At 40.3% G+C, this 72,089-nt stretch overlaps 1 pseudogene; it reads right to left on the bottom strand.

Annotated features, from left to right (window-relative positions):
• Positions 1-24,993: 24,993 nt before the first annotated feature.
• LOC132224581 (ATP synthase subunit O, mitochondrial-like) lies at positions 24,994-45,487 on the bottom strand (annotated as a pseudogene).
• Between the last annotated feature and the right edge of the window lie 26,602 nt (positions 45,488-72,089).

Below are 72,089 nucleotides of genomic sequence, written 5' to 3'. Positions count from 1 at the left end.
TAGAAATAGGATTACTGAGTCAAATGGGAGTTCCATTTTTAACTTTTCGAGGAAACTCCATACTGTCTTCCACAGTGGCTACACCAGTCTGCATTCCCACCAGCAGTGCAGTAGGGTACCTTTTTCTCCACATCCTCTCCAGCACTTGTCGTTTGTTGATTTGTTGATAATAGCCATTCTGACAGGTGTGAGATGGTACCTCATTGGTGTTTTGATTTGCATCTCTTGGATGATTAGTGACTTTGAGCAAGTTTTCATGTCTCTGGGTCTACTGTATGTCCTCTTTCAAAAAGTGTCTATTTAGGTTCTTTGCCCATTTTTTGAGTGGATCACTTATCTTTCTTTTCTTAAGTTGTATGAGTTCTCTGTAAATTTTGGAGATTAAACCCTTATCAGAAAAGTTATTGGCAAATATGTTCTCCCATGCAGTGGGCTTTCTTGTTGTTTTGTTGATGGTGTCTTTTGCTGTGCAGAAGCTTTTTATTTTGATGTAGTCCCATTTGTTAATTTTCTCCTTAGTCTCCATTTCCCTACAAGCTGTGTCTGTAAAGATATTTCTACAACGTATGTTTGCTATTTTGCTGCCTATGACATCTTGTAGGAGTGTTATGGTTTCCTGCCTTACATTTAAGTCCTTTAGCTATTTTGAGTTTGTTTTTGTATATGGTGTAAGTTGGTGATCTAGTTTTATTTTATTTTTTTGCATGTATCTGACCAAATTTCCACGCACCTTTTTTTTGAAGAGACTGGACTCCATTATATGCTCTTGCCTCCTTTGTTAAATATTAATTGAGCATAATGACTTGGGTCTATTTCTGGGTTCTCTATTCTGTTCCATTGGTCTATATGTCTGTTCTTGTGCCAGTACCAGGCAGTTTTGAGAAGCATGGCTTGGTAATATAGCTTCATATCTGGTATAGTGATCCCTCCAACTTTGTTCTTCTTTCACATGATTGCTGTGGTTATCCTGGGTCTCTTTTTATTCCAGATGAATTTTTGGAGAGTTTGTTCCAGATCTTTGAAATATGCCATTGGTATTTTAATGGGGATTTCATTGAATCTGAAGATTGCTTTGGGTAGTACAGATATCTTAATGATGTTGAGTCTACCAATCCATGAACATATGGAGATTGCCCCTGATGGTCAGAGGATTCAGCATGCTCCATCAGGGCCAATCTCCATATCTGATTGGATGAAATGCTGGTAGGCGGAGCCTATCACTATTTGATTGGCAAATGCAGCGGAAATGAAAAGGGCACCGCCCACCTCAGCAGTCGCCATTTTGTTTTTCACAGGCTGCGGGGAAGCTGCCGTTAACATGGGCGACTCTTCCTCTGAAGGTTCTGTGGAATTTGTCTGTGTCTTGGCAGAGCCTTCCATTGAGGGTTCTCGGGAAGTCGGCGCCGTGATCGACCTTTCCTCTGAGGTTTCTGAAGAAGTTGGCGCCGTGATCGAGCTTTCCTCTCAAGCTTCTGTGGAATTTGTCGGTACCTTGGCCGAGCCTTCCATTGAGAGCTCTCTGGAAGTTGGCACCATGGCGGAGCCTTCCTCTCAAGCTTCTGTGGAATTTGTCTGTGTGTTGGCAGAGCCTTCCATTGAGGGTTCTCGGGAAGTCGGCGCCGTGATCGACCTTTCCTCTGAGGTTTCTGAAGAAGTCGGCGCCGTGATCGACCTTTCCTCTGAGGTTTCTGAAGAAGTCGGCGCCGTGATCGAGCTCTCCTCTGAGGATTCTGAAGAAGGCGTCGTCGGCGCCATGGCCGAGCCTGCCTCTGAGAACCCTGAGGAATTGCTGAGCACTAGCGAGCTCAGGGAAGGTCCGCCCGCCACCTCGGAGCCTAGAGGCCGCCGCCGCCGCCGCCGCCGCCGCCTGTTCTGAGTAAGGTTCATAAGGACCTGCGCCTGTCTCAGCGAGCCGTGGGCGTCCTGGATTCCTTAGTGAAGGACGTCTTTGAGCGCCTCGGCGAGGAGGCCAAGCTCCTGGTCCGCTCCAACAATCGCGCCACCCTGACCTCCGAGACATCCAGACAGCCGTGCGCCTGCTCCTGCCCCAGCAACTCGGCAGGCATGCCGGCATGCCGTGTCACAGGGCACCAAGGCTGTCCTCCGGTACCAGCTACACAGATGAGCTGCCTTGGCACCACCTGAGCATCTGAACATCGCCCACCCAAAGGCTCTTTTCAGAGCCACCTTACTTGTTACAAAAAGAAATGTACAGTAGCTGAAAAAGTGGGATCTAATCCAGTGTTTGGTCTTCTGGTATTGTGCCAACATTTAGGGCATTATTACTGTGGACAAAACATTATCAACTCTATCCTCACAGCTATATTGTATATATTTATTTCGTGGAAAAAAAAAAACACATGAATTTTCTGTAACCCTGTTGCATTTATGGTTTTCCTAAATGGTCATTCCTGGTTGTTACTTTTCTAGGTTAGCCCTTTGGGGGATATTTTTCTTTTGGTGACATTTACCTTTTTCAGTGCCATTCTCTCACAAGCGTTTTGTGGAAGTTTCCAGAAGAAATCATATGCTCACCCTACCAAGAGAAGGCTTCCTCTGATCAAGACCATAATGCAGGCATCATGAGAGTTCTCTTGGTAGGGGGAGCATATGATTTCTTGTCGAAGTAATGCAATTTTATCTGTGGCAGCAGATAAAATGCAAAGGCCTATACTAGTATAAGAATGTATTTGTCTTCTCTTAGGCCAGACATTAAGATTTTCAAATACCTGAAAGAATGTTAATCTCCTATGTACTCTTAGAAAAGAAACATCATTATATGCACTTGGAGATTTTGTTTACATGATGTAATGGTTTTTTATTGTGTTTTAAAATAAATTTATTAAACTTTTCATTCTAATATTTTCTATAGTAATGACGGGAAGATATAGCCCTCATGAAAGTTTTTTGGGTTCTTACTAATTTTTAGATATGTAAAATTGTCCTTAGACCAAAAATCGTTCTAGATAATAATTACAGGTTCTGCCTTCCAGGCATTTCTCTACCCCTGTTCCTGACCATTCCAACCCCAAAACACTTGATTGTACTCGGAATCCCCTCACGGTCAGCTTTCCAGTTCATTTATTCCTTATTCCCTCCTCAAGAAGAGGCTGGCTACTTCTCCCAGAAGGTCAAACCCCACTCTCCTTCAGGGGCTGCAGGTGATTTCCTATCACATGTGCTAGAGTGACAAAAGGCCTGATGTGTGAGGCTTCTTTGCCTCTCTGTAGGTAGCGTGAGCCTATGATTTCTTGTCCAATTAATGCAGACACTTTTGAGAGTAAAAGGGGCCCTCTGAATAATTGTAGTGGACAACAGGCCAAATCAGTGTGGACACCATTCTAGGGAAAAGATCTGGGGATAGAATAATGACATCTCTTGGGGCTTGGGGGTTTGAAGATCACCAAGGGTTGTGGGAAATGAGAGTGCACCAATTTTTTTCATAATTTGCTGCCTTAGAAGTTGTTACCTTCGTTTTCTGGAGACAAATAGTGTTACTGGGCTGCATTAATGGGGAAAAGAGATACAAGATGTTGAGAATGTCTGTGTGGGTCCAATAACTGCTGTGATCTAGTGGGACTAGGCTCTGTAGCAAGCATTGAGGGCATAGGTTTTGGAGTTGGATTAGGCTTGGATTCAAACCCTAGGTGTGCCGTGCCTCTTACTAGGTGCAGTGCCTTCAGTAAGTCACTTGAACTCTCTGGACCTCAGTTTCCTCCTCGTAGAAGAGGTCCGACAAGATTGTTGTGAGGATTCAGTGCGATAAGGACACACAGTGCCCACGGAACCGTGGCAGTACTTATTCTCAGTCCTGAGATTTATGCCCTCAAGCAATTGGAGTGGTAGCGGTGAGGTTCGCAGCTAAGTGCCTGCTAAGTAGAATGGCTGTGTGGACATGCTCTCCTGGCTACTTTGGTTCCATCTGTTTTCTTAGTGCTGTCGGAGAGATAAGGGACGATGACTCTTCCTTCTTGAGCCTTAGTGAAGTTGCAAAAATAATGCTGCTCTGAGTTGTAATGGGAGGTCGCTAGGGAGCAACTGGAAAATACCTTGTTATCTCACTGACCCAGTACATAGGATCCTTCCATTACAAACACTCGGCCTCTACTACCACTGAAAAGCCTACTCAGGGCTTTGTTGGCAAGATGTTCCTCCTCATTCTCATGAAATCTTCTCTCTCCCCCCACCCCATTCACCCTCATTCTATCTGAATCCTATTCACCTTTCCAGGCTTGGCTCAAATCCTACCTCTTCTGTGAAGATCACTTGCCCATGCCAGCCTGCAGTGACTTCTCCCTTCTGTCTTTTTTTTTTCTTTTTTATTGCTTACAGTATTACAAAGGGTATTACATATGTGTCCCTTTTTTTCCGAAGCCCTTGACAATCCCCTGGCCTCCCCTACCCCCCAGTGTCTTATGTCCGTTGGTTATGCTTATATGCATGCAGACAAGTCCTTTCGTTGATCTCTTACCCCCCTCCCTCCTGCCCCCCACCCCTCCCCGGCCTTCCCACTGCAGTTTGACAATCTGTTTGAAGCTGCTCTTCCTCTTTATCTATTATTGTTCAAAAGTTTATAATGGTCTCTATTATCCATGAATGAGTGAGATCATGTGGTATTTTTCCTTCATTGACTGGCTTATTTCACTTAGCATAATGCTCTCCGGTTCCATCCATGCAGTTGCAAATGGTAAGAGTTCCTTCTTTTTTTTTTAAAATATATTTTATTGATTTTTTATAGAGAGGAAGGGAGAGAGATAGAGAGTTAGAAACATCGATGAGAGAGAAACATCGATCAGCTGCCTCCTGCACATCTCCTACTGGGGATGTGCCCACAACCCAGGTACATGCCCTTGACCGGAATCGAACCTGGGACCCTTCAGTCCACAGGCCGATGCTCTATCCACTGAGCCAAACCGGTTTTGGCAAGAGTTCCTTCTTTTTTACAGCAGCATAGTATTCCATCTGTAGATGTACAACGGTTTTCTAATCCATTCATCTACTGATGGGCACTTAGGCTGTTTCCAGATTCTAGCTATGGTGAATTGTGCTGCTATGAACATATGGGTGCATATATCCTTTCTGATTGGTGTTTCTGGTTTCTTGGGATATATTCCTAGAAGTGGAATCACAGGGTCAAATGGGAGTTCCATTTTTAGTTTTTTGAGGAAACTCCATACTGTCTTCCATAGTGGCTGCACCAGTCTGCATTCCCACCAGCAGTGCACGAGTGTCCTTTTTCTCCACATCCTCTCCAGCACTTGTCGTTTGTTGATTTGTTGATGATAGCCAATCTGACAGGTGTGAGATGGTACCTCATTGTTGTTTTGATTTGCATCTCTCGGATGACTAGTGACTTTGAGCATGGTATCATATGTCTGTTGGCTTTCTGAATGTCCTCTTTTGAAAGGTGTCTATTTAGGTCCTTTGCCCATTTTTTGATTGGATTGTTTATCTTCCTTTTGTTAAGTTGTATGAGTTCCCTATAAATTTTGGAGATGAGGCCCTTATCAGATATGACATTGGCAAATATGTTTTCCCGTTGTTTTGTTGATGGTTTCTTTTGCTGTGCAAAAGCTTTTTATTTTGATGTAGTCCCATTTGTTCATTTTCTCTTTAGTTTCAAGTGCCCTAGGAGCTGTATCAGTGAAGAAATTGCTTCGGCATATGTCTGAGATTTTGTTGCCTTTGGATTCTTCTAGAATTTTTATGGTTTCCTGTCGTACATTTAAGTCCTTTATCCATTTTGAGTTTATTTTTGTGTATGGTGTAAGTTGGTGATCTAGTTTCATTTTCTTGAATATATCTGTCCAGTATTCCCAACACCATTTATTGAAGAGACTATCTTGGCTCCATTGTATGTTCTTGCCTCCTTTGTCAAATATTAATTGAGAATATTGGTTCGGGCCGATTTCTGGGCTCTCTATTCTATTCCATTGATCTATATGCCTGTTCTTGTGCCAGTACCAGGCAGTTTTGAGAACAGTGGCTTTGTAATACATCTTGATATTTGGTATTGAGATCCCAAATGCTGGCTTCATACAATGACCTACTTTGTTCTTTCTCAGGATTGCTGCAGCTATTCGGGTCTTTTTTTATTCCAGATGAATTTTTGGAGAGTTCGTTCTAGATCTCTGAAGTATGCCGTTGGTATTTTAATGGGAAGTGCGTTGAATTTATAGATTGCTTTGGGTAGTATGGACATTTTAATGATGTTGATTCTACCAATCCATGAACACGGTATGTTCTTCCATCTGTTTATGTCTTCCTCTATATCTTTTTTCAACGTCCTGTAGTTTTCTGAGTGGAGGTCTTTTACCTCTTTAGTTAAGTTTATTCCTAGGTAGCTTAATTTTTTTGGTGCGATGGTGAATGGGATTGTTTTTACAATCTCTCTTTCTGAAAGTTCACTATTGGTGTATAGAAATGCCTCAGATTTCTTGGGGTTAATTTTGTATCCTGCTACATTGCCAAATTCATGTATTAAGTCTAGGAGCTTTTTGATGGAGTCTCTAGGGTTTTGCATGTATAATATCATGTTGTCTGCAAATAAGAACAGTTTTACTTCCTCTTTTCCAATTTGGATGCCTTTTATTTCTTCTTCTTGCCTAATTGCGATGGTTAATACTTCCAGTATTATGTTAAACAGGAGTGGTGAGAGTGGGCATCCCTGTCTTGTTCCTGTTCTTAGGGGAAATGGTGTTAGTTTTTGTCCATTGAGGATGATGTTGGCTGTGGGCCTGTCACATATGGCTTTTATTATGTTGAGGTATGATCCTTCTACTCCCGCCTTGCTGAGAGTTTTTATCAAAAATGGGTGTTGAATTTTGTCAAATGCTTTCTCTGCATCAATTGATATGACCATGTGGTTTTTTTCTTTCAATTTGTTTATGTGATGTATCACGTTTATTGATTTGCGGATATTGTACCATCCTTGCATCCCTGGGATAAATCCTACGTGGTCATGGTGTATGATCTTTCTGATGTACTGCTGGATCCGATTTGCTAAGATTTTGTTGAGGATTTTGGCATCCATGTTCATGAGGGATATTGGCCTGTAATTCTCTTTCATTGTGTTGTCTTTACCTGGTCTCGGTATTAGGGTGATGCTGGCTTCATACAATGAGCTTGGAAGTGTTCCTTCCTCTAGAATTTTTTGGAGTAGTCTGGGGAGGATAGGTTTTAGTTCTTCCTTGAATGTTTGGTAAAACTCCCCTGTGAAGCCGTCTGGTCCTGGGCTTTTGTTTGATGGAAGCTTTTTGATGACTGCTTCAATTTCTTCCATAGTTATTGGTCTATTGAGATTTTTAGGTTCTTCCTGATTGAATTTTGGAATGTTGTATTTTTCTAGGAATTTGTCCATTTCCTCCAGGTTGTCTAGTTTGTTGGAGTAGAGCTGTCCATAGTATTTTTTAACAATCATTTGTATTTCTGTGGGGTCTGTTGTTATTTCGCCTCTATCGTTTCTGATTTTGTTTATTTGCGTCCTCTCTCTTTGCTTCTTGGTGAGTCTGGCTAGAGGTTTGTCAATTTTGTTTATCCTTTCAAAGAACCAGCTCTTGGTTTCATTGATTTTCTGTATTGTTTTTTTGGTCTCTATGTCATTTATTTCTGCTCTAATCTTTATTATCTCCTTCCTTCTGTTCACTCTGGGGTTTTCTTGTTGCTGTCTTTCTAATTCTTTGAGTTTTAGAGTTAGATGATTTACTACCATTTTTTCTTGTTTTTTGAGATAGGCCTGTAGAGCTATAAACTTCCCTCTCAGGACTGCTTTCATTGTGTCCCATAGGTTTTGGATTGTTGTGTTTTCATTGTCATTAGTTTCCAGGATGTTTTTAATTTCTTCTTTGATCTCATTGTTAACCCAATCAATCTACACTAATAAAAGAGAAAAATGGTAATTGGCGTACGACGCTACCCTTTTCATTGGCTAATCAGGGCTATATGCAAATTAACTGCCAACTAAGATTGGCAGTTAACTGCCAACTAAGATTGGCAGTTAATTTGCATATGTAGGCTCAATGCAGGGAGGCGAAAGAGAAAGCAGGAAGAAGCCCCCTGCCACTGACAGTGATTGGAAACCCAGGGGGGAGCTAAGAGCTGGGGGGCAGGGCAAAGGCGGCCCTGGGCCCGCCTTTGCCCTGCCTCCCAGCCATGATCAGAGAATCAGGCGCCTTTGCCACCCTGGCAAGTGATAGCAGGAAGTAGGGGTGGAGCCAGCGATGGGAGCTGGGCACGGTCGAAGCTGGCAGTCCCAAGAGCTATGGGTCCCTTGCCTGGGCCTAAAGCGGAGCCTGCGATTGCGGGGCGCTGCAGCTGCGGGTCCCCACTGCCCGGGCCGGACACCTCAGCCAGAGGCATCCTGCAGCGCCCCCCGCTGCCATTGCAGGTCCCCACTGCCCAGGCCGGACACCTAGGACAGAGGAGGCCTCAGGCCTGGTCAAGGGGCCGATCCAGTGATTGGTGATCGGAGGGTGATGAGGGTCAACTCCTCTGGCCGAGGCATCAGGCCTGGGTGTGGGGCGGAGCCGGGGATTGGGGGGATATGATGGTCCCCTTGCCCAGGCCTGAAGCCTGGGTCAGAGGCATCAGGCTTGGATGGGGGGTGGAGCAAGCGATCAGAGGGAGATGGGCTCCCCTGCCCAGGCATGATTCCAGGGCCAGAGGCCTCAGGCCTGGGTGGGGGCCAGAGCCAGTGATCGGGGGGAGATGGGGGCCCCTGTCCAAGCCTGACATCTCTGGCGGAGGCGTCAGGCCTGGGCAAGGGGCCGATCAGGCGATCGGAGGGTGATGGGGGTCTACACCTCTGACTGAGGCATCAGGCCTGGGCTGGGGGCAGAACCAGGGGTTGGGGGAAATGAGGGTCACCTGCCCAGGCCTGACGCCTCTGTCAGAGGCATCAGGCCTGGGCAAGGGGCCGATCCTGCGATTGGAGGGTGATGGGTGTCAACGCCTGAGGGCTCCCAGTATGTAACAGGGGGCAGGCTGGGCTGAGGGACACTCCCCCCCCCCGCGACTCCCCACACCCAGTGCACGAATTTCATGCACCAGGCCCCCTAGTTACAATATGATCTGAAGACCTACAGTGTGTCAACCACATTCAAATACCCACAGATTTGTAACATGTAAGCATAAATTTTGAAAATGGAAGCATCATTCCAAATATATTCCATTCCAACAACCAAAGAGAATTAATTTCTTTCACAAAGAGGGGAAAAAACACACACATTGTTTTTCCTTCAAAATGGAAAACCAATGTAATTGATGGAATCAAGACATGCAGTTTAAATTGTGGCATTAAGCAGAGTCTATCTCTAACATTGATAGTTGCTGCAGTTTATATTTGAGTATGAAATTAAGGGAACATTGTAGCCTTTCTGTGTGAAAGCTACATGTGTTTTTATACAATAGGAATTTATAATCATCTGTATTCATACCCTCCTTAACACTTTCTGCGACTTTAAAAAATATACTGGGTGTCTGTAAATGTATAAAAGTCATTTGATGCTTAGATGGAGAGGGGTCTTTTGTTAGGAAGAAAATACTTCAGTGATTCTAAAATTTCTTTCTTCTAAAATAAATATTGAAATCCTATATGTTAACGTATTGAAGGAACATGAACTTTTTCTAGAAAGGCATTTCCCATTTAGCTAGTCAGTTGAATGGGATATTTTTAGGTAGCTTCTAACTTATAACTTATTTTGACCCTAGGCAGAAAAAAACAAACACATAATCACTGTACTTGTTATTTAAAAGAACAACTCCTGTAGCTAGGTATGTATGTTTTAGGAGAGGCAAGACTGTTAATAAAAATAATGTAACTCTGGACACCCAGGGTTAAAATTTAATTGGTCATGGTTTTTATTTAATTAAATAAGTTATGTATTTTTACCTTAATTCTGTTTGCTTCAATTTTATTTTGGCGTTTTGCACCTATGTTTATAAACAAGATAGCTTGTAGTTTTCATTTCTTGTACAGTCTGTAGTTATAGCAGTTCTAAACACTGAGTTGGAGAGATTGAACTCAACAAAACTTTTGAAGAGTTTGTATATTATAGTGATCTTTGGTATTTTGGGAAAAAAATTATAAGAATGCCATTATTTTGTTAGTGATTATCATTGCCCTTACATGTGGAAGATACTGAAATGGTGTTTGAAAACGACATGTGTTTCTTCAATGGTCTATTATAATTTATTTCTTCTGGAATCACAAGCATCTCAATAATGTTGCCTCCACCTTGAATTGGCCAAAGGATTTTTTTCTGGTTCTCTCTGTGGGTATTTAAAACCAAAACCCCGAGTTAGTATGGGGTCTTTTTTTTTTCATTATTGATTTCTGCTCACTACTTATTCATCCTATGCCAAAGCAGCCAAGGTTTTGGTTTGTGTACTTACCAATCTACCTTTCAGTTTCCTTGGGCACAAAGGGGTTTCCCTTTGTTTCTTGAGAGCACAGATATTTCACCATATACTTAAAACCTCGGTTACCTTTCTTTTTTTTTTAAACCTGTTATCTTTTATCCAATATTTTCAGGTGTTACAGTAGGAAGGCTTCCATGCTAGCTCAGTCCATCAAGGTTCCAGAATTGCTTTATTATGTGTGTTTTTTTATCCTCACCTGAGGGTATGTTTTTTATTGACTTTAGAGGGAGAGGAAGAGAGAGGGAGAGAGAGAGAAACATCAATGTGAGAGAACCTTTGGTTGTCTCCCATTTGCACCCTGACCAGGGATCGAAGATGGGGGGGTTGAACTCACAACCTGGGTATGTGCCCTGACCAAGAACCAAACACGCTACCCTTCAGTGCATGAGCCACACCAGACAAGGCTGCTCTATTATGGTTTTCACTGTGTCAGTTATGGTTCTCACTGTGTCAGTTATGGTACTCACTGTGTCAGTTATGGTTCTCACTGTGTCAGTTATGGTACTCACTGTGTCAGTTATGGTACTGTGTCAGTTATGGTTCTCACTGTGTCAGTTATGGTTCTCACTGTGTCAGTTATGGTTCTGTGTCAGTTATGGTACTGTGTCAGTTATGGTACTCACTGTGTCAGTTATGGTTCTCACTGTGTCAGTTATGGTACTGTGTCAGTTATGGCACTCACTGTGTCAGTTATGGTACTCACTGTGTCAGTTATGGTACTGTGTCAGTTATGGTTCTCACTGTGTCAGTTATGGTACTCACTGTGTCAGTTATGGTACTCACTGTGTCAGTTATGGTTCTCACTGAGTTATGGTACTCACTGTGTCAGTTATGGCACTCACTGTGTCAGTTATGGTACTCACTGTGTCAATTATGGTACTGTGTCAGTTATGGTTCTCACTGTGTCAGTTATGGTACTCACTGTGTCAGTTATGGCAGTCACTGTGTCAGTTATGGTACTCACTGTGTAAGTTATGGTTCTCACTGTGTCAGTTATGGTTCTCACTGTGTCAGTTATGGTACTGTGTCAGTTATGGTTCTCACTGTGTCAGTTATGGTACTCACTGTGTAAGTTATGGTACTCACTGTGTCAGTTATGGTTCTCACTGTGTCAGTTATGGTTCTCACTGTGTCAGTTATGGTTCTCACTGTGTCAGTACCATCTTCTCCTAAACTCACTGCCATTTTTGCCACCTGATGTTGCCCTCATCAAGCCCCAAATCTGCTCTAGTGAAGTGTCATCTTGACCACATTGTTGCTAAATTCAAAGGATTCTTTCTATCCTCTATATCCCTACAGCAGAATTTGGCAGATAGTTTGCACTCAGGAAATGTTTGTAAAGTGAATTAATCTTACTTAACATTAAAGATCATTTGCCATCCTCACTATAAAATTTTCTATTTCTTGCTTCTGTTAGCAAAGTTAACATAAACCCGGGTTATTTCCTTTTATATCTCTGTATACGCCTCCTTACTCTCTTCCCAGATTTTCTCTTTTTAAATGTATCCATTAGTATTGTTGCTTCCAAATAATTATTCTCTCTCTTTCTAACTAAACCCACACATTCCCTTATCTTCAGCTAGCACCACATGCTGCCAGTTTTCTAGTCTTTATCTCCAACTCAGGTTTCTTTCCTGACATTTAAACTCATATATAAAACTGCCCATGTGGAGGTCCAACAGACAGCTTAAACTCACATGAGCTAAACTAAAGGCACAATTTCCCTCTCCGGAATTTGCTCTTCTTCCTATATTTTCTATTTCATTTCTCAGAGGTAGAATTCTTTTTTTAAAAAAAAAATTATTTTGTTTAAAGTATTACAAATAGTAGTACATATGTCTCCCTTTTCCCCCCCATTGACCTCCCCAACCCCTGGCACATGCCCACCCCCCCCCAGTGTTTTGCGTCCATTAGTTATGCTTATATGCATGCATACAAGCCCTTCAGTTGATCTCTTACCTGCCCCAGCACCCCCACCAACCCTCCTCAGCCTATCCGCTGTAGTTTGACAGTCTGTTCGATGCTTCTTTGTCTCTGTATCTATTTTTGTTCATCAGTTTATAATGTTTTCTTATATTCCACAAATGAGTGAGATCAAGTGGTATTGTTCTTATCGCTGACTGGCTTATTTCACTTAGCATAATGCTCTCCAGTTCCATCCATGCTGTTGCAAATGGTAAGAATTCCTTCTTTTTTTACAGCAGCGTAGTATTCCATTATGCAGATGTACCATAGTTTTCTAATCCACTCATCTGCTTACGGGCACTTAGGCTGTTTCCAAATCTTAGCTATTGTAAATTGTGCTGCTATGAACATAGAGGTGCATATATCGTTTCTGATTGGTGTTTCTGGTTTCTTGGGCTATATTCCTAAAAGTGGTATTACTGTGTCAAATGGAAGTTCCATTTTTAATATTTTGAGGAAATACCATACTGTTTTCCACAGTGGCTGCACCAGTCTGCAATCCCACCAGCAATGAAGGACGGTTCCTTTTTCCCTGCATCCTCTCCAGCACTTGTTGTTTGTTGATTTGTTGATGATAGTCAGTTTGACAAGTGTGAGATGGTACCGCATTGTTATTTTGATTTGCATCTCTCAGATGATTAGTGACTTTGAGCATGTTTTCATATGTCTCTTGGCCTTTGAGGTAGAATTCTTGATGTCATCCTTCACTAAGCCCTTTCCCTCACGCTGCCCACCAACCCAAGCTGAACTTCAAATCCTGTGGAATATGTCTCCTAAACAGTTCTTGAATCTGTCTTTTCCTTTCCATCTCTCTGACTATTGCTTAATTTAGATCCTTATCATTTTTTTGCCCATATTATGGAAATGGCCTCATCTCCAACCTCAGGTTTTAATTTAGCTCCCCTATACTCTACCTTCAGTCCATCCTCCACCCTCCTGACAATTTTATCTTAAAATTAAATCAGGTAATGACATTTTTAATATTTAAAATTCGTTGGTATCTTCTTTTCACTCTCAGGATGAAATCTACTCTCTTTAGTGTGGCATTCAAAGTCTCTGCTGATTTTTTTCATACTCATAACTCAACACTTTCCCTTTACACTCTATAATCCAGCCACACTGAACTATTTTCGATTCTATGAATGAGTACTTGCACTTATGCAGCATTCACTGGTTCACTAGCTTCTATTAGGTGCCATTATTATGGAGCACTCATCAGACTATTTCATAATTGCTCATAATTACAGACCCTATGTTATATAGGTATCCTTAGCAATTAATGTCACATTTAGCACACACTAGGACCTCAATAAATGTTAAATGAATGAATGAATATAAATCTATATGTTGAGAGAACCAAGATGGCAGCATAGGTAAACATCTGTACTTGCTGCCTCCCACAACCACATCAGAATTACAACTAAAATACAGAACAGCCATCATTTGGAACCACTTGAAATTTGGCTGAATGGAAATCCTACAACTAGAGAAATAAAGAAGAAAGTACACCAATACTGGTAGGAGGGGTGGAGGTGCATAACAGGCTGGTCCAACACCCACACCATTTTTTCAATTGGGAGAGATATTTTGGATACAGAGGTCTCCCATGAGGAGCAAGGGATCCCAGCCCCACACCAGACACCCAGCTGAGGATTCCAGGGCTGGGAAGAGAAGTCCCCATAACTTTAGGCTGTAAAAACCAGCAGGGATTATGGTTGAGTAGCAGGAGGATACTGGAGACCCAGGCAGTTCCTCTTAAAGGACCAGTGCATGAACTTACATGGACTAACTCAGTCTGAACTCCAGCACCAGGACAACAGCTCAGGGATATCCAGGGACATTTGGGGAGGAAGTGGATTCTCTGACATTGGAGCAAGAACTTGGGGGCAGCTTTCTCTAAGACAAGGGTGCTCACAGGGGTCATTATTCTTACGCTAAGACCTCCCCTCCCCCATCACAGAGTTGACTGACAGTCATGTCTGAGTTTCCATAAGTTTGGATCACACTGTTCACTTAGCCCTGGTGATTCCCTGAGACCCCCACCCCATCTGATTTTCAGCCCCACCGAAGCTATTTGCTGTGGCTTTTCCATATAAATGGCCTGCTCTGGCTCAGGCTTCAGACTTTTCTAAAATCTCTCAAACAAGCAGCAGCTGGCATCAGCGTGCCCCATACCTATCAATAACAAGCCCAAGACAGCCCGGCTAGCATGGCTCAGTGATTGAGCATTGACCTATGAACCAGAAGGTCATGGTTTGATTCCTGGTCAAGGCACATGCCTGGGTTACAGGCTTGATCCCCAATGTGGGGCATGTAGGAGGCAGTCAATCAATGATTTCCTTTCATCATTGATGTTTCTCTCTCCCTCTCTTTCTCCCTTCCTCTCTGATGTCAATAAAAAATATATTTTAAAAAATATTAAAAAAAAGAGGCTCAAGACAGCTTGGCCTCACCTGGGCACTTCAAAGTCCAATACAAGTAGCAGCCATCTGCAGATCACTATGTAGCTCCTTCCAGGTGGCCCCAAGGCAGTGGCTGACTTTGTACCTCCTGGGATGCCCCAGAGCAGTGGTTCTCAACCTTGGCTGCACATTAGAATCACCTGGGAATCTTTTTAAAATCCTGATTTCTGGGTCTTATCCTCCAGAAATTCTGTTTGTTTGTTTTGAGGTGGGGCTACAACATCAGTAACAAAGAAAGAGAATTTCTGGAGGATGAGGCCCAAAAATCAGGATTTTAAAAAGATTCTCAGGTGATTCTAATGTGCAGCCAAGGTTGAGAACTACTGCCTCAGAGCCAGTGCACCTGGTGGACAATTTCAGATGATACCAGATTACAACTGTACACATCCATGAGCAACACACTCAAGAGGCAGATTCAGTAAGATCCAAAGTGTCACTGAAGCAAGTCCTGCTCCACAGGGGTGTCTCCTGCACAGCAGTTTTTCCACTGTAGTTGCAGCTGATCCTCACAGCCAATTTGCCTGGAGGTCAATTCCTCCCAGTGATGCCAAGAGCAATCAAGGCTCAACTACAACAAGACTGTGCACACAGCCCACACAGGGGTGCACCCAGAGTACCCAGCTCAGGTGACTGGGGAGGCTGAGCCACTGGGTCCTAAAGGACACCTATTATACAAGGCTACTCTACCAATTCCAGGAGACATAGCAGCTCTACCTAATACACAGAAAAAAACATAAGAAAGCAGCCAAAATGTGGAGACAAAGAAACATGTTACAAATGAAAGAACAGAATAAATCTCCAGAAAAAGAACTAAATGAAATGGAAGCAAGCAAACTACTAGAGATAGAGTTCAAAACAATGGTTATAAGGTTGCTTAAGGATCTTAATCAAAGCTTCAAGGAACTTAGTGAGACTTTCTAGGATCTTAGTGAGAATTTCAAAGACATGAAAAAGGACCAGGCAGCAATGAAGTACACACTAATTAAAATAAAGAATAATTTACAGGGATTCAACAGTATAAGTAGAGGATTCTGAGACTCAAATTAACGATTTGTAATATGAAGAAGCAAAAAACACCCGATCAAAAGAGCAAAAAGAAAAAGAATAAAAAAATATGAAGACAATGTAAGGAGTCTCTAGGAGAACCTCAAGCATACCAATATTTCCATTATGTGGGGTGTTAGAAGGAAAAAAGAGAGAGGGCAAGAAATTGAAACCCTATTTGAATAAATAATGATAGAAAACTTCTTCTACTTGGTGAAGAAAAATAGACTTTTAAGTCCAGGAAGCACAGAGTCCCAAGCAAGAGGAACCCCAAGAGGCCCACACCAAGATACATCATAATTAAGATGCCAATGCTTAAAGACAAAGAGAGAGTCTTAAAAGCGGTAAGAGAAAAATAGATAGGAAGAGGAAAGTCAAGAAGAAGAAGAAGAAAAGTATAAACAATAAAATGGCAATAAATACATATCTATCAACAATTGAATCTAAAAATCAAAATAAGTGATCAAAGAGTCTAATGAATAAAATAAACTGATGAATAAAATAGAACCAGAGGCATAGAAACATGGAACAGACTGACAAATCTCAGAGGGAGGGGGAAAGGTGGGTGGGAAGAGATTAACCAAACAGCTTATATGCATGGACACAGACAATAGGGGGTGAAGGCTTGGGGCAGGGTGGGAGCCAGGGGCAGGAGGGTCATGGGGGCAAACATGGGGATATATGTAATACTCTTAACAGAGATTTTTTAAAAATTAAGAAAATAAATCCATATGTTAAGATATATTTTTCTTCTACTATCTACCATTTAATGGAATTGTTACTAGTAATAATAAAAACACAAATATCTCTATCTCTATCTATCTATCATCTATCTATCATTCATCTATCTATAATTACCTGCTCTGGGTCAGAAACTATTTTAAGTGTTTTATAATATGTTGATTCAATTAATACTCAGAACAAACTTTGCATTCCCATTTTTCAGAAATCAAGGCACAGAGAGATTATGTGACTTGTTCAGGATGGCATAGCTAATAAGTGGTGGAGCTGGGTTTCAAACCCAGGCAGTCTGTCTCCAGAATCCATAAAGGGCTATAAGGAGAGAATAAGAAGAGCATATTTTATGGATGATTCAAAATGCATTACCAAGACCTAAATTATTGATAGTTGAAGATTATGCCCTTGCAATTTACATTTCATGTGACATATATCGAGCATACAACTTTAATATAAAAATTAACCTTGGTTTTGCCAACTTACGTTGTTGTTATTCTGTTCTTGAGTTTTCTTTCTCAGGCTTATGTTTTATTCTTTGTTGCATCTGATCTTTTCCAAGTGTGTCATTTCATCCACCATTTTATATATGAACCAGGTCAAGACAATTGATAATAGTTTTTAAAATTAAAAACATCTTGACTTTCATGATTCCCAAGACTTAAGCTTACTTCAATTATTATTAAAGTGAATGTTTCTGTTTTTAGCTTTGGTATTCCTAAACTGAAAAGAAATGATTCCAAACTTGTCTTCTTTTTGTTTGTTTGCTTGTTTGAGACCTGAAGATGAAATGGAATAATGGAATAGCAACATTAATTGCTTTTATAGGTACCTATAATAATTGAGGTTTTCAGAAACATGTAATATTTTAATAGTGGTATTTCTCCCATGCCAAATACAAGCTATGATTTTACACAAAATAAAACCAGAATTGTCATTTCTAAGAAATGTAATCTGATATGTATTAATTTTATGGTCAGTGATGACATGTCTCTGAAGTATATACAGTAACTTCTGCAATGTCTTACTATTTGGAGATTCGATTGATATCTCTCACACCTATTTCTTCTCTAACCCAAGTTGCCCATAGCTCAAAGTGACTGTCTACTAAAGACTTGTGTTAACAACCAGAAAGATACTATATACTTTGAAATTACGAACCTGCTGCACAGTAAAAGGCCATTAACTTTTCTCTCATAAAGCATTGCTGTGGCTTCCATTTCTGTTGTAAACACAAGACTGACTTTTATCACCAGGACACAAAATTGCAAGCCTTACACACTGATGGAGTGATTAAGTGCAATAAAAGTTCACTATCATTTGAAACATTATTAATATTTTTTCATTATATTTAGTAAGCAAGTGCTATATATTACTTTGCTTTCCAGTTCTAGGCTCATAGAGATGATGTGGAGAAAGAATTGATTTTTTTTTCTTTTATGCTTTTAGCAGTTCTGTTAGGTGTGTTGTTTATAGAATTATACCTTTTTTCATTCTTCTTCAGCTTTATCTTTTCCTTTCACTATTGACTTGGTTTGACATAAGGAGAGGTTAATGGAACACAGTTATTTCTTTGCTTTTTGTTGGTCTTTGACAATCATTGTATTTACAGTCTTCCGTCAATTTGGAAGGACTCTACCTGGTTTTGAATAATGCACTTCTATGACAACCTATATACTCTCCAAGACAGCAAATACATTTTCTATTGCTATGAGACCTGTGGAACTTGTGACTCTGGGGGTTCTTATTGGCAAGGGTAGCCTATGTCTTCTTTCTGCACCCACTGACCAAAACTTTGGCGCTTGGCAAGAGCATCTGCATGCATGTGCTTACCCAAAGAAAATAAATAGGCTCTCTCACCTAAGGAAATGACCTTGTTATTTATAGCTGCTGTCTGAATTCGATACTTTTTTTGTAAAAGTAAAAAATAAAAAGTGTTCTTTACAGTTAAATCTAGGTTGTCATCCTCTTAGTGCTCTCTACCTCTTCTTAGGAATAAATTGCTTTGTTTTCTAATGTCATATTTTTTCTGGACCCATTTTTTTTCTTTTTTGAGTAATCTTTGTGGAATTATAAGTATCTCCTGATTCTCAAATATGTGCATAATTCCTCAGCCCATATCTAAAATATGAAAGAAAAATGTCATTGGACCAGTTCTTAGAATAAATAAAAACTGTACATATTTGTTGGAGAAAAAAGAGGTAATGAATTTTTTTAAAAATCCAATCTTGAAGGAGTCTTGTTATACAAATAAAATGCCCAAATGTTATTTATCATTTTGTAGTTTTGACTTCTTTGTTTTCAGGGCTTTGAAGTTCAGAGTCAGCCAAAAAAAGTTAGAATAAGTCTTTGAAAATTGTTTCCAAAATCTCCCCAGGGAAGGCGTTGAGTCACAGAGAAAACACCTTTTTACCTTTTCATGAATCAGGATAAGTCAGTTTGACTAATTCACTCTCTGACCACTGGGCAAAGTATAAATCATGTCGGAAAATGTCAGTTGAAATGTTAGTGCACTTTAAGGTCATCTGTTGAATTTTCAGTGTGTATCTGTATCATCCTCAAAAATTCCTATCATTAATACAGTCATAAAGCAGTGAACATTTACTTTTCTTGTCTCCCTTTCAAAATGTGTAAGCTGCATCATATTCAAATCCACATCAGAACCAGTATAGTAAAAATTAATACATGGAACAAAGCAATGGAACTTCTTGCTATGTCTGTTAATCAGATGGAAGTTAACTTAGCAAAGATAAAACTTTTTTCCTATTCCCCCCAAAACAAACAAATAACAAACAAAAGAAAAAAAATTAAAAACAAAAAACAACTACAAGGATTCTACAGACAGTGGCCAAAAAAATGTTAAAACTAACAGATATAAAAATAATGCCAGTTACTTGAGTGTTCATTTCCCCATAAGAACAGCTTAGATACTTCATTAATCTAGGACCATGGTTGGCAAACTGCAGCTCGTGAGCCACATGCAGCTCTTTGGCCCCTTGAGTTTGGCTCTTCCTAAGCCTTAGGAGTACCCAAGCATGCTATCCCCTTAGGTGTCTGTTCCTTCTGCTTGGAGTTTTCTTTGCCCAATATCCATTTGTTTAATTCACTCATTTCCTTCAAATCTTTCCTCAAATGTTTTTCTCATTGAAGCTTGCCTTGATTATTGCAAGCCCCACCCTGCCTTGGCTCTTGTAACTCTCCTTATTCTGCTCTACGTTTTTTCCTTGATAGTGCTTATCATTTTCTGTGTACTGTGTATTATACTCATTTATATTCTTTACTAGAGGCTCAATGCACGGAATTCGTGCAAGGGCCTTGGCCCTGGCCCCTGTCCGCCACCGCTCTGGCCCCTTGCCCAACTCTGCCACAGCCAGGGACCTCTGCCACCTCTGCCTCGGCCCCTGCCCACTGAGGCTTTGCCCAGAAGGACATCTAGTCTAATTAGCATATTACACTTTTATTATTATAGATTGTTTGTGTCCCCCTATGAGATCATAAGCTCTTCAAGGATAGTAATCTTTCTTTGCTTTGATTACCTTGATCAACGTCTTGCAGAGAGTAGACACTCAAGAAATATTGTTAAATGACTAATTGAAGAAAAAGAATAAATTATTCTGATGGAGATGGTAAATCCATGTGACATGGGGATCGTTCTAGTGAAGCATGAAGTCACTGAAGCACAACAAACCTGCAAGGTGGGTAGTAGACTCATTTTATAGAATACTCCAGAGAGATTAAGTGACTTAATCAAGGTCACTCTGCTAATTATATGCCAGAATAGAACTTTCATGTATGTCAGTAAGACTCCAAATCAGATTGCTACGTATCAGACAGAGCTAGAAAAAGTTATTTAAGATAACCCAGAGGAGGTGATATGACCAAGCACCTAAGATACTATTCTAATTAAAAGTAAGACCCCAAACAAATGAACAAAAGTAAGAAGAGAAAACAGCTGTCAGGCTAAAGGAAAGAGACCCTGGAAGGGAGATTTTTAGGCTTCCTGCCCATTGGTTAGAAATCCGGGGAGTCCACAGGGGAGGCGATGTCTGGGGGTTCCTTGAGGAGGAGCTTTACTTCACCCTGTTTTGCCTCGACTGACCAAATTCCTTTGGAGAGCCTGAAAGTTGAGACACCGCCCTCCCCCACAATTCCCTAATGGCCGCAATAAAAGGCAGACAGAATAGCGTGCCAGGATTTATCCTTCACTCAGGGAAGAGAATGTTCAGCACATCTTTAATGGAATTTGAGGTTCTTTAAGCCCTGTTAAACTACTCAGAATACATTCCCATGAAAACAGGTATTACATTTCCCCTACAATATAACTTGGAACAACTTTCTAAATCCAGTTCATCAGTATCTGACTCAAAGAATTTGGGGGCGGAATGTATTAAAATGCTTAGACTAATATTTGACATTTAGTAAATATTCAATTACTGTCAGTTATTGCATATTTTTAAATTATGGGGTAGTGTACATAGGTAGAAATATGACATAAATAAATTAAAACTAAAAATTAAGCCCTCTTCAGAGTTCCTGGGCATTTATATTTTTTGTTAAAAATTAAAACCAGAAGTAAAGTAATTTTATTCCAACCTCATTCTTATTTTATTTTCTTTACCAGTGAGACTGAGGCTCTTTTTTTATTATATATTTTTATTGATTTCAGAGAGGAACAGAGAGGGAGATAGAAACACCAATGATGAGAGAGAATGATTCATTAGCTGCCTCCCGCTCACCCCACACTGGGGATCAAGCCTGCAACCCCTGCATGTGCCCTGACTGAGAATCAAACCATGACCTCCTGGTTCATAAGTCAAGGCTCAACCAGTGAGCCACACTGGCTGGGGCCTCATTTTTATTTTCAATGATAAAAGGATAAATGACAATTTGTTTTATTTGTACAATATTTAACATTTCTTAAGCATTTGATTAATAATAATCACTAAATATTTTTAAATAATGAGCTACCCATGAACATATAAAAATGAGAGAGAATTTGATAGTCAAGAGTGAAAGAATCAATTCAATACATTTCTAGAGAGAAAAAGGAGTGCACCTACCTGAATTCTGCTCTTTTATCATGACCTTCAGAGTGCCTAACATTTGGGTCTTTTGTTATAATGTAGTGTGGTTTTGAAAGGACTGAAAATATGTTTTTATTTTTTCTTAACTTTAGACAGTTTATTTTTAAAGCAATGCTACACTTTTTGTGTTTAGACATTTGTGCATAACTGAAATGTTCCCAGTTTCACTTAATTTTCACTTAGAGTAGAAATAAATGTAAAGTAAAGCTTTGTATTAAGAAAAGGGAAAACAGGTATTACTTCATGTCTGTACGCTCAATTACTTTTGGATGTATTGTTAAATGTGACTTCATGGGTTTGGGCTCCCTCATAATCACACTGTAGCTGTGGGAGCCAGTATTGCTCTGTCCCTATTTCACAGGCCATCCCATTCAAGGATTTTCACACACATGTGCTAGCACTGACTAGGTGTAACACTAGGGAGCATTCCTCCCCTCTTTAATACCCGACCATTATCCCCACAACCTCCCAGAACATGGAGGGTTGGTGACCTATAAAAATGTGATAGACTATTACAGAGGTATACAATTTGTGGAACATGAGTCATGATTCTGTTTGTTTTATGATGGGGTGGAAAATCATATATTTTTATCAAACTGGAAAAGGAAAGCAAAAAAATAAAAAGATGGTGTTAGGTTGTGCTGTATAACAAGCTGTCCTGAGACTTAGTGGCTTATATTTCTGTGGGTCAGAAATTTGGACTGGACTTAGCTGGGCTAGCTAGTCAATGCTAGGCTTCTCTTTTCATGTGTCATTCATCTGCAAGATGGCTAAAGTGGGCTTTTTAAAAAAAAACACAATGCTATTGATTTTGGAGGGAGACAGAGAAAGGGAGGAGAGAGAGAGAGAGAGAGAGAGAGAGAGAGAGAGAGAGAGAGAGAGAGAGATTGTTCCACTTATTTATGCATTCATTGGTTGATTCTTGTTTGTTCCCTGGCTGGGGATCAAACCCTAAACCAGGGCCTAGAGCAGGCTTCTTCATGTAGCAGAGACAGGCTTCCCAGAGAGCAAGAGCAGAGGAAGTTGCAAGGCTTCTGGAGGCCTAGGCTCAGAATTCACACACTCTGACATCTCTAATATTCTAGTGATGAGAGAAGTTGCAAGACCAACTCATATTCACAGGATAGGGAAATAGACTCCACTTTTTATTAGGAAGACCTAAAAAAATGCCCGTTTCAATCTAACACAGGTACCTGCCTTATTGTACTTAAACCTCAGAGGTAATAAACCAAAGTCAGACCAGGCAGGAGCTGATAAACTATATTAAGAAATGTGAACTTGACCCTGAGGGGAAAGGGAAAACATTGGAATGTTTTGAGTAGGAAATTTATATGATGAAATGTATGTACTAGAAATACCACATTGACTGAAGACTAGCAAGTGAATTAGAAGAGATTAAAGAAGTGCAAGTATGAAAGCAGTAGCACTGTTTGGAATTTTCTTGTTATGATTCAAGCGAAAGGTGACTTGGATTCAGTGTAGTGACTGTGAGAATGGAGGGCGATGCACAAAATTGGAAAGCTATTCGGGAGATAGAAACCGTTAGGATTCAATGAACATGAGTAAGTAAATCAAAGGGTAATAATGGAAGTTAAAATACTAATTTGGGGTTACAACTTGAGCTTGTTTGCATCTTGATTTATTTCGGACCCTATACTCATATTTGAATTGTACAGGTGGTTTCCTATTATTAAGAAACATTGCCTTGTTCAATTACAACATTTGTATCATTGCACAGTGACGGGGTCACTAATGTAGTGGGTGCTTAAAATAAAATCTTATAGCATAATGTGGGTAATGTATAGCTTCTTGCTCATGTAGAAGCACAAAAAAAGGTATGTACTCTACTTGTTAGTATTTTCAATTAAATAGAACATTCAGGGTTTCATTAATGAGCCAACAACTAGAATTCTTCTAAAGTTTCAACTTCTCAATAAGTTAACAATATTCATCAACACAATTCAATGGTTCTGGTGCACCAATTTTCCACGGCTGTTACAATTATCATTCTGCATCCTGTTAACCTCCTGATGAAGTATATTTAGGCTTCACAACCAAGACAATGCAATTTCATTTGGAGTCACTAATTTCATCGCTTTTAGTAGTTGTAGTGTGGCGTTCTGCATAATGGTTTCTGCCAGTTCTCTTACAAGGTTTTCTGCCGTACTACAGTTTCAGAAGATAACACCAATTTATTCTGAAACCAGAGGATGACATTTTACTCTCCTCAAGGTCTTTTTCTCCCTCTTCTGTGCTTCATCTTTGCCCAAGGGAAAAACATGCATAAATGAAAGCAACTTCCACACATTAGGTATTTATTGAACAGCCCTACCTTCTGTCAGAGCATTTAGCTAAGATGTAAATCTATGAGCAAGGTGAATACTGTATTTTGTTATGCAGTTGCCATCTAATTTCCACATAGACGGTTTTCAAGTCTAAGTAATATTCATATCACCTTTGCTTTTATTCACATTTATCATTATAAAAGGGAAGTAGGGGTTTGAAGATATTGGTTTCAGGGAGGGAGGAGGTGTTGTGAAGCCTTATTATCTTTATATGTGCTAATATATCACTTTCCTCCATCCGAAATGTAAAAAAAATACAAAAGTAATGTCTCCTAAAGTTGAGTGGAGACTAAAGTTTCACCTTCAAACAATAATTTTATCTCATCCTAAACTTGAAATAAATCTTAGTAATGCCCTGAGTCCCTCCGACAAATTAGCTCACATTACAAAGCCAGCTAAATATAAAACAGCTGTGTGCACATCATTCTGCTTGATTGTACATTTCAGTCCGTAATATGAGTAGCCTTGTATGCATACTGAGTAATCCATACCCAGAGGGTTGTTTGGATGGTAGCTGATAGATTTATATTCTATTGATTGAGAAAGTTTGAGAAAAGTAGCTCCCCAAACTACAGTAATGAGAAACAACCATAATGTTGTACATCAATGATTATTTAGCTACAAAAGAAATATGACTTCCCAGACCTGATTTACCCTGGTACTAAAATGTATTTTTATTTCAAATGGACAAATTAAGGTTTTAGGATAAGGCTGCAAATTATTTCTTTGAGGATCAGAGGGAAATATTTCTGAATGCAACTTTATTTTAAAAATAAACTGGTATTTCTGGGCTGCCATCTTGATCTCTGTGGAATGGAAAGTTTGGAAGTCTATTGTACTTGATTTTAGCCCTTGATTTTTTTTATTATTTTTATTTTTTTCTGTTCAGGAAACATTTTATTATTGCTCTAAGTTTAAGAATTTTTACTGACAGAAAAATCAACACTTCCAGAAAACCTCCCACATAACTTTGCTCAGATTCTGAATCTTGGTTTCTGCAGACATAGCAACATATTTCTCCCCAATATGGACAATCATTCCACCCATGATTGACCAATCTTTTCTTCTGTTGTTGTTAATTCTCACCCAAGGTTATTTTTCTCCCCCTTGATTTTTAGAGAGAGTGGGAGGGGGAGAGACAGAGCAAGAGAAACACCAATGTGTATCAATTGGTTGCCTCCTGCACACACCCTGACCAGGACTGTGGATCAGGCCTGCAACTGAGGTACATGACCTTGAATGGGAATTGACCCTGGGACCCTTCAGTCTATGGGCCAACGCTCTATCCACTGAGTCAAACCAGCCAGGGCTGACTGGTCACTCTTAACTTCCAATTTCAATATTTGGCTTTTATTAGAAAGCTATCAGGACCATTTTTAATTCAGAGAGAGTGGCTTCATCTAAAGGAGATGCAGTGGTCACTGTGCATGGGCCTTCTCCCACAGTAGACACTCACCGTGGTAGGAAAGGCAGAAATGACGCAGGGGTATTGGTTCAGTGACCATTTTCAGCAAGCAAATTGATCATTGATCGGGTTGGACGTGAGGGGAGAAGAGCTCTCACAGTCATGCCATTCAGGCTTTGCACTTTAACGGAATGTTTTGCAAAGGGATTAAAAATCAAGCAACCATTTTGGATTCCTTCAAGATTCGTGCTACTCTCAGCAGTTCTTTTTCTACTTGTTCCAGTTTATTCTGTTTAAATGCAGCAGAATAAAGAGTAGTGGCATAGTGACGTTTGATACCATGTACCTGAACAGGTGGCCGCACAAGCTTGGCAAACGGCCTGGCTATAGATGTGCTGAGGCATCACACCTGCTGGGAGAGCCCAAAACTGCTGGGGAGGTGATCTCCTCCCGCGGGCTGTAGGTCAAACCTGAGTTAGCAGAGAGTAGCCCTTGATTTTAGCAGTCACATCACACTTAAGTAGCAGGTTGTGAGAGGGGCTGTTTATTTATAGAGCTCTGTAATTTTGACTTTTTCAACCTAGCTCCTACCATAGTGTTTGGTATAGAGTAGGAGATCAAGAATTACTCATTTTATTGATCAAGCAATCCATCAATATCAGAAGATACTGAGATTTACAAAACACACAATGCCTTTGAAGAATGGTTACACCTAGCAGAATTCTACAGGTGAAGCACTGGGTAGTTAAGCAAACAAAACAAATTGAAAATCAAGGCAAGGCAGTGCTTTAGTAGTTAGAGCAGTGGTTCTCAACCTTCCTAATGCCACTACCCTTTAATACAGTTCCCCATGTTGTGGTGACCCCCAATTTCATCGTTACAAATTGAACATAATTAAAGCATAGTGATTAATCACAAAAACAGTATGTAATTATATATGTGTTTTCTGATGGTCTTAGGCGACCCCTGTGAAAGGGTTGTTCGACCCCCAAAGGGGTCGCGACCCACAGGTTGAGAACTGCTGAGTTATAGGATTATAATATAACTAGAGGCCTGGTGCATGAATTTGTGCACAGGTGAGGTTCCTTTGGCCTGGTGGGCAATGGAGCCCATCAGGGCTGACTGGGGGGAAGAACCGTGGAAGGTTGGCCAGGCACCAGAAGTTGGCTGTGGGGGCGCACCGACCACCAAGGGGAAGCTCCTGCATTGAGCGTCTGCCCCTGGTGGTTAGTGCATGCCATAGCAACCGGTCGACCAGTAGTAATGGCCGCTTAGGTTTTTATATATAGAGATATAGATAGTTATATAGGGCAAGTAACCTCTTTGTGCTTCAGTTTCTTCATCTGTGAAATAGAGCTGTTAATAATGAAAGGCACTTAGAATAATATTTGACATAAGTAAGCATTACATTGATATCAGTTATTATTATGATGATGATGATGCATAAATATCTCATTCTAAACTCTTGTATTAACGAGAATCTGATCAGGAAGACAGAAACAACTCAGTACTTAAAACACAGGGGATTTAATGCAGAAAAGTGTTGCACAGGTTATGGAAAGTCTCTGAGAGGACAAAAGGGAATGGGGAAGCAATCAGGAGTTTAGCAAAAGCAGGGATTTGCAACAGTGCTGCAGTATAAGGCCAACGGGAGGAGCAGATGTAACCAGAGGCAGAACCACGGTTCAGGGCCACTGAGAGGAGCCTGGAACCATGGCAGGTTTCTGCAACTGGAGCTGGAGCCACAACGCCAAGAAGGAGGGAAACAATATTTTGGCTTCACTTTCCTATCATCCGATATCTTACCAGTGGCTTTCATTGCTCAAACCCATGTAAAAGCTATTTGCCAAAGAACCTTAGAAATGCCACCTGTAGGGGTCACCCCTGGCAATACAGAGCAGAGCAGGGAAGTGTAAGGAATGGATTTGAGAGCCAATGGATCAAGGACTTGTGCAATCCCACGTTGTTTGTTCCCTTGACTTATTGCTTTACAAATCATCTTTCTCACGAGACTATAAATATCTTTGACAATAGAGCCAGAGTATCATACCTTTTTGTATTTCTGACCTCCTTCCCCTGTCAATACTATGCTTGCACATTATAGGTGTTGTTCCGTTGTAAGGATTGGCGGAAACAGATCTGAATCTCTTGACTTTCAGTACAATTAAATTTTCCCTTATGTAAACAGAGGATATTAATCGATCATGTCTGCCTTTCTCAGGTAAAGCATGCTTTTTTACTGCGATGCAGAGGTGACTGCACGCTACCATAAGTGCATATCTGCGCTAAGAATGAGCACGATATGCAGACTGGCTGCCTGAAGCCCCTTGCTTAGAAACCCCACTTATTTATTGATCTCCCCAATTTACTCCAGGAAGCGAAAGGCTCCTTTACTTCGGAAATAAAGCTAATGAATGTCATAATTGATATGTTCAAGGCAGAAGTTCAATGCCATAGCTTTCACACCTTCTTTACAATCAACAGTAAAAAAAAAATAATAATAACTTTATATAGTGACTCAGCACATAGCTATACATACAACTGAAACAAAAGTTTGAAAATGTACAATATACTCTATTCTAAATTTTTTAAATGCTGGTCAAACTCATTAAATTGATTTCAGAACCCACCAATAGGTTGCAATCCATAACTTGCAAAGTACTAGTTTAATAGGATTATACCCTTGTCAAAGCTTGGAAGTCTATGTCATCATAGACTTCCAGGTCCCCAGCCTCTCCATCGGTAGGGGTAATAAAAGGGGTCAGAGCTTCTTCCATCTTCAGATGGAGCCTGAAGAGCTAGCACACCAAGGCCCAGCGTCAGGACAACAGCTCCTCCCCTCCCCACCGTCTGCCCCAAACAGCAGCTCTAAGCAGAGGGAAGAAAACACTGAGAATAACACTTAGTTATGTTTGAGACATTACATTTCTTAGGGTCTAAATCACTTTAACCAGTCTCTGTGGATCCTAAAATTTTATTTTTGTGATAAACACAACAAAGCACAGTTTGGGCTGGATTGGAGACGCATTCTTTATTCTGTCAGATCCTGGAACACAAAATGAAGGGACTAACTAGAAGTCATAAGGGAAAATGAGCTCAATACAAGGTGGCAACATATTATTATGGAAAATCAACAAAGCTTCTATTATGGTGAAATTAGGAATTCTTCCTTTGTGACTATCACCTCAGTTTCCCGGTGCTTCAAAGAAAAACCCCCATGTTTAAGTTCTGTTTTCTCACAAACTTTAGGATTTCTATCAAGCTGTCTGAAAACAAAATATTGTTGTTCCTTAACACAGCTGGCAGGTTTGTGCGTGTTATACACAATTGTCCATATGTCAAACAATACATAGAGCATAACACATCAGCATCATATATGGCTTTAAAATAGACTACTTAAAGACATGAAGACTCTAACAATAGTCAGGAATGTGAATGTAACTGCATAATCTTTTAGAAACTACATCATGAATTCTCAGGCAAATTTTGTAATGGATTTTCAGTGCTGGAGCACATGTACCCACTCCTTATTGCCACCCCAGTCCACAGAATAAATATAGTCATTCTAACCACAGTGTGTTGGGATGAGCTATAATTCACAGTAGACAAATTCATCCCATTGGCACATGCTTACTACTTCAGCGACCTTTACCTGAGTATAAAAGTTGACATACCATCTTTCAAGACAAAGTCAACTCCTGAAATAGTTATGCTTATGGAAAGAATGGATAGAGGGCATGTAGATGATCTTTAAAAATCATTTCTTTCTAGCTTTGTGATACAATTAAAAGATATGTAAAAAATAAAATGCATAGCCATAGGTAGCAGCACCACATAGCTTGAGGTCTGGAGTTTGGTTCTAATTCTAGCTCTATCATTCAATCACGAACCTTTTGGAAGTTACTTAACTTCTCCGACCCTAGTTTTCCTCTATCAGTAATAATACAGTATAACTACAGAGCTATTGCAAAGATTAGATGAGAATATATTTGGAATAGGGCATAATTCAGTGCCTAGAACATGGAAAGTATCAATAGACAGTGTCAACAGTAATAAATCTATGTGCTGTAATTAGGATGATGATCATGAATTCGTGTCTCCTAACTGGGCCTTGAGCTTTTTGTCCCATCGCATGAATGTCGGTAGCCTGAGATTCTGCATCTAGATGAGGCAGTGACATAATACTAAGAATCAAGTGTATACTCAGGTTTATATAGGATCGAGATGCCACTGTATCATTCATAGAAATTCATCCTGAAAATCTCACCTTCACCAAATAACTACTCCCATTTTTGAGAGTAGCTTCATGGTGCAGCTGAATGACAAAGGAATGGTACATGCACTTTATTCTCTATTCATCCTTACTTGACGGCCTCAGTTCTCCAGTGCCACTCTGTGTGTACCCTGTCACATCAGGAGCCATGGAGCATGAGGACACGGCTCCTGTGGGGAAAGGCCAGTGGCGATAATGCTGAAGTGCCATATGTGAAGATGATATAAAATCAAATTTAGGAAGAACAAAGCAAACTGTGATTGTCACCTCACGCAGTGCAGTAAATGAAAACACCATTAAAATCTATAAATTAGTCCCTAAACTCCCACACTATGCAGATTAAATAAATTTCCTTACTGAGAGAGCAAATCCAAGTTTGTTGACCCAAACACAGAAGTGTGCTTCTAGATCCTTGATCCTTACAGCAGTTCAACGTTAGAGGGAATGGCACTTGAATAACAATTCTTCAGAGGCGGATAGCTAAATGATATATCCACTACTCTATGTGCTTCTACATACAAGCAAATGGAAATAACCTGGAAGTAGCGACAAAGCATCTTATCTGCAAATCACTTACAGTAGTTTTGAGAACAGAGAAATGTTCCTGTATCTTGACAAGGAAAAGTCTCCACCATACACAGAGCTGTGACAGGACATTCCATCTCTGTTTTGTGTGCAGTTATCGGAGGGAAATGTTGAAGCCACATGATTTCCTCACATTTCACTTGCATTGTAGTGTTTCTTAATATAGAATCAATCTTGCTGATATTTATTGCAAAATTCCTTTGCTTTGAGTAAACAGAAGGTCATTTGAAGGGCCTCAACATTATATTTTAAGTTGCTTTCACAATATCTTGAGTTTGGGCATAACTTAAACTTTGCTATGAACGGAAATGGTTTATATTTTCTACATTAGTACCCAAAGCACAGTTCTCTATATGTTCAATGGCTGAAAAGTAAATAGGAAATTAAAAGGTTTAGCAAATAGATTCATGCTGAAAATAACTATTCCTAAAAATCATTAAATTTCTCAATAGCATCCCTAAAATAGACATCACAACTGTACTGGTAATATAACACATATGGAAAAAACAATATCGTTGTGATGATAAACAATAAATTGTTTGACAATTTATTAAGTGGTAAACTCTACTATTTAAATTAATGTGAGTCATCTTCTGCTTATTAAATATTTGTATAATTTATTTCAGATTTTAATATTTATGTTTCATAATTAACAAGGTATTAATTATTCTTATACAATATATAAGTAGACCAGATATAATTTTTTTAAAAAAATAAGATAATTGCCATAGCTGGTGCCTCAGTGGATAGAGCATCAGCCTGTGAACTGAAGGGTCCTGGGTTTGATTCCAGTCAAGGGCACCTGCCTGGGTTGCCGGTTCAGCCTCCCAGTAGGGTTTGTGCAGGAGGCAGCCAATCAATGATTCTCTCTCATCACTGATATTTCTATCTCTCTTTCCCCTCTCCCTCTCTGAAATCAATAAAAATATATGTTTAAAAAATTAGGATAATTATCTTGCCCCAGTTCACATTGATTTTGTAAAGTTATTTTCTTTGAGTGTTTCTAAAACTCACTCATGGCCCTTTATCCTCCCAATCTCATTTCAAAAATTAGAAGTTTTCTTCCTTAGTGCATATGCTCTTACCATGCCCTACTACATTTTGCCTTAATGCTTATCTCTGGTTTAATATGAGAATTATATTTACCATTGATAGTGTAATTCAGTATCTGTGACAATACCATCTGTTAGAATTTGAATTGAAACTCTAATTTACTTCTATTATACTGAAATGAACACCTGTCCATTAGGTTCTAGACTTGAGAACAGGGATTCATTCTGAATCATCATTGCACAGCTCTCCAATGATAGCAAACAGACCATGTTTATTGGAAAAACTAATGGCAACCCCCCATTACCAATTCCCCAATGTGATCAACTCCCTTTTAAAATGGATAGCTAATTTTTTCATCTTGTAATGTAACCAAAGTGATTATTTTTCTAGAAATTTGAAGGATACTGAAATTATTGAGTTTGATGAGCTGCCATTGGAAACTGAGGCCAAATTATTTTAAAACACAGATTGGGGAAAGCGCAATTCTTTCTGGACACCTTCATTCCCTACGCATGTGTCTGCCTGGGCTGCCCTTAAAATGCAGGTCAGGGAACTGAGTATCAGTTACCTTTCCAGGCTTTGTCAAGCATTACATCACCTACACCAGTGGTCGGCAAATTGTGGCTCGCAAACCACATGCAGCTCTTTGGCCCCTTGAGTGTGGCTCTTCCTAGGCCTTAGGAGTACCCTAATGAAGTTAATAACAATGTACCTACCTATATAGTTTAAGTTTAAAAATTTTGGCTCTCAAAAGAAATTTCAACCGTTGTACTATTGATATTTGGCTCTGTTGCCTAATGAGTTTGCCGACCACTGAGTCCTACACCAACTGGGCCCTTGGATATTAGTAAGAAATCTCATTCCTCACCCTCCCTGGACCAGGGACTCTACATTTGCAAATGTTAATGCCCCAGCTATCAAGTGTTTAATTTTGTTCCTTCAATCAGTAGTTTACCCATTTCTCATTCCCTAAGAAATAGGAAGAGACTTCCTTCTCCAGCAAGCCTTTATTTTATACCCTCTGACCAAGTAATTACTGCCAGTTTCTTCAACCTTCCAGGTGATTATTCCGACATAGAATGGGACAATATATTTACTTAAACAGTAAAACTCAAGTATTAACTCATATTTTGTACAAGGTATTTTATTTTTAAAATTCTGGTCATACAATTTTTCAAGGTAATTTGGGACATATGACTATCTTCTAATAACATGGTAGCTCAGTATCAGTGCTCATAAACTATTTCAAAAGGAAAAAAAATGCAAGCAAGTTCTACTTGAGATTAGAAAGGGGAGATTTGTGTAAAATCAAGATGTGAAGTTAAGTCTGTTCCTAAAAACAGACTTTAAGGTTTGAAGATGGTAGTACTTTAAAGCTTAACCTTCAAAATTCTTCCATCTGCTAGATTAAAAAAAAATAAGCTTAAAGAAAAATAACCTGAAAGAAGTAGCACTTTCTTGCCAAGATCATTTGTGTTTTTTTTAAAATATCAAAATAATTAAAATGTTTTGTTTTTTTCTGTTCCACAGGATGCTTATTTTGACATAACAATATTTTGTGGTTTGGAATCATTTACTTTAAAAAAAAAACAGTCACTTTTTAAAATACCATATTTTTCTGACAATTAATTTAGTTCAGTTTTTTGTAATAATGCTGATGATTAAGAACAAATGGAAAGATTAGGGACCAAGAAGTCTATTTTGAATCTTACATAACTAACTTTTAATTGATGCTTCAAGCAAGTTGGACATGGAATTTGATCTTTTAAACCCCACTTAAAATTCACTTAAATTTTTTTTCTGCATCCTTCTTTTGGTTTTCCTTTCTCTAAAAAAAAAAACAACAAACAAAAACAAAAAAAAAAACACAAAACAAACAACAAAACCAACCCAAACCAAAAAAAAAACACAAAAAACACTTTATTATCAGGTACTTATGCCTAGAAAACATTGAACCATTAATCCCTTTTTCCCCCTCTTCAATGAAGTGACCTAAATTACCTATATAAAAGGAAAGCTTTCTTTTTCTAGAAGTATGAAATTATTTATGTATACAATTATTATTTTTCATGATCTTACCATTTAACTATGAAGTATTTGGTTTACCTTTTACAATAGTCCTAAGACCTTTAAGTCTCAGATAGTACAACACCCTCTATATACTATGTTTTTTCCTATCCATACATACCTATAATAAAGTTTAATTTATGAAGTAGGTACAGTAAGAGATTAACAAGCATAACTAATGATAAAATAGAACAATTATAAGAATATACTGTCAGAAAGTTATGTGTGCTCTATCATATCGTACAACACTCAACCTTTCACTTAAAGGAAGCACTTTACAGCTTCTCTTAGGCACACCCCAATTGCCAGCATCACTACTTTTGCTCTTTGGGATCATTATTAAGTAAAATGAGGGTTATTTGAACACAAACACTGCAATACAGCAACAGTTGATCTGATAACTGAGACCGCTACTAAGTCAGTAACTCTCGTGTAGTTCATTTACAGCATGGATGTGCTGGACAAAGGGATGATTCACATACCTGGTGGGGCAGAGTGAGATGGTGTGAGATTTCATTATTTGCATTCCCCATGAGCTGATCCTCAACAATGTGATGAGCTGATACTCAGAATAGTGTGCAATTTAAACTTTATGAATTGTTTATGTCAGAAATTTTCCCTTTAATATTTTTGGACCGCAGGTAACTGAAACCATGGAAAAGGGAAGATAACTGTCTTTTGCTTTCATCTATCTCCCACATTGTGTCTTGTCCTTGCTACTTCATGTATTCTTTTCATTCTCTCCCTTTCATCTGGCTAATTCAGCAGCAAGTTTATGAAAGTACATTTTCCTGAGTCACAAATAAACAAATGGCTTGCAAATAGGTAGGTATTTGGGGCTTAGTTGTGGTTGGGACATTGGGTACAGTTAATGTATAAACAAAATAGAAATATGAGTGGGAAGGGGCAATGAGGAAGCGGTAGCATCCATTAATCTTTAAATAGTTTACCTTTTAACTGGGTCCGTGAATATATGACCAAGACAGAAGATGTGGCACTGCATACAGCCTTTATATGGAACCTACACAGAGTAGGAGAAGCGATCCCAATGTAAAAAAGCCCAATTATTAATGCATCACACAATAGGTTTTTGGTATCTAAAGGTGAGAGCTTAGAACTTGTTGCTATTTTTCCTGGGATCCTGCTATGAGATTTCTTGGGACAGCAAAAAGAGGCAAAGGTTTAGTTCACTTGCTTCCATCTGTGCTGTCTCAGAGGCAGTGCTGTTAAACTTCCTGAGGTGGGCCATGCAAGATATCAGTAAGCTGCTTCTAGGATACTGCATATCAATTCATACGCAATGCTAGCTGTGGCTGCCTCAGGGTTTAGGGGAGGATCTAGGAAAATTTTGTTTGACTCGCTGCTGCCCACAGCTGACCCAGGGGACTTTAAAATGCATAAGAAGGAGGAAACCTGCTTGAGATACCCATGTCTTTAATTACAAGGGTCCCCCTTTTCTTAGATGCTCCCTGGAGAGACTGGCAGAGAATTCAGTATCATGTCCCGCCAGGTCCACTTTGGCAGGCATGGGGCTCCTGGAGAAGGCTTCCTGATGGTGGCAGGGGCCTGATCCTTCTGTAAGTCTCCACCTGATCTCCTAAATTTCTGTTACTGCTCTAGATTTTGGCACATAGGCTCATAAAACAGCAATGAAGTGGGTGATGCACGATAATGAAAGTGAGGACGGCAGCATGAAAACCAAAGAAGCAACGAGAGGCATTATTTGCGTTCCTCATGAGCTGATCCTCATCGATGTATTTCTCAATGTTACTTCTTCAAGTGGTGTGGACCCAGAGACTAAAGAACTTTACCTCCTGTGTGATGAAAAGTCAAAGATGCAAATGTCATAGTTTCACTTTCAGAACACTGTGCTGGCTGGATCCTTAAAAACATGTTAAAGGCCTAGTGATGGTTCTCTGTTTACTCTGTCAACCAGTATTCCATGTGCGCCCACACATCATGTTCTAGTACAAAGGACCACGGATCGATGATTCTCTGTTATTTATTCTAAATCCGCAGAGACCCAGTTCAAGATCTAAAGACTAGAATAAGGGTGGCTTGATTTTCCATCCACAATGTAGAGTATTAGCAAGAAAATTATCCACATTTTCCGAGTGTCTTTCAAGGTGCAATAATCCTGCATTTAGTCAAGGCCATCATCCTGCTCCAGAGCACCAGGTTTAAGTAGCCCCCAGTGGCAGAACTTCTGCATTTTTCTAATAAAGCAGAACTTTTATTTTATCTGAGTCACATTTTTTTTTTTTCCATTTGTGCTGCTGTAACTAAGAGAAAACACACTGGGCTGCCGAAGTTCACTGGCCTCTTCCTAATACTAGCCCTTGATTTCTGTCCCCTTCTCACATGAAATGACTTTTGAGCTGGCCTATGCGCGGCTGTAACTTCTTAGTTCGTATTTCTTTTGATTCTTCTCATTCTAATAACTCATGTCTGGATTTTATACAATAAAGCCAAACTGCTTCATTGGCACATCCTAGAGGAAGAATACCATCAGTCCAGTATCCTGTTCACTTGAATGAAGCATTCATTCTGCTGGTTTAGTTATTCAGCTCGCCACAAATTTCTCAAGTGCCGCTATGTATTTAGTATCCTTAGGATAACCTGTTAATATTAACTAGCATATTCAGTACCTAGGGTTCACTTAGTTCTAGTAAATTTTTAAATTAAGTTTTAAATAACGAATTTATGACCATGTTTTGTTTTTTTAAAATAAAAACACTTATTCTTTGATAACATGTTTGTTCTTATATTATTTGATTTTTTAGCAATTGGAATATTAAGTTCCTTTTTGTAACTGTTACTGATTTGTCATAGTGTAATGAAATGATATGAATTTAAGATAATGAAATCAATTTATTAATAAATTCTCACTCATTAATTGAACAAGTATTTATTGACCTACCATATACCAGAAACGTATTGAATAAGGTACTAGGAATATAGTACTTCCTGCCCTGTTTGAGCTTTTAGGCACTCAGGAATGCAGAAGAGTAAACAGATAGTTGCAACATAATGAAGTCCATGAAGAGGAAAAAAGTCTCTATAAGAGTACACAGGGTGGACCTCTCACTTACCCACAAGACAGTCAGAGATGATTTCCTGCAGGAATGTAAATGATATAAAAACTGAGACCTGAAGAATGATTATGAGATGTTGGGTCAAGGGGGTATTATCCTAAGCAGAAAAATAGTAGTGTGCTGAGGGAATTTTGCAAACCAATTATTAAGCCATTTTTAGCGTAGTGCAGGCCATGGTAGTAGTTATCTGCAGAAATCAAAAAATGCTACAAATAAGGACCTTCCCTCCTATATCTCTATCCCCACCTCCCAGCTAATTTACTAGCACTTCACAGGAAGTGAGTAAGAGCATAGTAAATTAAGGGACTGAAAATAGTCTGCATTGCTGGAGTGGTAAAAAAGGAGGTTGGAAAAGTAAGGAGGAGCCAGATCTTAAAGCACTTTGTAATCCATAATAAGAAGTTTTGAATTTGTTAGGATGAGGAAGGGAAAGAAATGAACACATTTAAAGAGAGGAAGTCTTTATTGTGTTTTTATTTTTAAATGCAAAATGTGATAGTATTATGGAGAATATACTGGACAAATACCATGTGTACTTTCTCAGAAACAAAATGAAGGACATCCGGTGGTTTGAAAAATATAGGAAAAGCTTTCTCACTATGACAAGAGTGCATTGAAGTCAGATTTCCTGCCATAGCATATTGTGATAGTGTGTGATAGTGTGTGCTCTAACAGGTGAGAAAAGAAGGTAAAATAGATTATGACAACTATTTCAACTGCTTTCAAATGTAAGACAAGAGCCATAAATGGAAGTTATGTTGCACTTGTAGGGGAACAGAATTTGTCACCCCAACATATGTCTTAGACATAAAGATTAATTTAAGCTGCTTATTTTTAATAAACAGCAAACCAGGGAGAAGCTCTGAAAACCAAGTAGAAGTTACCCCTTGTGACAGATATTTACATTGTAAAGGAAATCTTTAGTTGTGAGGGTGTATCTCTAGAAACCTTAACAATGGAGAAGGCCATGAGGTAAATCTGCACAACCTGACCCTTATTTATGACTTTTCCCTGGTAACTTCCCATAACTGATTTTCTTGACCCCCAACATCTGATTTTAGATGAGGACAGTATTTAAAGCGCTGGCTTTAGCCATTTTGAAGAGTTACTCAGTTTTCCTGGCTTTCTCCCATGTATACAGAAAGTATACATGTTATTGAATTTTGTTTGCTTTTCTCCTATCAATCTTTTATTACAGGGATTTCTCAGCTAAGAACCCAGAAGGGTAAAAGGAAAATTATTCTTTTACACCCTGCACATTAACCACAATATCAGTTTGCACGTTGAGGTCAAAGAGAAAACCAGCCAAAACATCATCCATTCACCTTGTGTGTGAAAAAAGAGGTTCTGTAATAAAACTGCCAAGTCCAGTAAGAGTAAGTAACCTACACGGTAATCTGGTCATGAATTCTTAACTGGGCAGATCATGGTAGGTAATCACATCCTAGGGCTTATAACTTTTTTAAAAAGATTTATCTTTGCCTTAAGCAAGCCATGTCCATTGCTCATGTGCATCTAGGTTACCCACCTTTGAAGTGACAGAGTAGTGTTTTTGTTTTTTTTTCCCAGACCCCTGGGAGGTGTAACTGTTAGCGCTGAAATGGCATCAGAATATTACCAACAATTGAACCTCAGTTTAGCAATTTTGGTACATGAGTTCTGACTAAGAAAGAATTCAGAGGCAAGACTCAGATACAAGCAAAAGTTTATTTAGAAAATCACAGAGGTAGAAGAAGTGAGCGGTGGAAGAAGTGAGCCAGCTGGGTTTTATGGGCTCATGAAACAAGCTACAAAGCCAAAGAAAGGGACCTTGGAGCTTAGGAGAAAGAAAGCAAAGACACGCTTAAAGGAGAAGATGAGAGAGAGAGAGAGAGAGAGAGAGAGAGAGAGAGAGAGAGAGAGAGAGAGAGAGAGATGGAGAGAGAGAGAGAGAGAGAGAGAGAGAGAGAGAGAGAGAGCTGAGTCCTTTGTCTTAAGAGGTATTATCTCCTCTCTAAAGGTGGGGAATCTTACGGGAGGTCCCAGGGGAGGATCTCAATAGAATATTCATCAGCTTTCAGGTGTGCCCTTTCAGGGTCATAGTCTATAGTGATTTGTCTATGGCAGGGCAGGGGTTCACTAGTCATCAAAGCTGGTCTAAATATCACCCATTGTGTCACCCCACTTGACCTTGCTGCTTTTCTGGGCCTGAAGCTGAAATACAACTGAGGCCTAGATGTTATCTCTAGTTTGACCAAAACCCTGTCTCTGTGGTCAACAGACCTGAGGTTTTGATACAAAAGTTACTTTTATTTGGCTCAGAACCTCATTGTCTTGAGGACTTAATACTTAAGGGAGTGGTCATGCAAGGGCTTGTATGAGAGTCATATGAGGCTATTCTCCAGCCCCCTTGTTTGTCTTCTAAGGGGGTCTACCACATACTAGTGACATACCAGGGGATCAAAGTTCAGGAAAGGGTCCAACAGCATGGCCAGCCATATGAAAGGTTAAAGGAAAGGTCACCCTAATGGCGAGGTCTTTGTTTTGCCTGCTTCTAGGTACCCAGAGTTTTCTGCCCTGGTGATATTCCATACTTGGCCTAGTGTTCCTACTCTAGGCATGTCTGTCTAGCTGCTTATTATAACCACCCTCAAAGGATCACATAACCTTGTTAATTGTTCTGTACCTTGCTTTTACCCACATTCATATAATATTCCTTACGCTCCCTCCTTAATTCCGAATGTATAAAAGAAACTGCAGAACTCATTCTTGGGAGCATTTGAGATCTTGTATCTCAGGAATTGTCAGTTTGACTCAAATTCTTACGAAAATTCTCTATAAGTTTGGACGTTTCTTACACCAGCAACCTACTGTGAATATAATTCATTAACAATTACTAATTAACTGGCAAACACACCTATAAAGTTAATTTGAGAAGCCTTTATTGGTAGTATTTGACAATAAAATTTGAAATAATGTTCAAAGCAATGTGAATCATTTCACTGTAATTATTTATGATTTTGATTTATAGTATTTATGATTTAGTAACTTTCCTGGCTAAAAAGGAAAATGTATGACTGATTTTAGAATAGAGCCTTAGCATTTACAAATTTAACATGTCCATTATCTAGAGTCATTTAAAATTTTGCTAAAGCCCAAATATGAAATGCACATAATGCTGAGCTGGTTTCTATGTTGGAATCAGTCATTTACCTAGTGATTTAGCCCCACATCTGCATCTCAGTAAAGTTTTCTTGTTGGTCACTTTGCTACTGACAGACTTAACAGAAGAATTAAATAAATGGAAGGCACCGTATTCTTGGCTAAGAAGTCGCAATATTTTAAAGATATCAATGCTCTAAAAATGAATCTATAAATTCCCAATAAAATTTTTTCAAACTAGATAGGCTGACTCAAAACTATATATGGAGAAATAAATGTGTAAGAAGAGGCAGGGAAATTCTTTTTAAAATATGATGAATGAGTGGAATCTAGCACCATCAAATAATACTACATCTCAAGAGATGGATTAATGAAACAGAATAGAGAAGCTCGAAATAGAGTCCCAGCCGTGGGCAAACTACGGCCCACGGGCCGGATCTGGCCCATTTGAAATGAATAAAACTAAAAAAAAAAAAAAAAGACCGTACCCTTTTATGTAATGATGTTTACTTTGAATTTATATTAGTTCACACAAACACTACGTCCATGCTTTTGTTCCGGCCTTCCGGTCCAGTTTAAGAACCCATTGTGGCCCTCGAGTCAAAAAGTTTGCCCACCCCTGAAATAGACCCAAGTACACTAGGAAATTTAGTATGCACTAAGGTAACATTGCAAATTGTAGATAAAAATATTTAAAATTAAAATAAAGCCATATTTTTAAAAATAAAATAAAGCCAAAAAAGTAGTAGGAGAGAATATGGTATAATTTTAAAAATAGTAGGTACAAGGAAGGACTTTAGAAACACAACACAGAATATAAAAACCACAGGAAATAAAACATGCAAACTTGAATGGCTACAATAAAATTTTTCTACAAGACAAAGCATCCAAATAATGTAGAAAACAAATAAATATGCTGGTAATAAAATATTTGTGACATGAAAAAGGGAATTTTTTATTACTATATAAAGAACAAATCAATAGAAAAAATAACAACAATCCAATAGAAAGTAGGCAAAGATCATAAAGGCAGACATCACAGAAGAGGAATAAAAATGTCTTTTAAAGATGGGAAAAGATACTCAACTTTATTCATTACAAATAAATGCAAATTTAAACTTCAAAGAGATAGAAATTTTCACCTTCAGATTGGCATAGTATCAGTGTATGACACTCATATATTTGGTATGAGGGTAAATTGGTATGATTTTTTTACAATGCCATTTGACAATTTATATCCAAATTTTAAATGTAGATATATTTTCACCCATCAGTTCTACTTTGAAGAATTCACTCCTCACACACACTTGTTCAGATAAACACTAAAATATTTATTGTATCATTACTTTCAATAGCAAAATAATTTAAAACAAATTGAATGTTTATTAGTAGAAAATTAAGTTATTGTGCATCCACGTAATGGCACACTGTGACACCATCATTAAGAAGCATATATGTCAGGACTGAATAGAAGAGTGGCCAAGATATAGTATTAAAAGTATAGGAAGATATAGAATTAAAGGGATAAAGGGGCACATAATAGTCTGTACATTGTATTACTATTTTGTGAAAGGCACATATGCACAGAAATATACATGCAGGTATATGTATAGAACATGTCTGAAAGGACACAATAAAGGAGTAGGGACAGATCAGAAAAATAAAGGACAGCTTTATTGTTTATTTTAAATATATACCTTTTATAGTATTTACGAGGGGATGAAAGTCAGGTCTGGCTGGAATCAATTACAGAAAGATTATGAGAAGATTTTAGGGAGTGCTTTAGCACATGCAAAATGTGTTCATTTAGTGAAAGATACAACTTAAATAAAAGTTGGAAAGACTTTCAATATAGTACATTTCATCATCTTCATTTATGATATATCTACTGGACAATAGTATATTAGTCATAGGGTTCTCTAGAGAAACAGAACCAGTAGGATATAACCAATGTAGAGAAAGACACATCATGTGCCAGTTAGAAGGCCAAGAAACGAATGGTGTAGCTTCAGTCCAAACTCAAAGGCCTGAGGACCAAGGAGCCAATGATTTAAGTCATAATCAGAGTCTAAAGACCCAAGAAATGGGGGCCAAAGATCTAAGTCCCAGTCCAAGCTGAAAGGTCTGAGAACCAGAGCTTTTACTTATGAGGGCAGGAGATGGATGTTCCAGCTCAGCAAGAGAGCAAATTCTCCCATCCTCTGCCTTTTTGTTCTATTCAGGCCCTGAAGGGATTAAATGATGCCCACCAGCACTGGTGAGGGTGATCTTCCCAGCCTACAGGCTTCAATGATAATCTTTTCTAGAGACATCCTCACAAACATATCCAGAAATAATGTTTTACCCACTGTCTGGACATTTTTTAGCCCCGTCAAGCTGACAATAAAATGAACCATCACAGGCAGGAATCATCATTATTTAGAGCTATCACTATGAGTGCCTTCTATGAGGGCTAGGACCATGTCCTATCTTCATCTCCATTTAATTCATTGAGATAGTCACAATGCCTAGCACACAGTAAGCACTCAATAAGTATCTATGGAATGAACCTATGAAAATTACGTTAGAGTTATATGACATAATATATACCTTTTCTTTTAAAGGCACAACTTCTATTTTTAGTTTTATAAATAACTTTGCTCATATTTTCTTGACATTATATGTAGAGTTGACCCTTGAAAAATGCTAAGGTTAGGGGAGCCCTCTACACAGTTGAAAATATAGGTAGAGTTTTTGACTCTCTCAAAACTTAACTACTAACAACCAACTCTTGACCAGAAGCCTTACCAATAACATATATGATCAATTAATCCATGTTTTATATATTATATATTGCATTATTACAATAAAGTAAGCTAGAGAAAAGAAAACATTATTAAAATCATAAGGGAAACATATTTACAGTACTGTATGTATTTATTGAAAAAAAATCCATGTATAAGGGGACTTGCACAGTTCAAATCCATGTTGTTCATGGGTCAACTGTATATAGTCAGTTTCCTTGTTTTCAGTTAGCCTTATAATGTAGTTCAAAAGAGAAAATATCATAATATTCAGATATCTATGTATTTATGATAATCTTAATATGGTTCCCTTTAGCCAGTCAAGGCTGTTCTATAGTGCTTACCCTAGATGGTTCAGAGACCACCTGAGATGCTTGCTTAAGATACTAGACTACACTCTGAGAGAGCCTGATATACTAGGCATGATTGATGCTTAAGAATATTTAAAAATTTTCTCAGGTAATTTTAATGGCCATTAAAATTGGAAAATCATCAGTTATCATTTTTTTTTTTACTTAGGGACCTGATAAAAAAGACTTATGGTAGAACAACATATTCAGTGTATTTTTAAAAAACTTATTTAATAAGTATTCCTAATTTTCTTACCTTGTACCAGTCATTGACCAAGTACTTTACAAACTCATTTATCTCCTCAACAATACTTTGAAGTAGGCACTATTTATCTTTTCATTTTACAGAGGAGATAGCCGAGTCATAGAGATGCTTAAACAAAAAATAAGATAAAAACATAAAAAAACTTGCCCAAGTTCACATAGCTACTAAACCAGGTCTAAGAAACCCCAGTCTGTATTTACTGCTTTCTTCTACAAACACCTTATGACACCTAAATTCTTCCAATATTGTTTGGCCCTCTAATAAATATGCATTCAGTGACATTGGATCACTCATAAAACAAAACAAAAATTTAAAACTAACATCAAAATAAGAATTAGAAGTTGGGCACTGAAAATATTCAGCCAGAAGTTTTTAGATTAAGTTTCGTAGTTGGTTCTCTTCTCTTCAAATATGACATGTCCTAATTCAGCATCACAGATTTTGTTCAGACATAGTAATTCTTGAGAAATGAACTGGCAAAGTTGAGCAATACATAGCAAGATCAAAGAAAAATAAGACACCTGTTTTTCAAATAAAAATTCAAATAGATTCTGACCATATTTCCATGGCCTGTATTTGGACATTTAGGACTGTGGCCTTTCGAACTTTAATAATAATCCTTGTCTTAGTGTTTGTCTGTGTGCAGTGGCCAGATATGTGAAATCCAGAGTTTAAATGCTATTGTGCTTCTGCTGTCATGCCTGATGATACAACAATTGATCATCCAACTCAAAGAATAAGAAAAAGGCCTGATGCCTATAGAGATCAAAACAACGACCATCAAAAGCACGTTACATCATCATGACCCGACAAATAGTGGTACAGATCTGGATTGATCAAGTCCCCAGAAGATAATGGTTTGTCCTTTAGTTTCGGTTGAAGAATGACCAGAGAAGGGTGGGAAGAGGAGATCATTAAAATGAAAAATGGTCCTGCTAGCTGCTAGGCTATGAGGGGTAACTGAAAAATAAAAGACAGAAAACACACCTGAAAAACTATACAATGACTCACAAAACAAACTCTTCCCAACCAAACCATAATCACAAACTAGTGAAGCATTAACAAGAGCTCTTTCAAACCCATGTTTTCTAGGGGAGACCACAGATAAACCAATGTAACATGAACAGATGTGTATGCTCTAAAGATAAGTTCACTGACTGTTGCAACTACTCTTTAGTTTATAGATTTGGTCCAATTCGTGCCAAAATCATCATTTTCCTAACTTCAGCCTTCAAAAGCCCCTAAGTCCTCCTCCCTAAATCCTTTCTTTCAAGACACCCATGGTGCCCTTTTATGTACTCTCTCTTGCTGAACAGCCTAATATACCTGAATTTGACTACTGTCGTGCTCCTGATAGTCTTTGGCAGGCTGTATTTAACACCTTTGTTAACAGAAAATAAGATACTCTCTTACAGAAAGGGGTCCTCCAGTCATTCTCATTTGTGGAAGCTACAGAGAGGGATGTGCATTATATTACCCAAGTACATTTTGTACTCCTGTACTAACTACTCTACTAATGGTACTATTCTATGGTACTGACTTGATTGCTACTAAAGTGGTGATTATATGTTTCTACACATTATACAAATTAGCATAGATAATATGCCTTTTATGGGGATGCGAGTTTGACCACATTCTGTAATATTATTAGTATATTACTATTGAGTCAGACACTCTATACTCAACAATGACTAATCCATCATTTTTCAGAATGTTTTAAGTACTTAGAGATCTATAACTGCGCAGCACCTTGCATGAGAAATGTGCACTCTTTGCCTTACCTCACTAGACAGTCACTGATAGAGAACTTCAGTGTCCAGTGTTGTCATTTTGATATCTTCTCTCAGAGCTAAATTAACTTTTAACAACAAAGCTGTAAGAAATAATTCTTCAAAGTTTATGTAACAGGGCTTCCAGTCAAGATGAAGTAGGTAAGTGTGATACTTGCATCCTACCACAACTACATAAAAATTATGACTAAGCTATAGAACAACCATCATTCAGAATCACCTGAAATCTAGCTGAACAGAAGTCCAAAAACTAAGGATATAAAGAAGAAGCCACATTAAGACTGGTAGGAGGGATGGAGATGTGGAATGAGCTGGTCCCACACCTACATTTGTCAGTTAAAAATTGGAAAGGTTATCTTGGCTGCAGAGGTATTCTCTGAGAAGCGAGAGGTTCCAGCCCCACACCAGGCCTCAAGCCCAAAATTCCAATGGCAGGAAAAAGAGAATTCCCCATAATTTCTAGCTGTGAAACTTAGCAGGGATTGTGACTGAGTGAGATGGAAGGCTTCTGGTGTCCAAGACATTTTCCTTAAAGGGCCCACAACTTACTCAGACTCACTCACTCTGATCTCCAGCAGCATGAAAGGTGCCAGAAACATATGGGGAGGAACTGAATTGTCTATCATCTTGACGAGGGCTGGTAGGGCAACTTTCTCCCAGACAGAAGTGCTGGCAGAGGTCATTGCTCCTTTGTTGAGCCTTCACCCCTCAAATCCAGCAGTCAAGCACTATACCTGAATCTCTATCAACCTGTCTAACACTGTTCACCCTGCTCTGACAATTCCCTGAGACCCAGTCTCACCCAAGTTGCTGGCTATCCCAAGTCGTTTCCAGTAGATTTGTTGTTGTTGTTGTTGTTTTGGTTTTGTTTGTTTGTTTGTTTGTTTGTTTGTTTTTAATACAAATGGTCTGTCTTGTCCCATATTTCAACTTTGCTAAAATCTTTCAAATAACCAGCATTGACTTAAGTGTGCCCCCTACCTCTTGTTAAGTGGCCTCAGGCCCAACACTAGAAGCAGTCAGCTTTGGTTTAGTTTGGCTTCTCCACAGCACCTTTAAGCCTAGTACAAGTAGAATCTATTGGCAGATTGCTTTGTAGCTCATTCAGGTGGCCCTGGGCTGGGCGGAGGCAGCTGATAACCTTAGTCTTCCAGGAGGTCACAGAACCAGTGCACTAGATGGACAGCTTCAGACTATGCCAAAGCACCACCCAACCATCTCCACAAGTGACACACTCAAGGGATAACTCAGCAGGTACCAGAGCCCTACTGAAGCAAGGCCTGCTCCCTGGGGTCAGCCCCTGCACAACAGATCCTCCATGGTGGTCTCAGTAAGTCCTCACTCCCTATTGGCCTGCATGCATATCACTCCCATTGACGTGAACACAGCCCATATGGGGGCACACCTGGAGCATCCAGATGCAATGACCAGGAAGGCTGTGCCACTAGACCCTACAGAACACCTATTACATAAGGCCACTCTACCAAGACCAGGAGACATAGAAGTTTTACCTAATATGTGGAAACAAACACAGAGAGGTAGCCAAAATAAGAAGACAAAGAAACATATTTCAAATGAAAGAGAAGGACAAAAATCCAGAAAAAGAAAACTAAACAAAATGAAAACAAGCAATCTATCCGATGCAGAGTTCAAAAACACTGGTTATAAGGATAGTCAGTGAGCTCAGTGAGAACTTCAACAAAGAGAAAGAAAAAATTAAAATGGAGATGGAAAAAAAGAATCTGTCAGAAATGAAAAACACAATAATTGAAATGAAGAATAATTTACAGGGACTCAACAGTAGAGTACATGAGAGGATGAAATCAGTGATTTGAAATATAAGGAAGCAAAAAACACACAATCAGAACTTCAAAAAAGATAAAAGAATCCAAACAAGTGAGGATAGCTTAAGGAACCTCTGAGATAACTTTAAGCCTACCAATATTCACATCATGGGGATGCCAAAAGGAATAGAGAGAGATCAAGGAATTGAAAACCTATTTGAAAAAATGACAGAAAACTTCCCCAACCTGGTGAAGGAAATAGACATAAAAGTCCAGGAAGTGCAGAGAGTCTGAAACAAAGAGGCCTACACCAAGACACATAGTTAAAATGCAAAAGGCTAAAGATATAGAGACAATCTTAAAAGCAGAAAGAGAAAAGGACGTAGTTACTACAAGGGAGCTCCCATTGGACTGTCAGCTAATTTTTCAACAGAAACTTTGCAGACCAGAAGAGAGTGGTATGAAATATTCAAAGTAATGAAAAGCAAGGGCCAACAACCAAGATTACCCAGCAAAGCCATCATTTAGAATCAAAGGACATAGATTAGTGACTTTACCATATAGTCAGGAATGGAAGGCTTTAGTTCCCCCAAAATGCTCAATAAAAATACCAGTAGCAATTCAAGAAATTACTCAATGTTTAACAAAGCTAACAGGAAGAACAAACATGCCATCCTATATAATAAAAGTCCAGAGACCATAACAGTGGGAGGACCAGAACGAAGGCAAACCAGTCACTATGATGCACACTGACCACCAGGGGCCAGATGCTCAACTCAAGAGTAGGGGGAGGGGGTGCAATAAGGCCTGAAGGCACATGCTATGGCCCAGGGATTCCAGGAACCACAAGCCCAGAGCTTACTTTCCAATAAAAAATAAATTGGGGGCGGGGGGGGGGGAAGCAGCTGACTCTGGCACCCTGGGAAGAATGGCTCCAGGAGGGAAAGGCCTCCCAGGTCCTGCCTGGCCCGGCTGGCAAGCCTTGGGCTCATGAGGACTCACCAGAGATGTGCAGGAAGCACAGCACCTCTGACTCCAAAGCTGGTTGCACCGAAGTCTGCTCCCCATCCAGCTCCATGGCAGACGCAGCGCTGCCAGGCCGCCTCAGCTCCGGCTTCCAGCGTCTGGCTTCCTGCCTACTTCTTCGCATACTATGTGCACTTGAGGCTATGGCTTCGCGCCCTCCCATCCCCCGCCGCCCCCTACCCCAGCCAATAGTGCCACAGCACAGCCAGAGAGTGGCAGGACACAGCCACCAGGGCTGGCTGGGCATTGATTTGGCCGTGTGACTGACATCCATGTGCAGTTACAGGGCATGTTTACATTTGTAGGGAAGTAGGGAAGCCTGCTCCTGCTGCCCGTGTCACATTCTAGACTAAGAAAGGCCTGTTGATCTCCATGTTTCTCCTCCGTCTGGAATCAAAACCTCTTGGGGATAAATAAATCCAGCAATGGCCCCAACACACGCTCGGTGTCACTGTCACAGAAATTCTGTCATTACAGCCTGTTCCTCAGCCGGCAGTGCCCTGCTCCCCCGACTGCCACTCCTCACCTGTAACCCCCTGAGGACCACCTTATGTTATCCTATCTGAAATGTGAGCAAGATCTCAAATGCCCCCCTGTCAATAGCTCTCTTGCCCTACCTTTCTTCCTCTAAAATCCTTGCATTTTAAAAATGTATATTTGATTGATTTTGGAGAGGGAAATAGAGATAGAAATATCAATGATGATAGAGCATCAGTGATTGGCTGCTTCCTGCACATTACAAACTGGGGATCAAAACCTCCCCAGCCCCTCCTTTCATCCCTCCCCCAGCCAGCAGGCCCCCAGTGGCAGAGTAGAACTGAGGGAAGGAGGGGGGGAGGCAGGGAACAGTGGGGTGGTGGGGCACTGAGGGTAGTGTTGGTGTCTGGTTTCTGTTCTTTCCTCACCCAGCCCAGCCACCGTCACCTCCTCTCCTGACACCGCTGGGCCTTCGGGCCCTGATCGGCCTGGCACTGAACAGCCCTGATGGTCCACCAGGCCTATGGACCCCACCTGTGCATGAATTTCATGCACTTGGCCTCTAGTCTATACTAATAAGAGGGTAATATTCTAATTAGACTGGATAGACCAGATATCTTCCAGACGTCATTCCGGACATCCTTCCTGACAAAGCCAGGGCCCGGGCAAAGCCTCCCGGGATCCCAGTTGCCTGCGGCTGACCAGAGGGAGGGAAGCCTGAGTCCCTGGTGTGGGGGCCGAGGTAGAGGCGGTTAGGGGTGATCAGGCATGCAGGCAAGCAGTTAGGGATGATCAGGCGGGCAGACGAGCAGTTAAGGGTGATCAGGCAGGCAGGCAAGTGGTTAGGGGTGATCAGGCAGGCAGGCAGAGTGGTTAGGGGCAATCAGGCAGGCAGGCAGGTGAGCGGTTAGGAGCCAGCGGTCCCAGATTTGTGAGAGGGATGTCTGACTGCCAGCAATCAGATATCCCCCAAGGGGTCCTGGATTGCGAGAGGGTGCAGACCAGGCTGAGGGATGCCCCCCCAGTACATGAATTTTGTGCACCGGGCCTCTAGTTTTTTATAAAAGATAAACAAAGCATATAAATAGTCTTCTTGAAGAAGAAATGAAAAGAAAGATAAAAAATATGAATAATAAAATGGCAATAAATACATATTTATCAAAAATTGAACCTAAAAATAGTAATAAACTAACAAGGAATCTAATAAACAAAATAAACTGATGAATAAAATAGAACCAGAGGCTTGGAAACATGGAACAGACTGAAAAATCTCAGAGGGTAGGAGGAGGAGGGTTGGAAGAGATTAACCAAAGAACATATTCATATATGCACAACCCATTGATACAGACAATAGCGGGTGAAGGCCTGATGTGGAGTGGGATACAGGTGGAGAGGGGAAGTGAGGGGAAAAAGGGGGGTATCTGTAATACAACAATAAAGATTATTTAAAAATAAAAAATAAAATTAAAATTAAAAAACATACTCCAGCTTAATTTCAAGGGGCATTGATATGGTTTAAAACCAATATTTGGGAGGATTGATGGGAAATGGCTGGATCAGTTTTCCATTAATGATTGATTAAAAACATGTACTTATATGTTTATCTGACAAACAATTAAGAAATGTTTACTATAGTCTAAGAACAGTGGCACTAGAGATGCAAAATATGTTTCCTGACCTAGAGATGCATATAGGCAACATGGAGAATTTGTCTCCCAAGTGGAATGCACAACACGTAGAAGGGACAGTGTTAGCAATAAAGGCAGAGTTCTTGGGGGCAGCAAAGGCCTTATAAAAGTATGGCCAATTAGGCCTCTTTGACAGAAACTATAGTCATTATATATTTTTAATTATTAAAGCATGCTATTGAGATGGAACTTATCCTCATTTTATAGGAAAGAAGTTTAGAGTCAAATTACTTGCCTCAGGTCACTGAATTTGTAAATACTCAATTATGAATTTGATCCATGTACGCCTATTTCTAAAACCTAGCTATTTCTCTCAGTCCTATGTAGCATCCCTTCAAGCTGTTTATAATCAAGTTATGCTATTATCCAGTGTCTTATTTACCCCCACCATCGCATGTAAGTTCAAGAATAGGAATGTCTTACTCATTGCTGTATCTCCAGTGTCTAGATGAGTCTGTAACATGCAGTTGAAATTTATTAACATTTGTTGAATTAATGTAATTTATATATTAAAACTTATTTTATTATCATTATTATTATTATAAGCTAGTTCAAAGAGGGGTACACATACTCAGCAAGGGCTATGGAAAAGAATCCATTAAGTTGCAAGAAAAAAATACTTAGAAGCTTCATTTATATTTCATTTATCTTTCTATAATTCTATTTTTGTGTTTTATAGGTGCATAAAATATTGGCATAGTAATAACCTGTGAACCCTGAGGGCTAAGAAAGACTCCTGGTGGCTAACTGGGCTCAAAAAGAAAAAGAAAAAGCAGAGGCTAGCAGCCATTTCTGCACAGGGGCCTCTCATACAAACTTAATGGAGAAGCCTCAGTGCTACACTGCCTGCCTGCACTATTTCTTCCATCGGTGCCAACTACTTATAAAGGAGTTCCAAGAATTCTATTTCAACCAATAGGACTGAGACTTTCACCATCCAATCACAACTGCACAGCCCCAACCAATCAGAGCAGCCCTTTTCTGACCAATCAGGGGCCAGGGGGCGGGGACTTTCATCTATATAAGCCAGCTCCCCTCTGGCTACAGAGCTGCAGCTTCCTGAAAGACTGGGTTTCCCTGGCTGAAGCACTGAAGACGTTGTTCTGGAGTAGAAAGGAGCAGCGTGGACTAGACTGGACCCAAGTAGAGCTGCCTAGCTGAAGAGGTGCCTTGGAAGCAGCAAAGGCAGCGGAGGCAGCCTCTACCGCCAAGGTGTCCTCAACCAGGCCCTGCTGTTTCCACAGCAACTGCTCAAGCACTAAGGAGCTGTAATGCGGCCGTTTTTATTTTTCTCTTACCGAACCAGCCATGTTTTCATGGCAGCCATTCTCAAGCACTAAGGGGCTGGACGCCGGCCATGCTGTGCTCAAGCACTACTACCGCGCTCTAAGGCAGCCATGTTTTTTGGGGGTTTTTTGGTCATGGTGTTTTCATAGCAGCCCTGCTCAAGTATTACGGTGTCCTGGCTGAGGACACCTTGGCGGTAGACTCTCTGCTGCCTGTGTGGCCTGCGCTGCCTCCGCCCCGCCGCCTCTTCAGCTAGGCAGCTCTGCTCAAGTCCAGTCAGGTCCCATCTGGTCCCATGCAGGTCTTACTTTTAATTTTTATTTTTTTCCCCTTCAGGCCAGCCATGCTGGTTTTTGTTGACAGTATTGCAAACGTTCCCCCATTTTCTCTGTGTATTTTATATGTACATAAAGTATTGGCACAGTAGTACTTTGTGGATCCTGAGGGCTAAGAAGAGCTCCTGCTGGCTAATAGGGCTCAAAAAGATTAAAAAAATAAAAAGCCTCTCAGCCTTTTGTGCACAGGGTCCTCTCTTAACTTAATGGAAAAGCCTCTGCTAAACTGCCTGCCTGCACTGTGTTTCTGATCTCTGTGCCAAACCTTATAAAAGAGTTCCTAGAACTCTATTGCAGCCAATAGGACTGAAGCTTTCCCCATCTAATCACAACTGCACAGCTCTGACCAATCAGAATGGTCCTTTTCTGACCAATCAGGGACCAGGGGCGGGGACTTTGGTCTATATAAGCCAGCTCCCTTCTAGCCCAGGAGCTGTGGTTTCCCTGAAGACTTGAGTTTCTGCAGCTGAAGCTGAAGCACTGAAGACGTTGTTCCAGTGCAGGTTGTGGACCAGCTGGGACCTGACTGGACTTGAGCGGAGCTGCCTAGCTGAGGAGGCAGCAGAGAGTGGAGGCAGCGTCTACCTCCAAGGTGTCCTCAGCCAGCTCGTGCCGTTTTCACAGCAGCCGAGCTCAAGCACTAAGGAGCTATGAGGTGGCTTTTTTTTTTTTTCTTTCCCAAGCCTCATGGCATCTGGGCTCAAGCCATATGGAGCTGACTTGGCTGGCCATGCTGGGTTTTGTTTTGTTTTCCAGGCCAGCCTTGCTGTTTTTATGTTCTTGAGAGAATTGCAGGTCTCCCATTTTCTCTTAGTCCCCTTCTACTCACCCCCTCCCCACCCCAGGTTTTCGTGCTGTCGTCCATATCCAGGGGTTATGCATGTATGTTTTGTGGTTAATCTCTTCCTCTCCCCTCCCCACAAACCATCCCACCCCACTAAGGTCTGTTACTCTGCTCCGTGCTTCCGTGCTGCTTTCACAGCAGCCGGTCTGGAGCACTGTGGAGCTATTCCACAGCAGTGGTATTTCCATGACCATGCAGCGTTATCATGAAGCTGTTTGCACTAAAGTTTCCTCCTTCACTGCACCTCAGGTTGGAGATTCCTGTTTGAATTGGCGCCAATGACCATTGGTTGATAACCTCTATGCAGTTTATGTATCAACAAATATATATACATTTGGGGCACGTGATTTAAAATCATTACTGGTAGGTGTGTGTTATCAAAATGTTTGGAGAAACATCCAAAGGAAAAAGTAGCACTGGCGGGGTAGCTCAGTTGCTTAGAACATCTTCCCGATACACCAGTGATGCAGGTTGATCCCTGGTCAGGGCACATACAAGAAGCAACCATTGAGTTAAAGGTTGGATAGCGAGCTACCCAGACAAAAGGCAAAAGGAGTTCAGCACCACCAAACCAGTATTAGATGACATAGTGAAGGGTGTTCTTGAAGAAAAAATATTAAAAATAGTGGACAATAAAATGGCAATAAATAACATATCAACAATTGAATCTAAAAATAAGGAACCTAATGAACAAAAACTGATGAACAAAATAGAAGCAGAGGCATGGAAACATGAAACAGACTGATGAGTCGCAGAGATCAGTGTGGAAGGGGCTGATAAAGATTAACCAAAGAACTTATATGCATTACCTATGGAGATAAACAATAGGGTGGTGAAGACCTGGTGTGGGAGCTGGAACCAAATGGGGGGAGTAATGAGGGACAAGGGACATCTGTAATAATCTTAACAATATAGATTGAATAAATAAATGAATGGGAGAAAATATCCACATATCATTTAGCTGATACGAGAATTGTATCCAGATTATAAGAACTCTTGCAATTCAGAAACTTAAAGGTGAATGACTCAATTTTAAAATTGGCAAAGAAGCTGAATAGACATTTCTTCAAAGAAGATAATTAAATAACCAATAAACACATGAAAAGATGCTCAATATCATTATGGTAACTGTATGTTTTAACTTTAACCAGTAGGGGGTGAGCAGGAGGCAGCTGATCAATGTTTCTCTCTCATCGATGCCTCTCTCATCGATGTTTCTCTCTATCCCTCTCCCTTCCTCTCTGTAAAAAATAAATAATAAAAAAATCAATAATATATATATATATTTTAAAAAAGAACACATATGTGCAAAACAAAAACATGTATACAAATGTCACAATAGTATTATTCATAATAGCCCCAAAGTAAAAACAATTCAAATGTCCATCAATGGATGAATGAACAAAAATGGGTATATCCGTAAATGGAATAATATTCTGCAATAAAAGATATGAAATATTTATATATGTTAGTACATGGATGAGCCTTAAACATATTATACTAACTGAAAGAAGCCAGACATAAAAGTTCCCATATTACATACTTTTATTTATATAAAATGTCCAGGGCCCTGGCTGGTATAGCTCAATGGATAGAGTGTCAGCCTGCAGACTGAAGGGTCTTGAGTTCGATTCCAGCCAGGGGCACATGTCTGGGTTGGGGACTCGATCCCCAGTAGGGGGTGTGCAGGAGGCAGCCAAACAATGATTCTCTCTCATCATTAATGTTTCTATCTCTCCCTCTCCCTTCCTCTCTGAAATCAATAAAAAAAATATTTAAAATTTTTTTAAAAAATAAAATGTCCACGATAGGCAAATCTATAATAACAGGAAGTAAATTAGTGGTTGCCTAGCGATGAGAGAAGAGAGAGGAAAATGTTGAGTAGGAGTTTATTTTTTGGTGATGAAACTGTTCCGATATTGATTCGGTAATGGTTGCACAACTGTGAGCATATACTAAATACTATACACATGAAATGTGTGAATTGTATGGTATGTGAAGTATATATCTATAAAGCAGCTATTAAAAATATAATAATTAACTTGCATAAGCCATTCTTGAGTTATATTGAACTAAACTTTCTTGGCATTCCGAGATTTCATTCAATTGGGTATATGTACATTTATTGAATGCTTCTGTTATAAGGTCTACAAAGATGAATAAGTCCCAGTCTTTGTCCTTAGGGTAATTTTAATCTAATAGTGAGACAAATAAGTATTTATAATATAACACAATATATGGCATATTAGTTAGGGTCATACTAACTGCTTTAACAAATACATTCCACTATTTCCCTGGCTTTACAAAATTATGTCTGCTTATATAATAATCCAGTGCAGGTATTGGCCTTCCATAGGACAATTCAAGTACTCTGCTACCTTTCACTTTGTGGTTCTAGTATCTTCTAGGGCCCCAGAATCATCTGTATCCAGCTGACAAAAGGCAAGAGTGAACAAGCAGAGAAGGCATTTCTGGTTTTTTTTCACTGCTTTGGCCCTGCTTCATTCCTTCCATTAGCAATAACTGGTCCCAAGACCCCATCTAGGTGCTGGAGTAGCCTGGGAATATAGTTTCTAAATGGGTAGTCACTCCCAAGTTATAATTGTATGCAATGTAAAAGTTTAATCCTGCTGAGATTAAAAAGGTATTTACTGGCCTATATAATGAAAATGTATTAGAATAAACCTCACTTCAGGCATGGCTGGATCCCAGGTGCTCCAGCAATAAATCAAGACTCAATGTCTATCTTTTCCTTCTCTGATTAACTCTACATTAGATTCATTTTGAGGTAGATTTTCTTCGCAATATGGCAAAGATGTTCTCTTGCAGCTCCTGACTTAACATCTTTTATAATACCATCATTGAAAGCTAGAGATCCATTTTAGAGCCCTGTTTTCTGTCAAAATTCATATTAATCCCTATAAATGATGCTGATTGGTTTAGTTTGCATCACATGAACCAACCTTGAATTAATTACCTTTTCTGTGGTAAGAAATGATCTGATTGGCCAGGTCTGGCTCATGTGTGCACCCCTATGGCAGGAAGGGGGAAAATAAAAATAATAAAATAAATTCCCGTATTGACAATTCTACCAGTGAACTTTTTATGAATTTTCATTCCTAAAAATAAAAGAGGTCCATTACCAAGAAAAAGGGGAAAAGCATGTGGGCAGATAAAATTATGTATCCACTTTAGGTAGATATTCTGAAACTGTATGTGAGGTCCTTGGCAAGATTAACTGGAATCTATCTTTTAAAGCCAAGTAAAACATGAAGATATAACTTTCAACGTGTAGAGACTTACAAAGTAGACCATGAAAAAGTTTTAAAGTTTTCAAAAGACAAGACCACCCAGGCTAGTTTTTTTAAAATTGGCTTTAAAGAGAGGAAGAGAGAAGGAAAGAGAGAGAGAGAAAAAAAAATGTCCATCAGTTGCCTCCCACAACAGGGAATCAAACCCAGGACCCTGTGGTCCAGCAGGCAACACTCCAACCAACTGAGCCACACTGGCTAGGGCCATTTAGACTAATACTAAAGACATTACTATGTTATCTGGCTCAGAGAGAACAGTCATTGACTTTTCTACATAACAGCGGCCTTCAAAGTGCTGTGTAAAATAATCCTCTGGGATGTAAAAAGAAAAATCATTTGCTTATAATTTATAGGATGTCATCAACGTAGTTTTACAAAAACCAGACCATTAACTAATGGAATCTCTGAAATATAGATATGGAGAGTGACTCAGAAACTATTGTGTATTTTACAGAGGTTCTTTTATTATCCTGTGACAAAGTACTTAAGGACTTGTAGAACTTGAAGATACATTAGATATTATTATTATTATTTTTTACTAAAAGGTAAGTGTTCCAAGTGTGCCAACCTTTATTCTGATGACAAAAGGCTCTCAGTAATGTGTTACCTAGAATGTACTTTAAAAATAATAAACACTTCATCAACACCTTCAAAGGAAAAGTGGTATTTTAACAACAATGCAAAGGGCATCTTATTCTCAAAAGAAACTCACACTATGGGGAGATAATCATCTTAAAAAGAAATGTTTGGAAATATCTTCAACATTATGTGACTTTATGGCTGAAACTATGTACAGCACCTATAAAAGCAAACAAAACATATATATTTGTGCCCTTTAAAATTTGAAAACATGATAGAAAAATAAAAGACAAACTCTTCACAGAAGAAGAAAAACAAATGGTCTTAAAATGTGTAAAAAAAATGTTCTCTTACATTTAACTAGAGGCCCGGTGCACAAAAATTTGTGCACTCGGCGGGGAGGGGGGGTCCCTCAGCCTGGCCTGTGCCCTCTAGCAGTCTGGGACCCCTCGGGAGATAACGACCTGCTGGCTTAGGACTGCTCCCGGGTGGCAGACGGCAGGCCCAATCCCTAGGTGCAGCCCCTGGTCGGGCTCAGAGCAGGGCCGATTGGGGAGTTGTGGCGCAACCCCCTGTCACGCACAGAGCGGGGCCCATCAGGGGGTTGAGGAGCTCCCCCCTGTCACACACAGAGCAGGGCGCATCAGGGGGTTGGGGCACCACACCCTGTCACACTCAGGACAGGGCTGATGGGGAGGTTATGGCTCTACCCCGTCACACACAGAGCAGGGCCCGTGGGGGGGGCGGGGGGGTTGGGGCACCGCCCTCTATCACCCACAGAGCAGGGCCGATCAGGGGGTTGGGGCGCTGCCACTCTCACACTCAGGGCAGGGCTGATGGGGAAGTTATGGCTCTACCCCATCACACACAGAGCAGGGCCGGGGGGGGGGAGGGGGTTGGGGCGCCGCACCCTGTCACACACAGAGCCGCAGGGCGATCAGGGGGTTTGGGCACTGCCCCCTGTCACGCTGATCCCGGTGCCGGGAGGCATATTACCCTTTTACTATATAGGGTAGAGGCCTGGTGCACGGGTGGGGCCAGCTGGTTTGCCCTGAAGGGTGTCCTGGATCAGGGTGGGGTCCCCACTGGGGTGCCTGGCCAGTCTGGGTGAGGGGCTGAGGGCTGTTTTCAGGCTGGGAGTGACTGAAGTTCCCAACCGCTCCTTTTTTCCTTTTTTTTTTTTTTTTTTTTTTTTTAAATTCTGGGCCAGCTTTAGCTTGAGGCTTGGCTCCAGCTCTTCGGCCTCCGCAGCTGAAAGAAGGTTTCTGGCCTTTGCTTACAATGTTGCGAATCTGCTGGCTGAAGTTGGGCGGTATTTGTTACAATGTTTCTTAAACTGCCTGCTCAGAGGCCTGCAGCCCAGGAGGGGAATGCTGGTTTCCTCCAACGATCCTCCTCAGTCACTGAAGCAAGCAAGCCTCATGTTAGTTTCAAGCTGCCTGGCTGCCGGCCGCCATCTTGGCTGACAGTTAATTTGCATATCTTGCTGATTAGCCAATGAAAAGGGTATCGGTTGTACGCCAATTACCATGTTTCTGTTTTATTAGTGTAGATAAGGTATTAAAATTAAAACAACACTGAGATAATATTTCTCATATATGCTGACAACTAAAGGTGTTAGCTTAGTATGGAGAAACAGGGACTCAAATGTCTACTTTCAGGTGGGTACTGGAAATATCGGGTGGGGGGGACACTTTGTAAAGTATGTGATTATATAACCACTGTGATGTACACCTGAAACTAATACAAAATAATGTTGAATGTAAACTGTAATTAAAAAACAAAAATAATAAAATAAATTCCCTAGTGACTGCGAAATGTCACAACACCCAAGGAGGGTTATTTGGCAATATCTAGTGAAATTATTGTACATATTTTTATTTTTTGATTCAGCTATTCAACTTCTACAAATCTACTCTGAAGATATAATCCCAACAATAGAAAACATATGCACAAGGTTATTCATTGCAGCATTCTTTGTAATTATTTTTAAAAGGAAACAACCTAGCTATCCATTCATAGGACACTGGTTGAATAAACTATACATTCACCACAATAAGGTACATGCAATATTCAACATAAAGGGAGGTGGGTTTACTCTTTTTTGCAAAAACAAATATAAGAATGATGAAAAGATTAACTAGAAACTTATCTCAAGCTTTAAAAAAAGTGGGTGGGGGAGAATGAGGTGGAGGTAATAAAGATAATTGTAAGTCTTCTTGCGTATATTTTTTATATAGTTTTTGCTTTTTGGCATGCAAATGTTAATAAAATTGAATCAAAAGAATAAAACATAAACCTTCAAACAAAATAGAAACAAATGAGCATAAATGTGTATCAAACATAATCATACAGAGAAAATGATTATTTAAAGTATTTTTAACAGTACTCTGACTTTACATCTTTAATTATATGTATTCCAAAAACAAAAAGAACTGAAAAGAAAGCCCAGTAGGTTTCTTATTATATTAATTGTTATTTTAAAACTCATTTAGGTATATTATAGAATAAAGTAAATAAGTGTACATGCATGTATAGATGTGGTTAGGCATCAATATCTTCAGAATAAGGAAAAGAGATGCAAGAGAAAACTACAATATAATAAAATGAACTGAAAGCTGCTATGGAAAAACAGTATGGTGGTTCCTCAAAAAATTAAACATAGAATTACTATATGATCCAGCAATCTCACTTCCGGGTATATATCCAAAAGAATTGAAAGCAGGATCTCAAAGACAATTCATGTTCATAGCAGCATTATTCACAGTAGCAAAGATGTAAAAACAATGCAAATGTTGATCAGTAGATGAATGGATAAAGGAAATGTGGTATATCCATACAATGGAATATTATTCAGCCTTAAAAAGAAGTAAATTCTGTCATCCTATAAGATGGATGAAGCTTGAGGGAAATAAGCCAGACACAAAAGGACAAATACTGTATGGTTCCATTTACATGAAATATCTATAGTAGTGAAAATCACAGAAATAGAAAGGAGAATGGTGGTTGCCAGGAGCTGCAGAGTGGAAAACCAGGAGAAGTTTTTCAATGGGTGTAGTAGAGTTTCAGTTTTGCGAGATGAAAAAGTTTTAGAGGTCTGTTACACAACAATGTAAATACAGCTAATGCAACTGAACTGTGCAATTAAAAATGAGTAAAAGGGTAAATTTTATGGTTTTTATCACAAATTTTTGTAATAAAATTAAATGAAAATATCAGTATGAACCATAATTTTAAAAGTCATTCTCCCTAGCTCTGACTATAAATAAATAGTACTAGAAGCAATGACCCACAGAAGCATTAATACACCTACCGCACTCCTAAATTCAATTCCTCCATAAAAGGAACCAGGGCTTCTTTGAGAAATGGTGATTGCAGATTTGATGCAGGGGAAGTAGAAGGAGAGATGGAGACATCTTATGCCATAGAGATCAAGGATGTGCTCTAAATCTAATAGGGACATGTTGCCTCACAAGGTTACAAGTTGCAGCTCGAATAAGCTCCCACCCACTGGCCACATTTTAAACAATTTGAGCTTTCAAAAGAATAACTGGAACATACTGAATAAGTTCAAATTCATTAGTTCCCCCCCCCCCTACAAAAAAGAAAAAGTTGAATAAAAGGACAACTCCTCTTTATAGAATGTCAGTTAAATTAAACATAAAATAAAAAACCACTACTTGGTAACCTCCAAAGTAATAATTAGCTAAGGCAAGGATCACTGATGAATGTTAAAGCGATTAGGTGAAAGGTTGTTGTAGAAAAGAATACTGGCCCTGTGGAAGTGCACCTAGGAGAAAGTACCTTTACCATGGCAGGACTTGAAGGTCACCACCTTAAGTACCCGATCCAACTTAGTATAGGTGCAGCCAGACCTAACATGTCTTGCAATATCATGCAAATAGAAATGAACAATATTACCTTTGAAACATCCTGCCAAAATATTTTCTTAATTTAATTGAGCCGATAGAGCCCTTACTTGTAGTTTATAAGAAATATATGAGATTTTTACAGTTAAACAATAGAAGGAGGAAACCATCAGACAAATCCAGAATTCAAGGACATTCTACAGGACAAATAGTCCTGGGCTCTTGAAAAAAAGTAAATGTCATAAAAAAAAAATTTGAGATGAGAGAGAGGTAGTCATTCTTATAAGAGGCTTAAGAAACTCACAAAAATTGGAATATATGAACCTAGTTTGCACATTAGTTAAAAAAAACCATACAATACATTCTTGGGGCAAATGAGAAAAAAATTAATATGGACTACATATTAGATGATATTAAGGAATTATTGCCATTTTTCTTAGGTGTGATAGTATAGTGACTACTATATAGGAGATGCAAACTGAGCATATAAGAACAATGCACTATGATGTCTATAATTTACTTCCAAATAATTAAAAACAAAAATAAATGTACCAAACTAATTCAACAAAACCTTTAAGAAACTGGTGGTTGGAACTCAGTATTGAGTATCAATATTTAGTAAATGCAACATTTGTATCTGTATATTTTTGTCAAATACCTTTTCAACTGTGACAACCATTAAAACCAGGTATGAAAAAAAAACTGAATTTAGAACCAGACCATTAAATCATTGTATCATAAACTATTAAACCAAGAATTTAAAGTAATGGACTACATCCAGTGACATTTCTCTCACTAAAACATAATTATGTGTAACATTTATAATAACATATGAGTGAGAACAAAAGGCGTTTTGTAACATTAAAAATAAAATATAGAGTATTTTCAAGTATTTTTATTTCAACTTTATCCCTGTTTTCATTTTTATTTGGAGAGTATGCATTAGAATGTGCATGAATTGTTATTAAACTAGTAAATATACATTCCTGAGAATCATTCCAATAAAAACCCATCTAATCTATTAATGATTTTTATTTTCCTTGAAGGTTTTGACTGGCTTGAGTAGTGAATATGAGTCAATGTGTAAAGAAGGCTTAGCCCTTTGTGTGAACAAATCTTGAAACATAAAGTTTTGAGAAACTTTGGTGGCTTAATACAGTAGAAACTCATTATTTCACAGTTCTGGAGGTTAGAAATCCAAAATCAAGGTGTCAGCAGGTATGTTTCCTTACAAGGGCACTGAGGGAAAATCTGTTCCATGCCTCTCTTCTCTCTTCTGATCATGGTGGGCAATCCTGAACTCGTGGCATTCCTTGGTTTGTAGATGCATCACTCCAATCTCTGCGTCTGTCTTCACATGGTTTCTCTTTAGGTGTCTGTATCCCATCTCCTCTTTTCATAAGGACAGCAATCATGTTGGATAAAAGGCCTGGCCTAATCCAGTATGAACTCATCTACACTAATAAAAGAGAAACATGCAAATTAACCATCACTCTGCCACTCCGCTACACCCACCAGCCAATCAGGAGTAAGTATGCAAATTAACCCAACTAGAATGGCAGCGGCCATGGAGCTGGAGCGAGCAGGAGGCTTGGGTTGCCCCCCGCAATGGAGGAAGCCAAGCTTCCTGCCTGCTCTGGCTGGCCCTGGGCTCCACTCAAGGCTACAAAGTTTTGCCCTAACCAGTTTGGCTCAGGGGATAGAGCATCGGCATATGAACTGAAGGGTCCCAGGTTTGATTCTGGTCAAGGGCATGTACCTTGGTTGCAGGCACATCCCCAGTAGGGGGTGTTCAGGAGGTAGCTGATCGATGTCTCTCTCTCATCGATGTTTCTAACTCTCTATCCCTCTCCCTTCCTCTCTGTAAAAAAATCAATAAAAAAATAAAATAAAAAAAGGCTACGAAGTTTCAATTATAGAAGATAAATAAATCCCAGATACTTGCTTCCAGCCTGCCCTAGCCTCCCCTCAAGGAGGCGCTGAAAAAAAAAAGAAAGAAAGAAAAAAAGGAGAGGCTGGGAGCTCGGGTTGCCGGGGGGTGTGGCCAGCAGGACCCTCCACCCTGAAGAGGGTGTGGCCAGACTGAAAACTGCCCTCAGCCCCTCACCCAGGCTGGCTAGGCACCCCAGCGGGGACCTGAAGGGGGTGAGGGCCCCCGCTGGGGGGCTTGGCCAGCTTGCAAAGAGCCATCAGCCCCTCACACAGGCTGGCCAAGCACCCCAGTGGGGACCCCCACCCTGAAGGGGGTGTGGCCAGCCTGAAAACGGCCCTCAGCCCCTCACCCAGGCAGGCCAGGCACCTCAGCGGGACCCCCACCCTGATCCAGGACACCCTTCAGGGTAAACCAGCCGGCCCCCACCCATGCAGCAGGCCTCTATCTATACTAATAAAAGGGTAATATGCTAATTAGACTTGGAGACCTTCCAGGAGACCTTCCAGTCATTCTTCTGGACAAAGCCATGGTGGCGGGGCCGAGGTAGAGGCGGTTAGAGGCAAGAGAGGAGGGCAGTTGTGGGTGATCAGGCTGATGGGGGCGGGGCCGTTAGGGGTAAGCAGACCAACAGGGGTGTCAGTTTGGGGCAAGCAGGCCATCAGTGGGGGCCAGTTGGAGGTGATCAGGACAGCAGAGAGCGGCAATTTGGAGTGAGCAGGCCAGCAGGGGGGCAGTTGGGGGCAAGCAGGCCAGTAGGAAGGGAAGGCGGGGGAAAACAGGCCAGCAGGGGGGGCAGTTGAGGGCAAGCACACTGGCACGGGGGGCAGTTAGGGATGATCAGGCTGGTGGGGGGGCATTTGGGGGTGAGCAGGCTGGTGGCAGGGGGCAGTTTGGGGTGAGCAGGCCAGCAGGCACAGTGGTTAGGGGCAATCAGGCAGGCAGGCAGGCAGGTGAGTAGTTAGGAGCCAGCAGTCCCGGATTGTGAGAGGGATGTCCATCTGCCAGTTTAGGCCCAATCCCTGTAAACCGGCAGTAGGACATCCATACGAGGGGTCCCAGATTGGAGAGGGTGCAGGCCAGGCTGAGGGACACCCCCCCCCAGCACATGAATTTCATGCACCAGGCCACTAGTCTATAATAATAAAAGCATAATATGCTAATTAGACCAGACATCCTTCCAGATGACCTTCTGGATGAAGCCAGGGCAGGGAGGGAAGACCGAGTCCCGGGTGCCAGAGGGAAGCTGGTGCTGGCAGCTGCAGGGAGGAAGGCCTACTCTTGTACAAATTTTGTGCATCAGGCCTCTAGTCTTAAATAATTATATCCTGCAACAAACCTATTTCATTTTTTTAATCCTTTATATTTTATCTTATTTTATTTTAATTAGATCCTATAACAAACCTATTTCTAAATAGGTTTCTGAAGTGCTAAAAGTTAGGACTTCAGCATATCTTTTGGGGGGGGGGGCAGCACAATTCAACTGTAACAGAACACAATTGATGATTTCCCCATCTTCTTCTATGTGGTGATTCTCTTAGTCCTTTCTTCCATAAATTTTGCATCCACACATTTGATAGAGATCAGAGGAGAAAGGTGTGTGTGTGGGGGGGTATGTTTAATGACATATTTTGTGTTGTGATTCACTTGAAAATATTTAAACTAGAAATGATTATTTTGAGATTGCTAGAATTATCATATCTTATCATGAGATAGATTTTTCTTCTTCTTTTTTTTTATATATATTTTATTGATTTTTTACAGAGAGGAAGGAAGAGAGATAGAGAGTTAGAAACATCGATGAGAGAGAAACATCAATAACTGCCTCCTGCACATCTCCTACTGGGGAAGTGCCTGCAATCCAGGTACATGCCCTTGACTGGAATCGAACATGGGACCGTTCAGTCCGCAGGCTGACGCTCTATCCACTGAGCCAAACCGGTTTCGGCCAGATTTTTCTTCTTCTTCCAAATAACAGAAATAAGGACTATGAGTTCTAACCTTGCAGTTTTCCTAATCCATATTATAAAGCATGATTCTTTTTTATTAAATTTCTTGTAATCTTTAAATTCTCAGCTCCCACCCTTTCACACTATTATAATTCGTGTTCTCTTCCAGTGACCTGATCCAACATGTACAGTGTCTCTTTAAAATGACTTTTCAGCAGATTATTACCATCAAGGTCTGATTTATCTTCCTTTAAACTATGGGTCCTACTTCCTTTGACATGATATGTCCCTACATTTCACTTCTAACCAATAAATCTTAAGGCTCATCAGTGAGTTTAATTGATTGGATGCATTTATAACTGCATTCCTAATAGATACATTAGGCTCAAGCTAAAGGGAGGAAATGTTTGGTTTGTTGTCCTCGGTTTTTCTAAATGCAAAAATGTGGGCATTGATTCCTATACCCTAGTCTGCTTCAAGTTGTTTCTGTTGTTTAATACAGTTTCAATTTGATAGGCAGCAGGAAAATCCTATTTAGCACACAAATGTAAGGAAGAAAAGTCACTACTGTGGCTACCTAATAAATATTAAATAATAACAGCAGTACTCATGGGGGAAATAGCACAAAATAGTCTCTTATTGTTGGACCAGAAAAGCAATCACACTTTTTAAAGGCCAGATGACTTGGGAAAGCATGCTATATTTATAAACCGTTGAATAAGCATTTATCCTATTTATTGAAATTCCCCTTTTAAGGTGTAAAGAATACTGTATTTAGAAAGTTCTATTTTCTATTCCCAAGGTGAGTGTGCTGTGTCAATTCCACAAGTACACATTACATTTCCAAGATTTCTGCTCACTAATTCAGGCTTCAGAGAATGTGGAAAGTGTAACTGGTCTTACAGCTACTCTTTTCCCTTTTTCTTTCTTCCTGCTTCCTTTCCACTAATTTCTGTTAGAGAGTTACATTTGTTTTTTGTGCCATTAGAATTAATGTTTTAATGGCAAGAGCAAATTCCCTGGGCCCATAAACCATTTCACCATAATAGTAAAATTAATCAGGAGCGTTTTCTATTCTGAGTGTGGTTGATTTAATCTTGAGACCATGATTCTATAACATGTAAATTATGAAGTAAACATTTGTTCCCATTCATGGATTGAAACAACAAACAAATTTAATAAATACAACAATATTTTAAAGGTTTTAAAGTATCTGTTATTATCAACTTTCATTGACTTTATGGTGCCTTAAGCTTTCTTGTGGATTATAAATATTACACCTATGAATTCTATAGACCTTTATATTCACCGTGAGGTACTTTTAAATATAAACATAGTATTTACTTTTTACTTATGGGCTTATTCATTTCAATAGAGACCAGTAAATACATCAATTATGATTAATGCTCATTCAACAAATATTTGAAGGCATACTATGTGTACTTACCGTATTCCATATTCTCTATGAATGCAGGCACCATCTTCCTTGCGTTTGCTGCTGTTGCATAAATAAATGACTGGATGAAGGAATAAAGGCTAGGAGCTGTGGAAATAGAAAGGTAAGTGCCAAGTGGTCCCTGTCCTCAAGAGGTGTATAGGCTCAATTAGATTTCTGAGGACTGAGAGATTACATTAGGCTAAGGAATCAGAAAAGTCTTCCTGGAGGATATGAGTTTGCCTTTGGACTTGAAGAATAAGACTATGTGCAAGTGGGATACACAGGCATCTGGGGCAAAGGAAGCAATTTAGACAAAGCAACTGAAGCAGGAAATGCAAAGTATGTGTGGAATGCAGGGTGTTAAGAAGGGAACGGTGAGAAATAAAACTGAAAGGGTTGGCTGCAGTCAAGCAAAGTGCTTTAAATGCTTTCAATCATCAGCAGGAAGCAGGTGAAGTTATCTGACCAGAAAATGGGAACTATTACAATAACCTGATGAGAGATAATGTCCCAGACTAGAATGAAAATGGAAAAAGAAAAACAACAAAAAAAGACTAACTGTATTAATTTTTCTCTGATGAAGATTTTGCAAGGTCCTCATGCCTCTACATTGTCAACTAGCTTTCTACTAAAGCCAGGCTTTTGAGGATTAAAATGTACAGAGAACACTGCAACCAAATGCACGCATAACTCCTATTCAGAGTTTTCACCCCAAAATCCCTTCCCTGGTGTCAGGAATGAGCCATATGTGAATCTTAAATGGCTTGGTTCAGGCTACTCTGGTACATGTATTATGAGTACTCTTTATGAGACAGAATCAGCAATAAAATGTTCCAAAGATGGTTAAAACCTGGAAACACACTTAGGTACACTACAAGAAAAAAGAAACATAAGCAAACAATCTATCCTATCTAATAAAAGAGAAACATGGTAATTAGCGTACATCCGCTACCCTTCCCATTGGCTAATCAGCAAGATATGCAAATTAACTGGAAGCCAAGATGGCGGCCGGCAGCTAGGCAGCTTGAAGCTAACATGAGGCTTGCTTGCTTCAGTGACAGAGGAAACCAATGTTCCCGGCCTGCCTTGCCGGCCTCTGAGCTTGCAGTTTGAAACATTGTTACAAATATAGAAGCTAAACAAAAACCCAGAAACCTGCTTTCATCCCGCCGGGATCTCAGAGCTGGAGTTGAAACAGTGTTTCGATTATAGAACCCAAACAAACCAGGTACCTTCTTTCAGCAGCAGAGGCCTCAGAGCTGGAGCCTCAGAGCTAAAGCTGGCCCAGAATAAAAAAAGAAAAAAAGACAAAAAGGAGCAGTTGGGAGCTTCAGTCACCCACCAGCCTGAAAACGGCCCTCAGCCCCTCACCCAGACTGGCCAGGCACCCCAGTGGGGACCCCCACCCTGAAGGGTGTGTGACCAGCTGCAAACAGCCATCATCCCCTCACCCAGGCTGGCCAGGCACCCCAGTGGGGACCCCCACCCTGATCCAGGACACCCTTCAGGGAAAACCAGCCAGCCCCCACCCATTCACCAGGCCTCTATCCTATATAGTAAAAGGGTAATATGCCTCCCAACACCAGGATCAGCGGAGCTGCGAGGCCTCCTGGCACCGGGATCAGTGTGACAGGGGGCAGCGCCCAAACCCCCTGATCGCCCTGTGGCTCTGTGTGTGACAGGGGGCGGGGCCACAACCTCCCTGTCTGCCCTGCTCTGTTCGTGACAGGGGAAGGCGCCCCAACCCCCTGATCAGCCCTGCTCTGTGCCTGTTAGGGGGGAGCTCCCCAACCCCCTGATCGCCCTGCGGCTCTGTGTGACAAGGTGCGGTGCCCCAACCCCCTGATCTGCCCTGCTCTGTGTGTGACAGGGTGGAGCTGCAACCTCCCCATCGGCCCTGCCCTGAGTGTGACAGGGGGGAGTGCCCCAACCCCCTGATCGGCCCTGCTCTGTGCGTGACCGGGTGGCGCCCCAACCTCCCCATCGACCCTGCCTTGAGTGTGACAGGGGGCGGCGCCACAAACCCCCAATTGGCCCTACCCTGAGTGTGACTGAGGGTGGCATCACAACCTCCTGACCGGCCCTGCTCTGTGCATGACAGGGGGGAGCTCCCCAACCCCCTGATTGGCCCTGTTCTATGTGTGACAGGGTACGGATCCCCAAGCCCCCTGATGGACCCTGCTCTGTGTGTGACAGGGTACAGAGCCCCAAACCCCCTGATCGGCTGGCTCTGTATGTGAAAGGGGTGGCACTACAACCCCCTGATCCCCCCTCCCCCCCAAGTGCACAAATTTTTCTGCACCGAGCCTCTAGTATATATATAAAAAGCCAGCATCCATAATGACTGATGGATGCCCACTGTGGCCAGCAAACTGGCCTGATTAGAGGGTGGGGCCGGCCAGCCAACCTCCTGCAGCCCCTCCCCCCAGGTGGCCACCCCTGATCAGCTGCCCCACCACAGTAGGCCCTCAGCCCCTCCCCCAGGCCAGCCCCACCCCTAATTGCACCCACCACCCAAATAGGGGGTGGGGTTGGCCAGCCAACCTCCATCAGCCCCTCCCCCTGGCCATCCCTCCCCTATGTGCCCTCACATCCCTGATTGGCCCGTAGCCCCTCCCCCTGTCCGTCCCCCCCCCATTGATCGCCTCCCCCACCCCAATAGGGGCTGGGACGGCCGCCAACCTCCTGCAGCCCCTCCCCCTGGCTGGCCCTGCCCTCAATGGGCCCTCACCACCCTGATTGGCCCACAGCCCGTCCCCCCACCTCAAATCAGCCCCCCACCCCGATCAGGGGCAGGGCCGACTGGCCAACTACCCATGGCCCCTCCCCAAGGCCACTGGCCTCCGGTAGGCACCCCCCACCCCATTTGGGGGTGGGGTCAGCTGGCCCACGGCCCACAGCCCTTCCCCATGGCTGGCCCCACCTCCAATCAGCACCTCAACCCCAATTGGTGGCGGGGCTCACTGGCCAATCACCCGTGGCCCCTCCTGATTGGTCCCCGATTGGGGTGGGCTAGCTGGCGAACCTTCCACCATCTCTTCCTCCTGATAGGCCCAGCCCTGATCTTCCCTGATTGGGTCTGGGCCGGCAGGACCCCACTCATGCACGAATTCATGCACTGGGCCTCTAGTTAGTAAATAAGAGGTTACTTGAGCAAAATTGGACATGAAATGCAAAGAATTGATATAGATCTCAAAGGTCATATGACGCATGCATTCAAGTTTCAGTAGGAAGTGAGAGATGGAGGTTCTTGTTAATATAAGGTTGATAAAGATTAAAGAAGAAATTCAGGATTGAAAAGAAGGTATGAGAGTTAAATGAGATGCCCAGAAAGTAATTTGCTCTGCAGGGCGAGAGAAAGGAAAACACTGTGAGAGTGGTGTGTGTGTGTGTGTGTGTGTGTGTGTGTGTGTGTGTGTGTGTGTGTGTAAGAGAAGGAAAGGGAAAATGGGAGAGAGGGAGCGAGAATAACAGCATTTGGCAGTTCAGTTAGTAAGGGAAATAAAATCCAGTAGAGTCAAAAATCACAAAGAATTTACAAGATTGTAGATAAAATAAAGTATTACTATTATAGCCAATACATTTGGAAATGTTGCAAACTTCGCCATATGAAGAAGATGGAAAGGAATTCCAGTTAAGTTTTCTTGAGACAGAGCTTCAGAACAGGCCTGTGGGACAGAAGCTGAGGCTGGTGATTGCTCTTAAAGACTAAGCTTTTATTTACTCAATGCCTGCACCTTCCATTAAATTTAATCACCTCCTTTACAATGCTAATATATTATTATTTATAAATGTATTCAACTTGCATTTACTCTCTGCTGCTAGAAACAGTAATTTTATACAATATGATAAAATGCTTTTTTGTGGCACCCTAAGAAACTTTGAGGGAATCATTATGCAACAGAGCTTCAATTCCTTGCATCAGTCACAACTACCCCAGGGCTTCCCCTATAGTAAGCAATGAATTGATAAAAGTTGAGTGTATGAAAGAATTATAGTTTCACCCTGCTGTTTACTGTGGGGCAGTCATTTGAATGACTGGTGAATCCAGCAGTTGTACTTCTCTGGGCCTTAGCCTCCTCAGTAGTTAAATGTAAAGTAAGATATTCGGGATCCTTTTTGAAGGACTGATGAGAAATAAGAAATGAAAATGTCAAAGAATTTGTATCTATAACATTTGATGACTTGTTTGGAAGTAAATTAATTCAGTGATATTTTCAGCTAAGCAGCTATGGTTTTCAAATCTTAGTGGTTACTATTTAAATAAAAATCTAAAGTAGTATCTTTGTAGAATCATCTTAGATCTGTGTGATATCAAACACCTCAATGAAAACTGAAAATACTGAGCAATATCTAGATATTTTCATGTACTCAGAAAACCACTACCATATATACAAAATAACTGGATATTTTAACCATAGAAAACAGACTTCCAATTATATTGCCACAAACTGACAGTTGGAATATAAAAGAAGTTGTTGAACTTGGCAGAACATTTAAGTTTTCACGTAAGGCCTTGACATAATAAAAGTTCAGCCATAAGAAGCAAAGATGACCACTATAGATGCTTTAGAAGTTGATTTCTCCATGACTTTGCAAATATTTTCTGCTTTTACATAATGTATTTATTTCTTTATACTGGCAAAACAAAAAACACCAAAGCAATTCCATATTTTTAAGCTGCAATTTCACACATATATAGTAAAACATAACTATTCCTGACAGTTTTAGAAGTTTTGAAAGCATCATTATCAAACAAAGCTTTAAAAGATAGGGATGTGTTTTTTTTTTTAGTCTTTTTTTTCTGTATTTGTGTTGTATCCAAGTCACTGCAGTTAACTGAGAACAACGTTTAACAAGGTCCCTAGCACATTCAAACATATGCTTTTGGAATATCAAACAACTTATATGCACTCACAGAAAGTAACAACCAAAGGCTAAGAGGGGTGGTGGTGAAGGGTTGCAGTTAAAATTAGACTCTCCACTCACATTAAAATTGCTAATCTTACCACAACATAATTTCCTGGCTATCAAAAGATTAATTGACTTTCTTTTAACAAGATTCCTTAAATTATATATGCATCACTGAAAATAGTACCGATAGTTCAATATATTTGGGAAATTATCATCTAACATGAATAAAACTGATAAGATATTTAATAGGATGATGCCATCACCTATTGCACTATTAAATCAGGGCCAGCCAAGTGGAATTCTTTCTAGGACCATTTAGATTATTTAAATCCAAATATTTTTGGTCATTTTCCCCCATAACTAGTCTTTAATATGCACAGCTTATGGTAGGTTCTAATATATTTAAAATGTTTCAGGCATTGAGTATACCCTGTCACGAAGCCATTTTCTTCAAATTAATAATGCAAAGCATTCAACTTTGTTTAATTTGGCATGTAGCTAACAGTACTGAGGGGTCGCATAAGGCACGCTAACTGCAGTCCTTTCTCCACCCTTCAAGCCAGGCAAACCTGCAAGCCGTTCAGAGTTTCTTAGAACTAATTGCTAAGCAGCATAGATATCACTTAATTAGAGAAAACTGGGAGGAAGCAGTAATCTAGAAACCACAATTTGATTGGAAGTAGGAGCATCATTAATGGACACAGTTCCCTTACTGCACATTACTAAGGCCCCGTAAAGCACGGGGAGAGGACCTGCTTCTGAAAGAGAAATCTGTGATTCCTCTGAGAAAGCAAACCAGCGCAGTAGGAGTTTTATATAGTTTAGCAACATTTTACTCCCTTCCATCTTAAGTAGGATGTTAGTTGCAGAATCATGGTTTTCTCTTGGCTATCGTTATGTTGCATATGAAGAAGTCTCCTGTGTGTCTGCTTTGGCTGATTTTTTTTCCAGTATGTTCTTTAAAAATGTTGTTCAGTGGTACAGAACAAGCGATTTTGTTTGCCTAGAGGACTGACTTTCTACCTCTATCAGCTCAGGCTTTTCACCCTTTTCCTCCAGTATCTCCTGATAATGTGCTTGAAAGAAACCCCCGAATACCCTTGGTACCAGATTGCCTGTCTTGTCTAGCCAGAGGTATGTGGTTTTTCAAGATAAACTATAATATAATAGCATTGTCACATTGAAATCTCAGGCTGTGGAGTCTAGGGGTAAAAGCACATCAAATCTGGGCATTATACAAGATGTTGGCAATATGTAAGATGCTGTCTTGCATCCATCAGGGAAGCAGTGCACAGACTGGTGGGACTTGAGATGAATAGCCAAATTGCAGTTGGGCATGGAGGGTGAATGGGTGTGCAGAATCAGCACAATCCCCACGCACAGAGCTTAGCTCTCATCGACTGATGTCTGTACCAGTGTTTCAGTGCGTGTTGGTTAAAAACACTGTCAAGACTGATCCTCTAGGGACACATCCTTTCAAAGTGGTGTTTGCCAATAAATGTGCAGCTGTCAAGTTCTACAATTTATTATGGGTTTTGATAGCACACAAAATGTTTACAGATAAAGGAAAATCTTGTGGGAGGTATGGGGAACAAACAGGTAAAGCAAATGTTTTTACTCCTGTTGCTACCTTCTTTTGTTACAAGTACATTATCAGAAAAAGGGAAAACTCATTTCCTCATCCTCAAAATGGCACTCCTCTTAAAGCAGCCACATTAGAGATCGGACCGCAGGACAAAAATGGGGGCAGAGGCTGAAGGCGAAGGAAAGAACATTGATACCACCGAAAGAGGAGAG

Source organism: Myotis daubentonii, chromosome X, assembly GCF_963259705.1.
Source record: "Myotis daubentonii chromosome X, mMyoDau2.1, whole genome shotgun sequence".
Lineage (NCBI taxonomy): Eukaryota > Metazoa > Chordata > Mammalia > Chiroptera > Vespertilionidae > Myotis > Myotis daubentonii.
Note: the sequence above shows the minus strand (reverse complement) of the source record. Positions and strands in the feature narration are given on the sequence as shown.